Consider the following 72089-nt stretch of genomic DNA (forward strand, 5'->3'; position numbering starts at 1 on the left):
AATCAAGGCAATTATTGTTAGCTTTTTTGTCCTTACTTTTTGTCTTTGAAGCTTTTGCACACAGAATTTCATAAACTATCAATTCGTTCAAACTTGATATAATTGTTTTTCTCTCTCTTGCTAACAAGTGTTTTGAAACATTTTTTAAGGATTACAAATTAAAAAAGTATTCATTAAAAAAAAAATCAATTTCTATTATATAGAGTGCACAAATTTTCATAAAAACTTACCATTTAAGATCCTTAAAAAGTGTCATGAGACACTCGTTAGTGTTTTCCTTGTTTTCTATACGTACGAGGGTGTAAACACTTGTGGTGCAAAACACACCCATTGGGGTTTGAACTGATGACTAACATCACACATTCCAACTTTACCGCTGCATATAGATTGATAGTATTTAAGGTTGAAGATATATAATGCATATTTTCGGTTATATGTACAAAAAAAATTATTGTGGGCCCCAAAAATTATGAGGTCCAGTGGTCTAGCTCAGCCTCGACGAACTATGGGCCGACCCTGATCTTTCTCATATTAGGTGGGGCAAAGAGTAAAGAGACAAGTATGCTATGGAATGGCGTCGATGCTTTTGACTAGCAATTCATTCAAATCGATTTGCAAATTTGATGTTTATCAAAATATAATGGACATTTTAAACACTAAATTAGCACTAAATATTTGAAATATCGGGGCAAATCTTTTTTAAAAAAAATTAGAGACGGAACTTCAATCAGTCTCTAGAGACGAAATTTAAGCATTTAGAGACCGAATTTTTAAGTTTTGCAGGTGAGTATAGAGACGGAATTATGTTTATTAGAGACGGTGGTTTTCGTCTCCAACAACGACTAAATTTATCTCATCATTCTTTTAATCATGAGCGGCGGATTTTATTAATCGGAGACGCATTTATTCTGTCCCTGATTAGAGACGAAATTTAAAAATTTGTCTCTACAAGACTTAGCGACCACAAAAACAACGACAAACCTTGTTCCATCTCTAATTCCATTGCAGACATGAGTAGAGATGGATTATTCTCATTTTAGAGACGGATTTTGCCAGTCTCTATTCCCAACTTTTCTAGTACTGAAAATTGGATGTTTTGAGATGTTGATTATTCAAAAATTAGAGTTTGAATACATCAAAAGGTTACAATAACACATTAGTACAATTTTATTGACATACCCATGTACAAGTCTCCCAAAAAAATAACTCCAATTTTTCTAGCAATACTCATGTACAAGTCAAAACAAAAGAAGTTGATACTCTTTCTAAATATAAACTATCCTATATTCAAACTATTCTAATATTTCGTAATTGTTTCGTTCCACCCTCAGGTACAAACACCGTGTTCTGAGGTATTGTCCATTTTTAATGTAAGTCGTTCACGGTTGTTTTTTATAAAAGGCGCCTTGTTGGGCCGAGGATTGTGGGTGTCGTATATAAACTACCGTTAGTCTCGATTTTCAAGGAATATGGGACATTAAGGTGTACATGAACTATTAACAAAAAAAAAAACAACTATTTTGATATTTGCAATTGTTGCTATAATCCTGTATGAGTAGCCTTGATGTGAGTTGGGTAAGCTGTTAGAAATGAAGGAAAGCTCCCTTTCTTTCTCTCCCCCACATTAATTTTCTGGCTCACTCAAGCCTATGGAAATTGAATTTGATACTTTTGGGATGTAGTAGTTTCTGATAAGGTGACTCTATTTAGGAAACCATGGGAGACCTCGGCTACCACAGCTTCTGAGTTATGGATCAACTTCTAAAGTTGCATAAATATACCCAAAAAAAAAATGGTTTTTTTTTTTTAATAATTTTTATGCTTCCTTTAAAAGTTTTATGAAGTTGGTGGTTGATAATTTATAGTCCCATGTAAAAATAACCTGCATACTCCAATCTGCATATCTACAAATATTTTAGAAATTTTACTTGAACCATCAAAGCCAAGTAGAAATGTACCAGCAACAAGTCCAAAAGAATTTAAGCAAGTGATGGCTTTTCCCAAGACTCCACTCCATGTCCTTCAAGATATTCAAAATAAGTAGAATAATTTCAAAATGACCAATGGATCTCACAGTTAGATAGATAGATAGATACAAAGCGGGAAATGGATACAAAGGGAATTTATAGAATTCATACAAGCTACCGGACCACCAAGCCGAAAATGTGCAAAGAGTTTTCCTTCTCTCCCTCCAAATAAACCATCCCCATGACAGACAGATACTTTATTTTTGTTACACCCTCATTTATGCCAAATGTCCCCCTCTCAAAGACCGACTTATTCCTAGTGATCCATAATGACCAAATGAGATGTCTCAACCTCTTCCGTCTTCTTCCTCTAGCAAGAATGTGATGATGACTGAGTAAAGTGATCTACACTGCTATTTGCATAAGCGCCTTTGAATCCCATCCAGCCGTAGATTGAAGTCCGCACATTGTAAGCGAAAGGGCGTGAAAAGAGAAGATGATCACTACTTTCTTCTGCAGCATAGCAGAACACGCAGGGATTATCGGCATTATCTGCTAAGACACCCCTTGCTTTCAGAGCACCCTTCGTCATGATTCTGTCCTGCAATACTCTTCCATCTAAAAACCGTGAATTTAAATGGAACCAAACTGCTCCACAAAAACCTTGAAAGCCCTTAACAATTCTGCAGAAACAGAATTATGCTCACAGTATCTCTGCAACAGTATATATGCAGACTTTACCGTGTACCCAGCCACGGAGTCATGTCTCTAAACCCATTTGTCCGAAAAATCTGCACTCACAGTGATCCCTGCAATAACAGCCTCTAGTTCAAGCAATTGATCCCTCTCCCACGATAACAAAGGCCATCTCTAGTCTCAGCTCCACTCCAATCTGCCACCTGTGTGCACTCCTACTTCGGACACAGCTTCCGCCCTGTTTCTTGAAGGAGAAAAAAGTCTTTGGAGCCTTTTCTGCAATATAAAACTTCCTTCTAGCCCATCTATTAGCCAAAACAAGGTTGTTCAACCATTTCCGATCCTACTAACAATTGAATTAGAGAACCGATTTGAGTAGGCCGGATGTGCAGTGACAATCAACTCCAGATCACGCCACCAAATTAAATCCTATTACTTAACTGCTAAAAGAAGCCTTTGATAGGTCGAGTGACTCATGTAAATATCAGGCAATTATAATATGGACAACAAAACATTTCCTAAAACCTCATATACGTGCTATATGAACATAGCACTGCATTAGATCTGTTTGACTGCCTTAGACAAACAGAGATGGCTTCCCCAAAAATGTCAATTTACTAGTACTTATTTTATAAAACAATGCATCATACCTCTTTACAAAGAAGAACTTTTACAAGATCATTCAATCAAAATAGCAACACACGCCTTCCACACAAAATAATTTCAAAGTAAAGTCATAAGTTGCCGAACTTTCACAATTCAAATTAACATTCATGGCATCAAAATGTTAGCCATGGTACATAATGACTCACTTGAAAACAGAAAAGTAAGATATAATATATACAAATATATACATCCTGAAGCCAGCATTACAAAAAAACAAACGCACCATTTGAACATCAATTCACAGTGTTGGTGTATTTAAGACTACTAATTCAACCTTTTTCTATCACTCTTGGCTTCCTTTATATCTCTGCCTTCTAACCAGCCAACCTGTCATATACAAAATAAAGTATATTCGAATTAAAAACTTAGAAAATAGAATATTATCAAGATTTTGGTTTTTAATTTGCAGTTTGTAGGAATTGAATTCTAAATTTCAACACAAAATGGATATTTAGTATAAGTAATTATATGGTGGGATAATTTGCAAGCAAGATCCTTCATTACATGAAGCACATATTTAAAATGCAAATTAGGATGTTTGAGAAGTAGAAAACAAAATTAAGATAGACAGTGAACACATTAATGTAACAATTATATTTCAACTAAAGAAATAAATGTATAGGTGGTTCTACCTTTGTATCTTGTTTCGAATAATGGCGGTGGGAGAAGAAATGTCGAACTCAAACGAAGCTAGTTCGGTTCTGAGCTTTAAAGCATTGTTAACCTCCATAATCTGAGCCTTAATATCCTTAAGATTCTTTTCAAAAACTTCAAAACGCTCATTCAATGCTTCCTCCTCAAATATCTCATCAGAGAAATTTGGTTGGTCCTGAAGCTCCAAGACACTGTTGTACCAATCCATCAAATATTTCAATTTAAACTCTAGTCGCGAGACAGTTCCTTTGTTGCCGCGATACTTGTCATTGTCGTGCTGATGCAGGAATTGTGAGAATGCCTCCAGTTCATCTAACCATTCTCCCTTACAATAGCCTTTGAGTTTTGCAATCCAAAAATCAAAGCATAGCAGACATTCATTGTGGATAGAGACGGGATTCTCTTGACGTAAAAGGTCAAGCAAAGAGTAAAGAGACAAGTATGCTATGGAACGGCGCCGATGCTTTCGACCAGAATTCCATGCAAATCCACTATTCCAAATACGCCTATTTTTGTAGTCTAAGGCGATGAATTTGGAAACGGTTTGTTTCTCTTGTTCTTCAAGGGAGAAATCATTTAACTTCATTCTGTATTCATCTATCTGACATTGGAGATTGGGGCAGATATTCTTCCCCTCAACTTTATTCTTCTTACCATCAACCATTGAATTCATTGAGTTTGTTTGAAAGTGAAGGGCGCGCAATGAGAGAGTGATATTGTTAGGGTTAAGGGAGAGTGTGCATTTATATGGGATTTTTTTTTCTTTTTGTTTTCCTTTTTGCTATTTTGCCCTTTGTAACTTGATTGATCCCACACAACAACCTGCTTTCGATAATATAAAAGAGTAAATTAAAAAAATCCCCGTTAACTTATCTCAGGGGCCGAGGTTCGAACCCCGACACCCCACTTCTCCATTTTTTTAGCTTTTAAAACCACGTCTAATTAATCTTCACTTTAGTTGTAGGACATTAATTATGGGAAATACTATTTAACGCGAGAAAATAATCCCGAACTTGTCCCGACCTTGAATTCTACTCTGCCCTTTGGTTGTTCACTTCCATTTATTTTCCAAACTTCCCTTGATTTCCGCTGGTTCCTGATTTTTCATTGGTCCATTTTTATTCTTGATCTGTTCGGGATATAATATGTCGCTATCTATAGCATTGCTCATTAATTATAGGCTTCGTGGTGATAAACCAAAAAAATTAACTAATTAATAATTATGAGATTTTGCTAAAGTACGATTTTACTATATTAATTAATAGTAGATTAAACTTTCGCATAAAATAAATTTTACAATGTAATTAACATGTCTGTGAAAATAAATTAAAATTTTGAATAATACATATAAGTTAATTTAAAAGAAGATATCAAAATAAAATATTGTTAGAATTAAAACGCAAATTGTTTTAAGGATAAAAAACCTATTTAACCTTTATTTAATTACATTAATTTTTAGCCGTCACCTTCCTCACCCTCACTAGATTCCAGCTCACGCCCACATCGATGTACTCCAAAACCTGGTCACAACCCGACCCTCATACCAACTCTTCCCTCATCATTATGTACTCCAAATCCCTTCCGCCACCTCGCTAGCAAAGTCTTCGATAAAAATTCTATAAACTCGACCATTTCTTACAACAATATGATTCCCGGTTATTCTTCTAATTCCATGATCTTTAACAAATTGAACCTGCTTTTCATAAAACAAAATGAAAATTCAACCCAATTGGTGTTGGTAATTGCTTTAAAACTTGAAACAAGAACTCACGAATCACTTGGTTCCCACTTCAACGATTTAGACAATTGTATGTGCAAACTATCCTACTTGTCTTTTGATACTATCCTCCTTTAACACTAGATATACTATGAGAGTAGCAATTGAACGAAAATAAATTACGAAATTGTAAAAAAAATCATGTTCTAACTAATAACTATCTAACTACCTTCAACTTGAACCTTTTTTTCGCTTTCTTAACTTGTCCCTTCTAACCAGTCAAGCTTGTCAGTGGGTGTTGAGTTGCCAAACAATATATTATTTTTTTTTGGAGGGAAATATATATATTTAAAATTAGAGTAATGTTAGCAACACATATTTTTTAACATACTCCCTTTAATTGGTTATAACTCATATAGGTCCCGCAAATTTATATGGACTCATATGATTTGGTGGAACCCGTGTAAATTTTAATTAATCAAAGAGAACGTGTTGAAAAATGTGTAGTTAGTATTTCTCAATTTTTAACTCAAAACCCTAGAGATATAATATCATTGAGATTTTGGTTTTTAATTTGCAGTTGGTAGTAAATTGAATGTAAATTTTAACACAATGGTTATTTAATTAGCATAAGTAATTATTACGAGGGATGCAAGATCCATTATACTTTGCAAACAAGACGTGTCATTCCAAATTAGATGTTTTAGATGTACTGCAAAAATAGATACAAGATAAACATATTAATGTAACAATTAATTGCATATGAGCGATAGAAACAATTACTACAACAATAACTTTATTAATGTAATCAATTCCACCCATACTTGGTGAACAAAAGCATGAATTAAATTCTCTTAGAACTAATAAAGCATTAGAGAGCTAGCAAGAGAGTTTCTGCAAACAAATTTAAAAGATGTATCGAGAATTTAACATCAAGATAGAAATTAATTTGTTTTCCTAATTGGATCAAAAATTATTTGGAAAATGATTCTTAGACACCCAAATTCTAATCTGCCACTAGAGAGAAAAAGAAATATAAGTGCTTTTAGTTATTTTGGCTCTCCACAAGAAGCTGTTGTTGGTGCCATTTACTATACACAAAGCACAAATTTGTGCACCATACACAAATTAAGGAAAGTTATTTATGAAACATTAGATTAAAAGGAACATTGATCTTTATTATAGTATGTCAACGCCGTATCCAACCTCTCTCTTCCATCTCCTTCTTTTCATCACCACCACCACCAAACCAATAGCAATTCAACACCAACAACAACAACAACAAATGATATGTATTCTTCCACCACCTCACCGTAAGGACTAAAACAACAACAACAAATTTGTCCTTTGTGTAGTAAATGGTGCCATTCTTATTTCATGTATAGTATATTCGTGAAAAAATCCCATTTTTTCATTCACCTTCTTCTTCTTCTACCTCTTAATTCTTCTTATTAATCAGATCTCATATTCATAGCTTCTTTACGTGAATCTCTTCATTTATTTTAATTTTTTTCTTCATGTTTTTTCTTTGTTGGAAAACAAAACATGAATGAAACACAACCTTTGTAGTAAAAAACACATACCTAAAAAAAAATAGTTTTGAGAATCACTTTTAGTTTAGTACATTGCTATTTTTCATTTAAAAAATTTCAGTCATACACAAAACCCAATCGAAGATTCTTTTCTTTCCACAAGCTGAAAAAAAAAAATAACATGGATTCAAGTTCCTTAGTCAATCTAATGGTCAAAACAAATTGATCCATGTGAAAAAAGTAACTTATGTATAGTGCACAAATTTGTGCTTTGTGTATAGTAAATGGTACCTTTGTTGTTCTCTAGTTCGAATATCATCGAATATTTCCGTCACGAGTTTCTCACTATACTCGAGTTGCTCGACAAATATCCTGATATACTTCTTATGATCGAGTAAGAAGGTTTCAAGGTCGAACCACCATGCTCCCTCAAAAAACCATTTGAGATTTCCAATCAATTGTAAAATCTCTTGACCTCCCCCAAATTTAATTAGAAACTCTAGAAAATAGTATAATATCATTGAGATTTTGGTTTTAAATTTTCAGTTTGTAGCTCTCCAAAAAAAAATCAGTTTGTATTATACGTCAATTTTTTTTTTCAATTTGTAGTAAATTGAATTCTAATTTTTTTTTTAGGGAATTGAATTCTAAATTTTAACACAATGGATATTTAGCATAAAGGATGCAAAATCCATCACAATTTGCAAGCAAGATATGTCAATAAAAGTTAGATGTTTTCGATGTACAAAACACTGATACAAGATAGACATATTAATGTAAAAATTAATAACATATTAAAGTGCAGAAACAATTATATACAATAAAAACTTATTAAAGTATCAACTCCACCCATACTTGGTGAAGAAAAGCATGAATTAAATTCTCTTAGCAATAATAAAGGTGAGAGAACTAGCAAAAGATTTTCTGCAAACAATTGTAAAAACTGTATCAAGAATTTAACCTAGAAGAATATATTTTCATTTTCCTAATTGCACCAAATATTATTTTACACCGAAAACATGCATTCAATGTTCCACTGTAGTATATTATTTTACTAACAAGAACAAAGAAAAAACCCAGAAACAAAGGCATAAGTTCTACCCTATTGTATCTTTTTCACGAATAATGCTAGGAGAAAAAATATTGAACTCTAAAGAAGCCAGTTTGGCTCTGGCCTTTAGAGCATCTTTCAACTTCGAGCGAACCTCCATAAGCTCGACAAATTTTCTTTAATGTTGAATTGATTGAGTCTCCCATTACCATCATCCACACAAAAAAAAAAAAATACATTTTAAGTATGTGTCATTAGGGTACAATCTCCACTAAATTTTCTCACAACCTTGTCTCACATTTTTTTTTATCTTCATCTTTTCTAGGATATGTATCAGTTAAGTATATTGTATGTATTTGCATGTATTTGTGAGTCATCCTGTAAATGTTTGATAAAATATTTTTTAAAAACAAAAAAAAAATTAATTATGATACTTCTTAGGTGTGTATCCGCAAGTATCCGTACCTAATATGAATACGTCTATATTTCGCATGAATCTCCCACATGTTTTAAAACTTTTGGAGTTTACCTAAACTGAATATATATAACAATAAACATTATCCTTCAAACAAAAAAAAAAATTTGACATAAATAAAACAAATATTTTTATAAATTAAATAAATTTGTCATTATAAAGTATTTAAGATTGAGTTCATCCACATAAACTTGCAATGTCGTTGGCTCGCATACATCAACGAGATGTATCACCACAACATTGTCAGAAAAGACTTTTGGTGCAACGAGTCGGTCACTTAGAGGAGCCTAAACTCTAGGTGATGATCATATATTGAATTAAGAGTAACAATACAAAGTGTATTGGAGCCAAAGCTTTGGTATTTTATGATCCATTCACGGTTCTCTTCATGGTTGGTTGGTGCATTCAGTTTGGTGGTAGCATACCAGTAGCTGTAGCCTTGGGGTTTTCTAGTGTAGCAAAGTTAGAGACGAACATTTTACATATTTGGCCGTACGTATGTTTAAAGCTAAAAATATGAGTGATGATATATGTACCACCCCATGTGGCAATACACCCTTTACACCCACATAAAATTCTGACACGTGGCAACTTGGACCCCACACAAATAGAAGATAAAGTGTGGTTGTGAGATGAACTTACCAAAATATCCCTAATACATGGGGTGTACAATGAGGTGTAGGAATAAAGGGTGTTCATGTAACATTTTCCAAAAATATTTATTGGGTTTTAATACGAGATCGAAAATATTTGGGGGTCTAAAACCCTTATTTTAATGGTAGTCCTTTTGACCCGGCCATGCAAACAACCTCATATGCCAATTAAATACCTACCTCCATAATCCCCCTTCCCACACATCCATCTTTGAAAACAGAAAATCAAGATAATATATAATCCCTGAACATGACAAACATTATGTATGGCACTAAAAAGTATAATCCCTTAACACGTGCACTAATTTGAGTTATCGTTAACATGTACTATTTGATTAGTTATATCACCACCATAAGTATAAATTTGACAATAAAAAGTGATCCAAGCGATGCACTAAAACTAAAACGCCCATACCATAGAAACATATAATCTAGTTAAGATCACCTCAAATTTATGTTTCTAAAGCTTGGAACAAGTTTGTTTATTCATAACTAAGCATAAGAATTTGGCAACTGAAGAGACAATATAGGAGAAATTTAAAAATTGAACCTACATTAAAGATACAGTAAAGAAAGTTATTGATTTTTTTTGAACGGCAAACAAAACTATTAGTGTTATATAGGATATAAGTATAAGTGGTACTAAACCCACCAACTTAGGCTTTGTTTGGGAGTTTGGAGAGGAAGGGAGGGGAAGGCTTTGGGGGGTTGGAAATATATACAAAAATGGACAAGAAATTCACATTTTTTGAAAAAACAGTTTTTTAGAGAATGATAAACTATTATGATTAATATACTTTTAATTTTAAGAATATTATAACAACATAGATTGAATTTGAAAAATTCATATAAATCCTCCATAACCCCCCAATACAATATTTGAGTTCCCCCAAATGATGGAAATTTTTTATTATGAGTAAAAAATTAACCTCCAAAGCCCTCTCCTCCAATGTCTTCTATTTCTTCCACTTGCTCATTCCTTTTTTTCAAAACTCTGCCCTCCCCTCCCCTCCAAACTCCCAAACAAAGCCTTAGATGAAGTACAACTAGTACAATTTCCAACAACCTATGAACACTATGAGAATGACAAAATAAACAATAAAAAGGGATGAAAATCAGGAACTAATTATCTAACTGACTATCTAATTCAACCTCTTCAAGGTTTCTTGGCTTCCTTTGTATCCCTGCTTTCTAACCAGCCAACCTGCATATACCAAATAAGATATATTAAAATTTGAAACATTAGAAAATATAATAAGATTTTGGTTTTTAACTTCGCAAAATCCATTACAATTAGCAAGCAAGATTTTCATTACATGAAGCACATATTCAAATATAAAGTAGGATGTTTAAGAAGTAGAAAACATAAACAAAGGTATAGGTGGTTCTACCTTTGTATCTTTCTTTCGAATAATGGTTGTGGAAGAAGAAATGTCGAACTCAAGAGAAGTTAGTTCGGCTCTGAGCTTTAAAGCAGTTTTAACCTCCATAATCTGAGCCTGAATATCCTTAATAGTCTTTTCAAAAACTTCAAAACGCTCTTTCAATGCTTCCTCCTCAAATATCTCATCAGAAAAATTCGGTCGATCCTGGAGCTCCAAGACAGTGATGTACCAATCAATCAAATATTTCTGTTTAAACTCTAGTCGAGAGACAGTTCCTTTGTTGCCGCAATACTTATCATTGTTGTGCTCATGCAAGAATGTTGAGAATGCCTCCAGTTCATCTAACCATTCTCCCATAAAATAGCCTTTGAGTTTTCCAATATAGAAATCAAAACGTTCCAGACATTCATTGGGGATAGAGACGGGATTCTGTCGACGTAAAAGGCTGAGCAAAGAGTAAAGAGACGAGTATGCCATGGAACGACGCTGACGGTTTCGACTAATATTGAATGCAAATATTCCATTACTCTTGCGAATACGTCTATTTTTATAGTCGATAGAGATGAAGTTGGAAACAGTCTTTTTCACTTCTTCTTCAAGTGATAAATCATGTAACCTAGGGCGATTTGAATTATTATTTAAAAGAGAGTAAAATCCGCGAGCGAGGATGAAACTCATAATGTTAGGGTTTGGAGAGTTGAAAAAGTGAAGGATGCGTGCGATGAGAGTAATAATAGTGTTAGAGTTGAGAGAGAGTGCACTTATATATATAGTGACTTGAAAAGAGTGGTAGATATGTAACAACCTCATCTTTATTTTTATTCTTTGTTCTAAAAAAAATGTAACAAACTCATATTTTTTGTGAGCTATGTAATATCTATTTTTAATTTGATACTGTTCCCTCCGTTTTATTATTAGTTATCGTTTTAGAATATTAACATAAACTGAATTTTTTAATCTTTTTTTCTATTATATTTTCATTTAAATCCATTAATAATTATTTTTTGGAATTCACTTTCTATTTCCAATAACCTTAATTCCATATCTTTCTTCGATGACAAACAATTGATATAACCTCTCTGAACTCCTTTTTTGCATGGTTTATCTCTCCATCTGAATTGTTGTTCTAATTACCAATGTTACAATATTTTTTGAACAACTGTTGTTCTACTCTTCAAGGATCCATTGTTATAGTAATAAAATTTCGTTCAAATAAAAACTTTGTTTAAAAAATAAACTTGATTTTTTTAAATAGATAACTCTAATTAAATAGGTGACAAAAGTTTGTTTAAAAAAAAATAACAAACTTAAAATTTTCAAATAAATAGAATTATTGGCTAGTTTAATTGAAAAGGATTATGGGTAATTTAGAAATAATATAATTGACAAATTGTACTTTAAAAATCAAAACAACAATTAAATAAAAATACAAAATCAAGCATGAAACAACAGTTAAATAAAAACGAAAGGAGATAGATTCTTTTTTATAATTTTTTTTCTTTTCCACATTACCCTCTAAATTGTAAGTTGTTGACTTTGGAGGAGTGCGATCTATTTCTAAGGGTCTAAACCCACACCTAATTTAATCTTCACACTAATAGCAAAGAAAAACAAACAAAAAACACCTATGCATCCTATTTTTTCAGCATTGCTATTTACAAATAAAATATGTATGACGTGCATGATTTTTTTTTTTTATATTGAACTAGCGGAAACACATGTTATTTTATTATGTTTGTTTGTATAATTTTGATTAAATTTTAAAATAGTAATGGAAATTATTGAATTATTGATTTATTGACTTATAAATCAACAAAGTCAAATAATCCATAAAATTAATCGACTTTGATTAGTTATAAGATGAAAGAAAAAGGAAAAAACTTACATGTTAATTCTGAGTTCTGATGCAGAGGGCTGAGAGAGGTTGAGAAAAACTAAATAATGTGGAACCACTATGAACTGTGAGTACCATGCTTATTAATATTTAATGTTTAATATAGTGCTAACAAATCTTTTCTAAAAGTTCCCTAAATAAAAAAGTTCCCTAAATAAAAATTCTAAAATATTTTGAGTCCTAATCTTTTTTTTAGATGATTTAAAGTTCAATATTTAACAATATTTTTTGCTCACGTTTGTTACTAAATTTTTTTAGGGGATTTAAAGTCAAATATTTAACATTATTTTTTGTTCACATTTGTTACTAATCTTTTTTTTAGAGGATTTAAAATCCAATCTTTAACATATTTTTAGCTCACGTTTGTTACTAATCTTTTTTTACATATTTAAAGTCCAATCTTTAACAATATTTTTTGCTCACGTTTGTCACCAATTTTTTTTAGAGGATTTAAAGTCCAATCTTTAACATTATTTTTTGCTCATGTTTGTTACTAATCTTTTTTTCAGAGGATTTAAAGTCCAATTTTTACCATTGTTTTTTTCTCACGTTTGTTACAATTGATCAAAGGCTAAGGAAGAGTAACTTATATTAATAAAATTAAATAATAAAATAATATGGAAATACTTTTTTTTTGTAAGGGATATTAAAATACTTGGCAATCTTTGTCGGTTGTATTGAGGAGAACAACACAGATGTACAACTTTTTTTTTAGGGAAACACACATAAAAGCGGCTGATAAAAAAGTAACATGAGTTTTTGTTTTGTGTTAGTTTTTTGTAAGTTTGATATGTGGTTACATAGGTAAAAGAGGGTTAATGGGGACGATTACTGACATGGATTAGTAATCCACGTAACAGTTAGAAAAGTTCATAAGGAACTATGTGTAAGTTTTCTCCTTAAATTAAATTTATTGTTATATATTTGTTAGATATGTTATTTGTATTTAAAATTAAAATTTAAAATTAATTGTGTTTTTTGAAAGAAAATTTCAACCCAAAAGTGTGTTGAAAGGGGTAATTTTCTTTATATATAGTATAGAATAGATTATAGTTATTATATTACTAACGAAAAGACGTGCTCGTCTTTCGGCTTTTTTTATTGCGCTAATGTTTGAAAATTATTAAGGTGTTTTTTTTATGAAATTTTGATTGGGAATAAAACAAAAAATATAAATGTTTGTTGCTTTATAGGAAGATTATTTGTTGCAATGACACCAACAATATAATAAAAAAAATATAATCTAAATTCACTTTTTTAATGACACCAACAATGATCTTTATTATAGAAAAATTTGTTTAAGGGTATAATTGGGATAATGAAAAAGTAAGTATAAATATATTCATCTAGTTTGTTACACTTTTTAAATGATAAAGGAAGAAAACAGACATATATATATATATATATATATATATATATATATATATATATATATATATATATATATATATATATATATATTCATGTATGTTACATTTGTTTTAATATTTTTAAAAAAAAAAATTATCTATATGTTACATGTATATTTTTTTTTTAAACAAAAACTAGGTAGCAAAGATGCTACACTACGAAAATATATTAAACATAATAAAGGAGATTACAAAATGGAGGGACCAAAACCAAAACTCCATTAGAAGGATATGAACCTATAGGAAGGCAATCATGACTTGTTTTTTAGATAAGCAGAACTAATAAAACTAGGAATCTCCTGCCAAACTGTTAATTGTTGTAATGATAAACCAAAATTGGCCAAAGTATCTGCAACTTCTTTACCTTCTCTATAGATGTGAGTGACTATGCAATTTAACTGTCTAAGCTTAAATTTCATGTTGTGCCATCTATTTCTTAAAGACCAATGAATATGTCCTTCATTCTTAAATGGCAGCACCACTAAAGATGAATCAGTTTCCAACCAAATATTGGTCCAACTATTCTCAAATGCCAAATCAATTGCCCTTAAAGCTCCACTAAGCTCTGCCAAGTAAGAAGAAGAGTTGCCAAGAGGCTCAGCAAAACAACAAACAAAATCAGCTTCATGATTTCTAAATATTCCACCACAAGCTGAGTTGCCAGGATTTTCATTTGAAGCTCCATCAATATTGCACTTAATCCAAAATTGAAGAGGAGGACTCCAAATCACTTCCTTGATAATTGGAACTCTAGGTTGATGAGTAGAGACATTGAAGGTCTTGATAATGGTGAAGTCTCTTATGGAGTTTGTAGAATGTTTTTCTTGTTGCATTTCCTGCTATAGAAGTGTTTGCAATAATCATTGAGATAGCAGATTTCCAATTGACAGTGTTGTTATTGAATCTTGCTTTGATTTCTAGCAAACCAGATGCTGTTAAATAAGTTGATCAAAGCAGATAAAATAACAACCTTACATTGAGGAGACCAAGGTAAATCGCAAACTTTCCAAAGCTCCTCTAGGCTAGCGAAATTCAAAGATATATTGAGTGCAAAACACAGTTTTACAGCATATGAACAAGTGAAGAAAATATGAAATGAAGATTCTACATGTTTAAGACACAAACTGCACATTGATGGAATGTTGCAGCCTCTAATCATTAAGTTCTCATCAGTAGGGACCTTTCCATGCATCAATCTCCAGACAAACATTGACTTTAATGGGGGAACATCAACATTCCAAATCAGCTTTGCCCAAGACAACTCTTGAAATTGCTGATGTTTGAAAGAATAAGCTTCCTTGAGCTGTAAGTCACCACCTTGAGAATGCTTCCACTGCAGACTGTCTTCTTGTTCCTCCAAAGGTTAGAGTAGCTTACATTATTTGTATTGAAAATTGAGGGTATTTTTTGAAAGAAAAGTCCAACCCAAAAGTGTAGAAAGGGGTAGTTTTCTTTATATATAGTATAGAATAGGTAATTATTTTTATTATTACCGATGAAAAGACGGGCACTCACGTCTTTCTGCTCTTTATTGTGCTAACGTTTAAAAATTATGAACGGTGTTTTTTATATGAAATTTTGATTTTGATTAAAACTAAAAATATAAATGTTTGTTTCTTTTAAGTTATAACAAATTAAACTAACCGTGATTATCTATTTCAATGACACCAACAATTTATAAAAAAAATATAATCTAAATTCTCTTTTTAATGAAATCAGCAACAATCTTTATTATAGAAAAAATTATTTAAGGGTATAATTGGGATAATGAAAAATTAAGTATAAATATACTCATCTAGTTTGTTACACTTTTTAAATGATAAAGGAAAAAATCAAACATATATATATATATATATATTCATATTGTGTTTAAAAAGTAATTCTCTCTATGCTGAGCTGGTAGGTGCTATGAGATCAATAGAGTTTGCAGATTCAAAGCATTGGTCCAATTTCTGGCTGGAAACTGATTCTTTGTTGGTGGTTCAAGCTTTCAAGAATCAAACAATTGTTCCTTGGCAACTTAGAAACAGATGGTGTAACTGCATTAGGTTAACTTCTAACATGAACTTTATAGTTTCTCATATATATAGGGAGGGCAATACTTGTGCAGATGCCCTTGCCAACATTGGTTTAACTCTGGATGTTTTTGTTTATTATTACTCTTTACCTATACAAGTAAGGAATGATTATGTTAAAAATAGGCTAGGTTGGCCTAATTTTAGGTTTAATCACTCTTGAGAAGGTTTGGTATAGTCCCCCTTCTCTCTTTTTGTATCAATCTTTTTTGGATAATATATTTTGATGAGTGGCACCCTGCCTCTCTTCTAGCGTAAAAAAAAAAATATTGTGTTTGTTACATTTTTTTAATATTTAAATTTATTCTTTTTTTTAGTAAAAATTTATTCATATCTATTTGCTACATGTGTTATTTGTATTGAAAATTAAGGACAATTTTGAAAAGAGAAAAAGTCAGCCGTGTTTAGATGGACATTCCGTGTCCGTCTATCCACTCTTCTTATTGCATTAACGAGTATAAATTATGCACAATAATTTTTATGAAATTTTGATTAAAATTATAAGTATAGATAAATAGATATGTTGCACTTTCACATATTGTAACAAACTATTTCTTTTAGGGAACAAACTATTTTTTTGAAAGATGTAACAAACTAAACTTATATTATTTTTCAATGATACAATATAACAAATATAGTATCTTTTAAAAAAAATAAATATAATATATATTCTTATCTTTTTTAGTGACACCGGAATAATATTTTTTTAATGGTACCAACAAATTATAATGCTAATACTATTATTCTTATTCAAAAAAATGATAGTGTTGAAGGTTTTAAATACGGGTCCGTTACTGCAAAAATAGCTGCGACAAAAAGGCATTGGTGGCCACCGATACCGTTTTTACCTGATTTTAGGGTGAGATAAAAAAATACACTGAAACGCCCGTTATGACCGTGACAAACAGCCGATACAACCGTAAAACTTTGTTACGAATGCGACACACCATTATGGAAGCGAAAAACACAACACAATTCATAAGGAAAAATAGATAATGCGAGAGTGTGATGAGCCAATAGTATCTCATATTACTTTCAACCCCTTTTTTCATGTTGTAATGTTGTAATTATTATATTTATTTTAACCATCTTATAATATATATATATATATATATATATATATATATATATATATATATATAATAATAGTTCAATTTAAGTTATTATAGAAATGATTAAATAATATTTGTGTATTGTTGTGATTAATTCACACCGTGACGACCGTAATATGTAACGTTAGATCCGTAACAGCCGAAATTGTGACAACCTTAGCCCGACCGCGACCGTTATTTAAAACCTTGTATCGTGGGAAGCTACAAGCCAATTGCCAATTTCAAGTTCAAGATCGTCTCAAAGATCCTGTGGAAAATTCTATGGTGAAGTCATGAGAATGACTTTTCTAGTGAAGTTAAATCGATTTTCACAAGGTTTCAATCCTTCAATTAACAAAACCCCCATTTTCTTATAGAAATCCTAAAAATTAAATCTTTATAAACCAATGTCCTTGAATTTCCTCGGAAAACAAACAAAATAATGAAAATTCTAAAAAATCATCACATCCTCCTCCATGCTCTTCGCCTTCAAAACATAGATTCTTATTTGTGCACTAAGATTGAAATTCTCCTTAATATTTTGTACGAGAGTGGTCCACCAGCAGAACATTAGTTGACATGGCATTAACGGTTATACTATTGACTAAACAAAATAACATTTTTTAAAAAGTCAGTTTACTGACTGCACCATAGAAACCCCCAAGATCCTTTCTGATGCACTAGCATCAATCATGCCTTCAATCATTTCCAAAGAGCAAAGAGGGTTCATTCAAGGTAGGCAGGTCAAGGATTGAATTAGTGTAACTTCGAAAACAATCAATCTTTTGCATAAAAGGTCTTTCGGCGCCAATCTTGCTTTCAAAATTGACATCTCTAAAGCGTTTGATACAATTGAATGGAGTTTTCTTATTAAAATACTTCAATCTTTTGGTTTTAATAACAAGTTATGCAGCTGGATCGAAACTATTTGAGTCAGCAACGTTATCCATCTCAGTTAATGGCAAGCAAAATGGTTATTTCAATTGCAGAAGAAGTGTTAGGCAGGGTGATCCTTTGCCACCCCTTCTTTTCTGTATTGCTGTAGAAGTACTGAGTAGAGGTATCTTGAAGCTTGTGGGTCAAGGCAAGGTTGAACTCATCAAGAGAACCAGGGGAATTCAAGTACCTACGCAATACCTTATATGCCGATGATATCATGATTTTTTTGTAAGGGAAAGCAATCTTGTATCGAGGCTTTCAAAAATTTATTTACAAGGTATGCTCTCTCTTCTGGACAACATATAAATTGCAAAGTCAACTGTCTATTCTGGCTCTATATCATATGCTAGACTTGTTCGTATTGTGAATATGTTTAGCTTTAAAAGAGGTTATCTTTCTTTTATATACTTGGGGGTTCCCATTTTCAAAGGGAAACCTAAAGCTTTGTATTTTCTACCCATAGCTGACAAGATTAAATCTAAACTTTTTGCCTGGAAAACAACCCTCTATGGCTGGAAGGTTACAACTTATTAAATCTGTGGTGCATGGAATCATAATTCACTCTATTTCAGTATATTCCTGGCCTAGAACCTTTATTAAAGGATATTGAGAGATGGATACGGAATTTCCTTTGGAGTGATGATATATCTTAGAGAAAATTGGTCACGGTTGCCTGGCATAAAGTATGTTTACCCTTCTCTGAAGGCGGACTCGGGATCAGCTCCTTAACATCAATTAATGAAGCAGAAAATCTCAAACTTTGCTGGGAACTATTCAATTCAACTGAGGCTTTGGGCTATTCTTCTCAAAAATAGAGTTCTCAGAAATTACTCTCTCAACTTCCTATCATATCTTCTCTTCCCTGTGGAGTAGCATCAAGAGTGAATTTCAAGTTCTATCTAGTAATGTGTCTTGGCTTGTAGGGGATGGGGAAAATATCAACTTCTGGAAAGACCCCTGGTGTGGCACTCCTCTTTTTATCTCTTTGAATTTGCCTCAGAATACTTTGCATTCGCTATGTGAAAAGGTAAGTGATTTCATCTCAAACTTCTGGCGGAATGTTCCTTTTTCTGTGCAAGCTGCATATCCAAATATCAACCAAATTGTCAATCAAGTTACACTCCCTTCACCACACAGAGAAGACAGGTTGGTTTGGAATCTGTCTAACTCAGGTGATCTTACTTTCAAGGATGAATTCCTGCACAAGTCACCTCATGGTCAAGCATCTCATTGGGCCAATACAATATGGAGTGTTGATATTCCACCTTCAAAATCTCTTATTGTTTGGAGACTGATGCATGGTAAGCTTCCAACTGATGAAAATTTAATGACAAGAGTTTGCAGCATTCTCTCTATCTGTAATAACTGTCTCATTCATTCGGAATCTTCCTTCCACTTATTTTTTGAATGCCTCTTTGCTCTTAAGTTTGCTCTTAATGACAAGAGGTTGCAGCAGAACACTGTTCAATTCACATCTATGGAGGATATTTGGCTTCTCTGTGATGGCTGGAGTCACCAATGCAAGGTTGTTATCACTGCTTGCCTTGTAAAAAATTTCTCAGCAATTTCGTACAGAAGAAATCAGGCTAGATTTAACAATAAAATATTTCACTGGAAATCTTTAGTTAACAACATCATTTCTAATGAAGAGGAGTGTTGGAGAATCCATGTGATTTATTTCCTTTTTAATTATTTCTAGGTGCTTTAGTTGTTTGCAGCTGTTTATTGTCATTTCCTTTTTTCATTATTTCTCCTTGATTCAAGGAAGAGAGTTAATTGTATCCTCTCTATTTAAATCATCCTTTGACTGTGGAATAATGTATCGCATTCACAAATATAATGAACAAACTCATATAAATTATAATGCTTGCCAACAAGGATTCCACAATGATAAGAAAATTTCACTATGTCTTTAAAGAATCATTTGATGTGCCACTATAATGTTTTATTTTAGCAGCAAGAACAAATAGAAACAAAGGTATAGGTTGTCCTCTAACTTGGTAGCTTAATGGACATTTGATGTGTTGGAGCACGTCTTCGAATCCGCAATTCCCCGCTTATCCACAACGAAAGTGTGTGATTCTCACTACTTAAAGCGAAGTGGTTTGAAACTTATTCGGCAGACAACTCTTTGGTCGATTTGGAAGGCTAGGAACGACAGATGCTTCAACAACACTACTGGGGCAGCTACCGAGACTGTGGACGGGATCGTTGATAAAATTAAAGTGCTCTCATGGAGGTGGTTTCTAGGGAGACATGAAAATACTCCATGTATGTTTTAGGAGTGGTCGTGGGACCCGATTGGCTGCTTGGAGAGGTATCGGATCTGCTGGGAATTATCATGTGCAGGCACGATTTTTCTTTCGTAGAGTCTGTCATTTTCTGGTTTTAAGTCTATTGTGGTTATTTGTAAATTTCATTTTTGTCAAGTATTCAATATGCTTTTAGATAGTGTTGGTAGTATAAATTCTGTGGAGGCATAAGGCTATGTTGATATAAATTTTACAAACTTATTTACTGTCTAGCAAAGGAAATGGTATGGAAAGTACACATGTTGCTACTGTCACCGGATAAATATGCTCTTATGACTCAATTTGATGGGGCACTTTGTTATGCAACATTTACTAAGGCATTATGGTATCTAATCTAAGAACTGATGTTATGTTTGGATTTTCAGCTTGCTGGTAGTATATATATCTTATGCTTCTTGGTGGTGCCTTAATAAATTTTGACTTGTTCAAATCTGAATAAAGCCTCAAATGCATATGAATTAATCAGCTCACATCAGACACCAAAAACATGAATTTATAAAATCCATTTAAAGTAAAATGCTTGATCAGGAAATAAAACAAAAAAAAAGAAAAGTCAAAGATGTTACCACATTATTAACCACAAACAATAACGTCGAATTAAAAATCCAAAAGAAGAACATAGTATTGCTTAAAAAAATAAACCGAAGCATGTTCACTATCTTGAAGAAACTTATCAATGTACCAACACTATATGAGTACATTTCTCCTTCCTTCTACTTTAGGGGATGAGATAAAATGGATGGTTAACTCGTTTTGGTGGGGGACAGATAGAGGAACAGTTTGCGGAAATCTATGGATGAATTGGAATCGCTTGACCATGAGAAAGGAATTTGGAGGTATAGGCTTTCTTCATCTTTATCGGTTTAATTTGGCTAAGCTAGGGAAAGAAGGTCGGAGACTACTCACTAACCAAGATACTATAGCTTCAAGAATTTTCAAAGCTAGATATTTTAGACGTTGTGATTTTTTGGGGGCTAGCTTGGATCATAACCCAAGTTACGATTGCCGTAGTATTTACACTTCACAGGTAGGTAGTAGTCAATTTTAGTTTGAGATGGTGAGTTGGGAATGGTCAAAAAATAAATGTATGGAGGGACCCTTGGCTTGGATCAATGGACATCCCCTATGTGAGCAGCCCCATGGTAAACGTGATGGGAAATATGAGGGTTTGTGACATAGTGGAACACAAATCAAATCAATGGAACATGGATTTGCGCTATCAATTCTGCAGCAACACGATGTTGAGCTGATTTGCAAGATGTGGAGGCTTATAATCATTCAAAGTGATCAACTAGTTTGGAACTTCACTCGCAAGTCGCAGTGGTATGTATTCGGTAAAATCTGCCTATTTTTATATCATGGAGAAACCATTGAAAACGGTCTTCGCAAAATTCAGGGAAGTTAGATGAATATTTAGAAGATGAAGGTCCCACATAAGCTATGAAGATTTTCATTTGGAGAATTTTTAGGGCATATTTACCAACGCGACAAAGTTTGGTGACTAAAGGGGTACAATGTCCTGGTAGTTCCTCTCTTTGTCACCATAGTTTTGAGAATTAACGGCACACCTATTAGTGGGTGTAACAAAGCTGTCCAGATTTGGGAGAATGCAGAGTGATGGGATTTGATCAAAGGATATGTTGAAGTGGCATAAGGATGCACTGAACTCATTCGGAATTTTGATCAAATCCCATCATCTATCATATTCCAATTGCTGGAAATTTCGGATATGCATCAAAAGAGTGATTTTGTTACAATGCTGTGTTTGTGGAAAAGACGGAACAAGAAAATCTGGGAGGATGCAGAGCGGGAACTTTCTGTCAGACTGGCACAGGATTTCCTGCATAATTGGCAGCAGGTCCGCCACCCTACATCAGATGCTCGCAACATATCGAATCAGAAAGCAGTGTGCAAATGGTGCAAGCCAAACGCATGAGAACTGAAATGCAACATGGATTCTATGATGTTTCCGGAACAGAATCGATTTGGAATCAGTATATGCATTTGCAACGACCGTGGTGAATTTGTTACTGCTAAGACAGCAGTGTTTCTTGGTGTTCCATCAGTTCAAGAGGCGGAAGTGTGCGAGCTGGGTTTTGACAAGGTGTCAATTGAACTAGATGGTAGACTGGTGGTTGACGTCGTCCTGTCTAAGTCCAATCACCAGACTGAATTTGGTTGTATTTTTAAAATCAAAGTCAATTCTTTCTTAGTCGGTATCCGAACTTGGGTGTAAGTTGTATTCGGAAACAGGCTAACTTTGTCGCTCATAACCTTGTACAGGCATCACAGGCTCACAGCTTTATGCATTACGCTAGTCCCTATAATTTTTTTATTCTATTCCACCATGTATTACAAATCTTATATTGAATGAGATGAGTTAGTTCTGTGACTGTAAAGAAAAAAAGTTTGCGTTCTGATCTTAATATAAACTACATATTGTACCAAAGGAGAAGGAAGGGAAGGAAAAGCTGAAAAGCTGTAATCAATTTCCCTTACCTTTTCAGTATTAGGTTAAAACACCTAATTAGTTTTTCAATTCCAGATTCAAAAATTGGCAGAAAAGAATTTGAATATTTCTATTTGGATTTTTATAATGTACGTAATGTTCAATTGTAAAGTACTTCATTTGCAAAGGACAAAGTAATTCAATGGGTATATGGTATATGATGCAGGTGATATTGTAGTGAATGGTTGTATCAAGTAGCAACTAACAAGTGACTTGTATGAACCTCTACGTAATGCAATTTTCAAAGAAGAAAAATATATAATACTTCAATCAAAGGCAAGTTAAAAACAAGAGAAAAAATGCATTTTGAACACATAAAAGTGCAGGAGACTGTATCAAGAGTGGGAAAAAGCAACTATGTATGTCCACTACAGTTGCAACTGCAAGGCAACAACGGCCTGCTGCAGCAATGCAGATAGTTAACGGAGAACGGCACTCTAACGTTCCAGCACTAACGCTAGAGAATTCGCGTCCAAAAAAACCCACAATACTGGCACCAAGGTGGGCATGCTTGCAAAATCTATTTGAAATAAAATGCATAATCGGGAAATAAAACACAACGAAAAGTATAGGTTAAATACTACAAACTAGGAGGAGTTTCCCACTGACTTGTATAATGGGGCTAAAAAACCATATAAATAATTTTATCAGAGATTTGAAATTACTTTCTGAATTCAATTAGTATCATGTGAACAATCTCAAAATGAATACTTTATTATATCCACAAACCATAGAATTGTTGATGAAAAGTTTGTTAAAAGGTGTTAACACAAACTATAAGCCACAAACAGTAACAATGAATTAAAAATTCCAAAGAACCACCAAAGTAATAAGGTGCTACAGAGAATAAAAAACCACTTCAGTATTGATACCTAAAAATAAACCAAAACATGTTCACTATCCAAAAGAAACTTATCAAAGTATGAACACCGTGAGAATGACCATTGAACAAAAAACAATCATGAAAGTCCAAGAATATTGTGTACTGACTATCTAGCATTCAAACTAATTCTACTAATTCCACTTTTTCTGCCTTTCCATGCTTCCATTACACATGCCTTCTAACCAGCCAGACTTCTCATAAGGTGAACCTGCAAAATAAGATAAGTTCAAACTTAGAAACTTTAGAAAATATAATATCATCAAGGTTTTAGTTTTTAATTTGCAATTTGTAGGAATTGAGTTCTAAATTTCAACACAATGAACATTTAGCACAGATAATTATTAGGAGAGATGCAAAATCCATTACAATGTCCAAGAAAGACTTTCATTACATGGAGCACATATTGAAATATAAATTAGGAATTTAGGATGTTAAGAGATATAGAAAACAGAAACAAGATAGACACATGAATGAAACAGTTATATCCCAACACAGAAACTATTATTACTTCTCTAACAAAAGCATAAGAAATACTTGCAAAGAGGTAAAATATTACAAAACTGTGAAGGCAGGCAGAGCCTTAAAGAAAGCGGGAAATTCAAACACTAATTCAAGCACAACAAACCCACCAAAACATGTTTCACTATCCAAAAGAAAATTATCGAAGTACAGACACTGAGAATGACAACCAAAGATGAAAGTAGAAGAATAACGGGTACTAACTATCTGACATTCAAACTAATTCTGCTAATTCAACTTTTTTTACCTTGCTTGGCTTCCACTACTTGTGCCTTCTAACCAGCCAGTCTTGTCATAAGCTGATGATGACCTGCAAAATAAGATATATTCGAACTTAGAAACTAGAAAATATAATATCATCAAGATTTTGGTTTTTAATTTGCAATTTGTAGGAATTGAATTCTAAATTTCAACACAATGAACATTTAGCACAAGTAATTATCAGGAGGGATGCAAATTCCATTACAATTTGCAAGAAAGACCTGCTAAAAAGAGAAAAAGGAAAGTGCCAAAACAACACTCCATTACACTACAGAAACACCATCCATCCTTCCCCTTCCCCAATACCCCTTAGCCGAAGCACAACCAAAATAGAGAGGAAAATACACTCATGTTGCATACACGACAGAGAGCTGAGTCTAACACCACCAAATCACACAGCAGAAACTAGGAAGCGACACCACACTTCTAAAGCCCGGAAGAAAAAAAAAAGACACGTCACGTGATAAAGTAAAGCCAACCACCAAGGACCTCAACAACCGAGATATAACAACCAGCAGAACTCAATACAGATTAGCCCTGCTTCTACTCCAAAATTTAGAAGATTATCTAACCAAACATCCAAAAGGATCCCAGGACGATTCATTGAAAGGACAAGGCAAGGATAACAAGCCACCCTCCCTATGTACAATCGCCAAGACAGAACACTTTGACTCTATCAACTACCTCAGCCGCGTTCTCAACGTTATTAATAAATAGGTGCTCGGTCTAGACTTCCAAATCGACCAAAGCATTGTGTGCCAAATTAGCTTCAGCCCCTTTCTAGTGTTCTTACATTAACCAAACCCAACAAAGGTAGCAAAGAAAGCGAAAAAGTTCAGAGGTAAAAAAAAAATTGCAGCCCAACCATCTCCCGACCATAGACCAAATTTCTTAAGCTCACTAGTATTAATGTACTTATTTTTAACAGTTAAATATTGATAGAATACAAATCCAAGCACATACCCGGATATGAAACAAAATGGTACAAATCCACCAATGATCTAGCAATGTGAAAAATTAAACCAAAATTAAACAAAAACCGAAAAACAAGAACTAAGCATCAGCCCTCTACACACACGCAACCAAATCAGCAGCCAAGAAAAGCTAAAAATCCTCACCAGAAGGCAAAAAACATAACAGGAAGCTTAAAAAACGCAGCAACAGCCCTCGATAGCAGACGAAAACCAGAAACCGCATACAAAATCCACAATTTAATCAAGAAAATGTTACAATCAGAAGGACAGCAGACATAAACACCTCTCAACAAACACCATCAACAGCCTAATCCGCACTAGTAGTTTTAAACTAAATTTGCATATGTTAATTATTTAATATAATTAGGTCATGAAACCTGCAACATATAAGCCACCATCAGTGCAGGCTAAATCATATTCATTCATCATCATCATTATCATGAATAAGGAACAATATTCAAAGTAAACTCATATAATGCTTGCTAACAAGAATACCAACAAAAAAAAAAAGGCATAAATATAGATTCTACCTTGTATATTTCTCCCGAATAATGGTGGGAGAAAATATATCAAACTCAAGAGACAATAGTTTCGACTTGGCTTTAAAAGTTAGAGCAGGTTTCACATCCGACATAATCTCCTCGATAGTATCCTGGACTTTCCTCATCTCCTTCTCGAATACACCTTTAATCATCTCAGAGTTTTGGAGATACTCTGCAAAAGCTTGATCAGATATATTCTCTTCAGAACAATACAATTGTACCTTCCTTACTTGCAAATCCCCAAGAAGCTGTTCTCTTTCCTCCCTTATCGATTCAAGACGCTCATTGAAAATTTCCTTCAGTTGTTTCTGCGTCTCTTCAAGTTCTCTAACATATGTTTCATTCTCACGTACCAAAGATTCCAGTTTATGCAACCACACTGCTCCAACAAAATAACCTTTGAGTTCTTGAATCAAGAACGAAAAGATTTCAACATGCTTTTCCACCATATCAAGAGGAGTATGTTGGCTTAGTTTCTCAAGCATTTGGTCAAGATATCCAAATGCTAAGAATTGAGGAGTTTTGTCAAAATATTTTGACACGATATCACCTTGAATTCTTAGACGTCGATCATCATAGTCAACGCAGATAAACTTGGCAATAGTTTCAATCTGGTCTGGAGTGAAGGGATGGTCAAATTCATCGGTTATGGTTTCGAGTTCGTTGAAGATGTTCTGCTTGGCTTCATCGTTGCTACTAGTAGTAGCCATTGAAATGGAGGCGCGGGCGCAGAGAGAGAGAGAGAGAGAGAGAGACGGTTAGGGTTAGGGTTAGGTCGGTGAAAACTAAAAGCACGTAAGTTGCAATTTATATTAGCAATGATAAATTGCTGAGTAGGGAATCGTTGTTATTTGATCAGATTGCAAGCTACTGCCATTTTCAGTATACACTTGATACTATAAACATTTTATTATATGAAACCATGGTATATATATTACCAGAACAGAATCATTATTATTTATTGTAAAATGAAAAAGGTAGAGAATCATTTTTTTTTTCTAAAAAAGTGTCAAACACACAATCATGTATTGCGTTGTATAAAGTATGAAATGATGACACGTAAGATGAAATGCAACTAGTTTCAACCAAAAATACATTATGCGATTGGGAAACAGTTTTGTGCATAAACCATAGCAAGTGTAATAGGATCGGTTCAATATTTTCTCATACTAGTAAAAATGACACTTTTTTTTCAAAGATAATATAGTAAATGAGACTTAAAATTGTACCCAAAAAAAATGATACTTAAAATAAGTTTTAAAATTGGGGTAATAATCATTTTGATTGTATAATGAGTTGACACAATGTATTGAAATTTCGAAATAATTCTTAAATGTGCATTATGTTAGTCAAAACGGTTCCTTTAAGAGAGAGGGTTAGTGTATGTTTTCAATGTAGTATATAATATAGATTGAAGAAAAAATATAAAATAAATAGGGGTATGTTAGTAAAGAATTAATTAATGTACTGTGAAATATCAAAGGGTTCTTATAAAAAAAAAGACAAAAATTTTTTTTAAAAAGGTCCTATAATTAGGGACGGGTAATATAAATTATAAAAGCAACTTGTAGCATATACCACAAAATTTCAACATTAATTTATCATTTGCTATAACAATAGTTTGTACAAACTTATACATAAGTGCTTATCATAATAAAGGCTTATGCTATAAACTGTAAATAAGTTGTTGTTTATCCAAACATGTCCATTATTTTTATGCTGCGATGATGACAAAGGCTTAACGCACAAATTAAATAGTGCTGGAAGTCTTCCCATCAACCCCAAGTTGTCTCAAATTAACCATCGAAAATTTGACTTGACCATATACCTGAGTTGAAATATGTATGAACCAACGTCAGTATAATTTTTATGTAATCGGTGTTTGTCTATTGCACGCAAACAAATGTTTTAAATAACCAATTAAATCCATCATAAAAAAATGTTCACAAGTCTTTTTTTGAGGAAGTGCTATAAAGTCTTTTGATATTCAATATATTTTGCAGTACTTATATAACCAACTAACAATTTCTTTTTGCTTTTTTTTTTTTTTAAATTGTCGGTTTATGAAATATATAATTGAATTTGAGTTTTCATGAAAAAACTTGAAGGGCTGCTTGGGAATTTCACATGAATTTTTTGTGAGGGTATGGAGACTAGGGTGGGTGGGCGTTTGTGGTGATTTTCCGGTTGAGCGTAGGAATACCATCGATGGTGTGAGAAAGAAGAAAAAGGCTCTTTTCACAACATATATATGTGGTCGCATATGGAAGAGAATTTAGAGTTGGCCTGTGAAGAATTTGTCAATAGGGTAGAGAGCAGTGACGGAGCCACGTACAGCTGAGAGGATGCAGCTGCATCCCCTGAAATTGTGAATATGATTATGAATCCCCTCATATTTGAGATCTGCACCACCTGACTCAAAGATAAAACCATAAAGGACCAAACGATGCAGTAACATATTTTGACTTTGTTTATTATTAATTAATTAGTTAACGGCAAATGTTATATACATATTACTTTCTAGTAATTCATTCATTAGTTACCCTTCTAAAAGAAAAGTGTAATTCATAACTTTTTTCTTAGAGTAATCTTTGATTACTTGTCAAAAAATCTTTGTTTTCTCTTCATTTATATTTTATTCAATCTCTTCTTTTTTTTTTTCCTTTTGTTTTGATAAAGTTTTTTCTTTTCTTTTTATATATTACTCTTCTAAACTTTTAACGGTAAATATTAAAATTGACAAGTCAGTATGTGTTGATTCAATCGATAAAAAATTTATTCATACAACATAATTGTGTAGGTTCAACTCTCTTTATCGATTATATTTGTAAAATTTTATCCAAATGAATTTTGTCCAACTAAATTGGTGATACTTGATCATAAAAAACAAAAGCGATCTTTTAAAAAATTGGTCGAAACTAAAAGTCATACTCCCTTTTGTCCTGTATTAGATGACATGTTTGAACTTCTGCACTATTGACCTTACATACTTTGATCATTTTAATATACAAAGATAAATAATATCATATAAGTTGTTGTTGTATTCGTCTAGATGAATATTTTCAAAATCTAAAATTTTCATAATTTTATTAATAGATAATTTAAGATATTAAAGATAAAAAATATGCATTGATATAATTTTTTCAATATACAATTTGAGTCTGCTATATTTTCTTTCTTTTACAATCGTTACAATATAATTTTCAATAGATGATTTTTATGATTATTTCAATTGATAATTAAAGTTCAAAAGTTTGAACCCGCTGATTCGGGGTCCTGGCAACGCCACTGGAGAGGATTGACCTACTAAGACCATTGACCTGAATGAGTATATATATGTTCTAACAGATTAATTCTCGAATGTAGCACTAAACCAGCAAGGTTTTGATTTTTAATAACAGTTTGAAGGAATCGAATTCTTTTTTTTTTAAAAGGCAAAATGGTATATAACTAGAAAAAGTAGGAATCAAAATTCAAAATTTTAACACTCGTAATATTAAGCATCACCAAAATTCAAAACAATTATGTAAGATTTAGTCACAACCACATTAGCACCGGCTAAAATTGGCACCATCAAAACCAATAAAATGACAGCAAGCATCAGCAGAGTACACTAAAGCTTTGTTTGGGAGTTTAGAGGGGAGGGGAGGAGGGAAAGACTTTGGAAAAAAGAAAGTAGTAAGTAGAATAAATAAAAGAGTCTTTTTTTTTTTTGGTGGTGGCTGGAATTTTGTTAGCGCAACACTTAATGCTTGTTACACAAGCAACAGAAGCAGTTTCTACTTCTAGGGTTTATGTGAATTTCTGATTTGTGAATTAGAGAGAATTGAGAGAAGAGAGAAGTTATGATGAAATTGTTATTGATGCTTATGAAAATATACAAAGGAGGTAGCTTATATACAATGTCTAGCCAAGTTGCTTGAAGCACAAGCAATGTAACAAACTCTAGATTTTATTTGCTAACCTCTAACAATATTGTAACAAACTTCATAACAAACTAAAATAAAGTGCGATTAATCACTGATTGTGATTATCACTAAACTAAACTTGAATTAAAACAAACTAACATCCTCCCTTAATTCAAGTTTCTACTTCCTTCATTCCAATCAAGCTTTTGAGCTTGATGAACCTGTCAACCTTCAATGCCTTAGTGAATATGTCTGCAAGTTGTAGCTCAGTAGAGCAATGAACAATCTACAGAGCTCCCTTGTTCACTTGGTCCCTCATAAAATGGAACTTAGCTTTTATATGCTTGCTTCTCCCATGCAGAACTGAATTTCTTGCTAAGCTTATAGCAGATTTGTTGTCTATGAACAATTATATAGGTCTGCTAACCTCTATCTCCATCTCCTTGAGTATATTTTCAAGCCATATTGCCTGACATGTTGCCATACACCCTGTAATATACTCAAATTCACAGGTTAACAATGCCACAACTGGTTGCTTCTTAGCACACCATGAAATTGGAGCATTCATAAATTTGAATAGGTACCATGAAGTGCTCTTTCTATCTTGTTTGTCTCCACACCAATCAGCATTATAATATGCTATCAACTCAATATAATTTTCATTTAAGCACTTAGAAATAAAATGCCATACTGCAGTGTTCCTTTGATGTATCTCATCACTCTTTTGACTGCTAGCAGGTGAGATACTCTTGGTTCACTCATGAATCTACTGATTATGCTAACTGCATATGCAATAGCAGGTCGACTATTGCATAAATACCTCGGTGAACCAACTATTTGCTTGAACAATGTAGGATTCACAGGTTCTTCATCTTCATTCATCATCAGTTTTACATTTGTCTCGGATAGTGATGATGATGGATTGCAGTTCATCATATTGAACATCTTCAATATGTCAGATGTATACTCCATTTGGTGCATCACCAATCCCTCTGCAACTTCAGTAAATTTCATGCCTAGAAAGTATGTCAATTTTCCTAAATCTTCACTTCCTTTCTTCACATATACACACCATACTCAGATTTGCATTTGACAAACTCTTGCTGCACAAGAAAACTGCCAATTATCTTGTTCCAAGCTCTTGGTGCCTGTTTCAATCCATAGAGAGCTTTGTGTAATCTATACACCGTATCCTTTTTCCCTTTGATTTTGAAACCTGGTGGCTGTGTCACATACACTTCTTCATCTAAAGGACCATTTAGAAAAGCATATTTTACATCCAAATGATGCATTGGCCAGTTCCTTCCACAAGCTATAGCAACTATCAATCTCACAGTTTCCAATCTAGCAACTAGAGCATATACTTCAAAGTAATCCATACCAGCCTTCTGCATGAATCCCCTAGCCACTAATCTTGCTTTGTGTTTGGATACTTCACCATTTGGCTTCATTTTCAATTTGAAAATCCACTTCAGATCTATTGGTTTCTTACTAGCAGGCAGTTCAGTCAGTTTCCATGTGTTGTTTCTGTTGATTGAATTCAACTCCTCAATTATAGCATTCTTCCACACATCTTCATTCAATGCTACTTCATAATTGATTGGTTCTTCATCTGCTAATAGTGCAAAATGAACAAATTCCCCTTCTTCATTAACTACATTATCTGGAATGACTTCTTGTCCAGCTAATCTAGTTGAAGCAAATCTTTGTTTAACTGAAGATCTAGTGACTTGATTCTCTTCAACATGCACTTCAGGTTGAACTTCAGTATCAAGTTGAACTTGTTCAACTTGATCATCATCTTCAATTATTGTGGGAATTGTGTGACTCGAACTCTTCTCTTCTTGATCATCATCTTCAATTATTGAGGGTGATATAATATGTATGCACCTGTTTCATGATAGCCAACTAGTATCATAGGCTCACTTTTATCCCCAAACTTTCTTTTCTTTGCATCAGGGATATGCATATAGCATAATGAACCAAAAACTCTCAAGTGTTTTGCTGACTGCTTGCATCCTAACCAAATTTCTTCAGGAATTTGATTAAGTTTCTTAGTGGGGCATCTGTTTAAGATGTATGTTGCAGTTCTTACTGCTTCTTCCCAGAATGTATTAGGCATCTTCTTCATCTTTAGCATACTTATGGTCATATCAAGCAGGCTTCTATTCCTTCTTTCAGTCAAACCATTGTGTTGTGGAGTATAAGGAGCAGTGACTTCATGCACAATGTCATTGTCTTCACAAAACTTCTCAAACACCTTTGAGGTATACTCCCCACCACCAGAGTTTTCTGCTAAACTCATCAACAAAACTGATGAAATACTTGCTGCCCCCTAATGAAGGAACCTCTAAAGGACCACACACATCTGAATATACAACATAAGTGCAAAACTTCAGGCGGTATTTGCAAAACGTGATGTTGACTAACAGTGAGTAAATTGATTAACGTTGTACAATTTCATGAGGGTAATTGAAGTTTTATTAACGTCAGGAGGTAATTGACGAAACTCATAATTTCAGGGGGATAATTATCTATTTACTCATTATCTCACATTTAAGACCGTCTAAGTATTCAAGACACTCTCTCATTAAGGATTGGACATTTTTTTACTTTGCCAAAAGTTTCAATCTCTGCTTTGAACAGTTGTAGTCTTTTTAATGGAAAAGTTGTATTCTCTGTATTAGAGTAAAGGTTCGGTGTGTATAGTAATTGATTGATCAACCGATGATATTCAGTATATTTTGTATTCTTAGAGTGTGTACTGATCTTGTAAATAAACTTAACATAAACTACGTATTGTACCAAGGGAATGAAAATCTGTAATTAATTTACTTGAATTTTCCAGTTTTAGGCTAAAACATAGTTTAACATATATTGCTGATGAATTTTCTTGGTGCAGAAAAAAAAAAATTGCAATCATTAGCCAATGCAGCTCTATGGTTTAGTTTAAATAAAGTTGATGACAATGGCCAACATACATATCTATCTGAATCAACAGTGAAGCTAAATCCCACCGAATTTGTACATATATTATTGACACTCACTGTTGCAGTTAGATGATAAGGTATGTGTAGGTAATAACTCCAAGAGTATCACATAATCTCATCATTCAATTGGACAAACATATTAGACAAAATACAAACAGCTCTTCTGACTTCAATCTGTCTATACAGTCCAACATTTCTCTTGTTAGCAGCAAGTTAACTATACTTTGAAAATCAAGGCTATAACAAAACATCAATAATCAAAGCGTAAACAACACACTGGTGGTGACTACTGTACTCAAACTCACCAACCTGAAAAATGTAAGAACCATAATAATCATCACATGTAAAGAAAACTAACATCACAAGATGTTACAATGTACACCAGATGCCAACAAGGAAGTCATTTGCCAGAGGAGACACAAAATGGAAGGAGGGAATGTCGATGGGTCTATATGGACATAGACTGACCGTCATCATTTGGCCACTCATTGGTTCGATGACTCAGCAATCACGGGTTCAACCGCACAGACATCTCAATCATATGATTAAATCCAATTGAACAATTCAACATTCCGGAAGGGAGTTGGCAGACGCAAATGGTGAGAAGCTTGAGGCTGACTCACTATATCGAAGTGGATGCTGCTGATGACTGGATGAACCGAGGAAACTTACTGAAGCATTGCTTGGACTTGGAATGTGTGAAGGCAAGTACCTTGAGTTAAGAGATGATAAAGATGGATAACCGATGGAACGCGGTGAATTCATGTGTGAAGCTAGAGATCTTTGAGATGCGTTTCTAAGATCCACGGAGCTACGGCTGAAGCTTAGGGAGGGGGATTGACGGTAGGACCTTAGAGATGGCTGATTGTAAGGGGTACTTACTAAAGAGTGGTTACGAGAAACAGATTGCGACGGTGAACCAATTTGTATTGCTGAAGATGAAGCAAATGATGACCTCATAGAAGACACGAAAGAGGATGCTGCAGATGACGGGGTTGATGACAGCAGAGGTGTCGATTCTGAAGGTGGTGGATCAGCCAGACCCGTTCTTGCATCACGCTTGCAAACTGGGCAAAAGGTTCTCCACGAAGTAAGCCAAGAATCCACACAGGCAGCATGAAACTCTGTCAATAAGTCGCCAGGAAAAAAATTGAATTAGAATAATCTGTAACAATGACACAATTTAATATGCACAATATACTAGTAACTTCAAAACTGGCTGCATAGACTAATCTTTCTTTGAAACAAAATATCAATAGCCAGGAAGCGTATAGCAAAATCGAAAACAAAGAAAAACAAGAAACTAGGAAGGCCTCATTTCATCAAGGATAAAGGTACTGGAAATGGTGATACTAGGATTTGAACTCTCGTATTGTTTAAGGACAGGTACAGAAAACACCACAGTTTAAACAAATTAAATGGAACATGAGTGTACTAGGTCCTCAAGCAAACCTGTTTTTGGTCCGCATTTTTTTTATAATCAAATGATTTTGGTCAGCAATTAATATTAAATCATTTCATGCACTAGCATTTATATTTTTCAATAAAATCATTTCAGCAATTAATTCCATCTCAGAATAGAATTATTTAAAAAAAAAAAAATCATGGTATACTCTTCTTCAATAAAACCAAAGAGACACGGCCGGAAATCCTGGGAAAATAACCATAATCTGCCTCATGACAAAGACATTCTCATTTGCCATATAATGATAACTAGCATTTATATTTTTATATTAAAAGTTAACACCAATGTGTAAGGCTTTCATATGTCTCAACACAGGAACAACAACCAATCCAATAATAAATTGCACACAGTAAATAAATGTTATTCGAAAATAGATCAAACCAACAATACACTGAATTTGAAAAAGGGAAAAAAATTGGCATGGGAAGACTTACTGTGACAGCAGGGCAGAATCCTGAGTTTCTCTCCAGCGCAATAATCTTCAAGGCAGATGGCACATGTTCTTGATGTACAGTTATCTTCCAAAGCAGAAGTAAAAATCAAACTTGGCATTGCTTTCACTAAGCGACTACTCATGCCATGAAATTCACGAACATGAGAAGAAGTTCGAGGCCTTTCTCTTCGTATACGATGCCTGCGGACGAAGAAACAAGTGGCCAGCACTGCAGACATAGCTAGCAGGGAAATGAACGAAATTGCCATGATAGACCATGCTGAGTTTTCAAAAGTTGGAATGAGCCATGTTTCCACATTAATTAAACCAGTGTATTTCTTTAGTATTTCACCCGAAGCTTTTGAAACAAATACCGCATGTATACTTACACCAGCAGAATTTCCTGCCACTGAAATTAAAAAACCACTAATCAGAATTTATAATTTATCAGAATATGACTCAGGTGTGTGAACAAATATACAGATATATATCAAAAGAAAACAAGAAATGGTCATCAATAGCATTATAGATTTTACATTATTGCCAAGTTTCAATTTTTTACCCCTATATTGTATATGCATTATCATCCCCAAGCTTTTCCAGAATGTTGTTCAATCATTGCCAACATCCCAATCTCAACATATGCAAATGTTCAATCATTACCACTTATGGGAAGAAAAACAGACGAATGTTTCTCTATCATTTCATTTAACATACGATAACCAGGCAACAAACCTAGACCTCACAGTCAAGATTTTTTCTTCATTTCAGTAGTCTCTAAAGGTGTATATAAATTTAGCTTACAACAGTTGACTATGTATTGAAGACTTCCACTACAACCAGACATCAGGATATACCTTCCATTCCAACCAGATACCAGGGTATACCTTCGATAAAGAAAAACATGAATACCATATCTTATCCTTTTAAATTTTTACAGCTAGCATCTTCTGTCAACAGAGAACTACTCAAGCACTCAGGCAGTAGCATGCAAGATCAGTTCATATAGTTACATGATCAAAATATATGAAACTGTACTTTAGTAGGTTCAGAAGATGAAAGTGAATATCCAGTTTAAATTAAAAAACTACTTCCAAAGGATATTTCTTTTCTAGCAACATAGAACTGCAGGCTACAAATGTTTTAGCTGTAAAAAATAAAATAAAAAAAGAAAAGAGAGAGAGAGAGAGAGAGAGAAGAATCAATATGCACCACATACTAAGCTACAGCCCTGATATTTTCCTTCCAAGAGATATTGTAATAATGAAACTACTTACCAACTTCTGTAAGATAATTTCATTATTTTACGGTAATTGTGCTTATTGTTATGTCTTTTTTTTATTTTACTGTCAAAAAAACAAAAAAGACATTACAATAAGCACAATTACTGTAAAATCTACAGCAGCAACGTTTCTAGATAATGGATCTCTAGTCTATGCGAAACAATTTTGCCACAATCAGTTTGTGTACCATACAACTCACATTAGCATTTTTTATGTGTCAAAAATAATTTGATGACAAATCGCATATACGAAGAGAAAGATAAAGAACAAATTGTTGCTACATAAAACAATTGGTCATTACTTGCAACCAGGATGCCACCATCTTCACTGTCGTAGACAATTGCAGCTTTGTAGCCAGCACTTTGTGCAATCCTAACCTTGTCCTCAAAGCTACACCCCCCTCTAACCATCAAAACAAAAGGTGAACTAGCATTTGAAAGAGTTCTAGCTTTATTCGTAAGTTCTGTACATGCATCAAGCGGCTCTGCCAAGAATAAGGCTCCATATTCTCCAGAACCTTTGACCGATGGAGCTGAAATCAAAAGCCATTCAAGTTAACAAAAAGAGACAGATAGATTTAACATCAGAACCACAATCAAATGCAATACTATAATATTAAAACAATAACACAGCAACAAATTTACATTCTTCTTCATCACCATCTTTTCCCAAAACAAAGCACAAATTTAATTACAAAAATAAATCCGGAATTTATCTTAGGAATGGCAAGTATATGCTTTAAGTCTATGGTTTTTAAAATCACCACCACAACCATCACATTCAAAACAAAAACATTAGAACAACAGCATCACATCAAACTTGTACTCTTCTTCACTCTTTCATTTTTCACAAAGGAAACACAAATTTAGAAATACAAATTCTAGAATATAACTATAGAGAGGTAAGTATCTGTTATCTGATGCAAGTTCAACAAACAACAACCAAAGCCTTATCCCAGTAAGTAGGGTCTGCTACATGGATCAAACTACGCCATAATGTTATCTAATCTAATATAAGTACAACAACCAAGTTTTATCCCAGTAAGTGGGGTCAGCTACATGAATCAAACTACGTGATAATATTATCTGATATAAGTACATGTGACTAATTCCATGCTTTGCATGCCTCAACTGTTTGTTGACATATTCCAGCATCAATTCAAATCCTTTTCTCTCTCTTTCTTTTTTCTTACTTTATTAAATAGGATTTGACTTTCCAGTGTGCCAAAAACACTACCAGTGTAGGAATTTCCAATACTCACAAATTCCATAAAATCAAAATCCTGTTCAAACTTAACCAAACTAGCTGAAATTAAATAACACAGAATCCAAATTCGAAGGCAAAAAACAAAACCCAGAAAAACTCACCGAAATTAGCTTCAATATCATCAAACGAGAGAGTGATGTTGTTCCCAATCAACACAACCTTAGCAGCCGCCATAGCAAACAAACTCACCAAAGAGAAGAAAAAGAAGCAAAGATTCGAGGAACCCATCAAAGCAATTGAATAAAAAAGCACGAAAGATTAGATTTTGGGTTGAAAATCATCCAAACAGAAATTGGGAATTTTGAAAATTAGGGTTTCGCAAACACTGCAAAAAAAAGAGAAACATCAGCTTCCATATCAAAAATGAATGTTCCTTTGTTCTATTCCTTTGATGCTCTCTGTTTTCTTCGAATTGATTGCAAATAATATTGTGACAGCAAAATGGGAAATTTAATATTGTTACAATAATGAGAAAAATAATCAATATGTCATATCTTATAAAGGTTCTACCATCTGATTGGTACTAAGCATCAAATATCAGATTCAGAGATAATTATATTGTTGTTATCTCTGTCAAAACAAAATTTGTTTGTTTAATAGGAGAAAGATGATTTTTTTTTTTTTTTTAAGAAGTTAAATTCGTCCACGTAAATAGATATCGGAAATAATCGAATGAGACCTTTAAAAGGAGCTCATTTACATGTCTCAAATTAAAAAGAAGATGTTAGTATTATTATTAGTTGATTAATCATTTTTCACAATAATATTATTGGTTAGTAAAATAATTAATTAATTTTGCACTCAAAAAAAAATTAATTTATTTAATTATTTTTGAGCTGGAAAAGACGGTGTAAGTTGAGTCAAAATGAAGAATATATACTCATATTATTAAGTGTGTCGGAAGGAAATAAAAAAACAAATAAATAATCAGCATTATTAGTTGATTATTTCCTCGTTCCGTGAGCTTAGATCAGTTGTTAAGGATAATACATAGTATATGTAAAGTATGTGGTTCGAACACCACCAAAAAGTTAATCGTTTCTTTTATTTTTTAGGGGAATTTCCTTTATATTTTATTTAATTGCTTTTAAACTATTCATTTAAAAAACTTAGGGGACGATTTTATAGTTTTTTTTTTAAGGGTCAAAATCGCAACCTTAAAATAGTTAGGGTGCTAAAACTGCTATTAAGCCTTTTATTTCATGGTATTTGTCTCATTTTAGTCAACCCATTTGCATGTGCATTGTATGTAATGTCAAAAAAAATATAGGTACATTTCGTGTTAGTTTTTTTAAAAGAAAAATAGTTATATTTTTTTAACATTAAAATTCAGATGTAATTTGTCGGTATTACACAATTCAACTGATTATCTTTATATTGAACATTTTTTTATAGTTAATCTAATTTGAATTTAACATTTTTTGTGTGCATAAATTTTCAGATGATTTTTGCCGCTACATCTATATCCCAAAATAAAATTACAAGTACTATGTTTACTTTCCTTCAAAAAAAGTACTATGTTTACTTTTCTTACTTTTTATTTCTATTTTATTCTGATTTCAAATATATAATACAAACATAAGTGTTATGGACATCCTCGTTCGAATACTCTCTAAAACATCACTTTTTTACTATGAGAAATATATAGACTTAAACCTACTTTTCACCCTTCTAAGTTTACAAAAGTTGCAATTTTGACCCCCTTTTAAAAAAAATGACAAAAAAGATCTCATGTTTATCCCCTTTTATGAAACACTAATTTTGACCTGATCAATCCTACATGTCATGCCACATGATTATTTTTTTTAATTAATTAATTTCATGCGTATATATCTTAAATTTAAAAAAAAAAAAAAAAAAAAGGCAAATTGTAAGGGGCGAGTGAGTGGAGAAAAATCTAGAAACACTTCACTTCATCAATTGAAAATCTCGAATCAAAATCACTAACTTTACACAACCAATGAACTAAAACATTAACACTAAAAATATCATGTACAACCATATCAACATACACAAGTATTTTCTCTCAAGCATTCATTCTAAAACCCATTCTTCATTGTCATTTTGTTCCTTCTTCATCTTCCCACTTTTTGTTCTTTCATTTCTAATCCAAATATATTGAAATAACACCATATTCTATGTGCCCTTTTCTCCTCTTTACCTGCTTCAAAATCTCATATTTCTTCATTGAAACAACACTAACTTGAGATTTTGAATCAAACCCATTTGAGATTAAGGGGGTTTTGAACGGCTCCGGTGTTCCGATTTTGTCAAACTGCCATCATTCAAAATCTCATTTTTATTCATTGAAACAACACCAAATAGAGATTTTGCATCAAACCCATTTGAGATTTAGGAGCTTTGAACATTCGTAGCACACGAGTAGGGAGAGAAAATGGAGTTTCAAGATTGAAACTAAACTTGAACAAGACAAATTTGACCATGTTAAGTTGATGAAGAAGGTAGAGAAATTCAGTTTCCGTTTGAAAATGCTATAGATCCGACTGAGTTGAGGGAGAATAAAAATGGTGGTCACGACGGCGGAATGTTGCAGAGAGAAGAGGGAAGCGGCATGTGGGTTGAGGAGAATTGAAACCTCACTCTTTTTTTCTTTCGTTATTTTTTCGCACGTGTTGTCCTTTTTTTGGCCAATTTTTGTTTTTTTAATTAGTTCATTATACGCGTGGAATAAAAAAATAAAAAAATAAAGAAATACACAGGTGGCATGACACATATAGTTGACTGAGTTAAATTTAAGGTTTTGCAAAAGGGGTAAACATGGTAGGTCACTTTGCCATTTTTTTAAAAGGGAGCTAAAATTGTAACTTTTGCAAACTTAGAGTGTGAAAAGTGTGTTTAAGCCAAATATATATGGGTGCTACAATTTGAAAATGATTATACATAAAGTATTAATACATACATGTGTTTCACTTAACAAAAGAGTGAGTATTAATGAGAACGTTCTTAAAATCTTGATTTTTCACTAAATACAAAACTCGTAGAATTTTTGGAGTTTGTCATTTATTTAAGTCTCTCAAATCACAAGGAATTCATCTTCATAATTATGCACAAAAATACTAAGTTAAAAAAAAAAAAAAACGCATATACAAATCGTATTTGAAAAGTGACTTACCCTTATCGAAAAATAATGACAATATATGGTATCGTTTGTTTCACGCCGCTGGAGGAGGAGTGCTTCACCGGAGTCTGTATCACTCAATCGGTCTTTGATCTGTAAATATATAATTTTGTTATTAAAAAATAATTATTTAATTGCCAGACAACTAATTTCCCATCATAAAGAAAAGAAAAATATGAATGGAGTTATCATTATCATGGAGACATAAGTAGGTGTGACCATTACTTTTGATGTGAAAGTCTGAGTATGGCGGTGATAATATGAACAATATGAATTTATAACTTTTACCAATTCATATCCTTTGACTATAAAAATAAAAATGTTATATTGTTATTGAAAATAACAAGAATTTATATTTTATTTATTATATTGTTGGTAAAAGATAAATATAGTTTGTTATAATTTGAAAGTAACATACTTCCATACATATCTTTTAAAAAAATATTCGACAAAATATATTATTTATAATTTACACATGTTATCACAAGAAAAAAATTCGATAAAGTATATTGTTTATAATTTACACATGTTATCACAGGAAAAAAATGTATAGACGAACACGAAGTGTGCGTTTGAACGTTAGTTATATCCGACATAAATAGATGATTTTTTATTATTTCAATTATACCCTTAAACAAATTTGTCTATAATAATTTTATTATTTTTGTTATAGAAATGATAACTTGAGCTCTGAAGGCACAAGTTAAAAAACTAAATATAGAAGCATTTTCTTAAAACTTGTGTATTCAATTTTGTAAAAGTTTAATAATTTACATTTTTAATATAAAATTTATTTATTATTTCTTTTTTTAGCTCATTAATTTGTATCTTTAGGGCACAAGTTAACATCACCTTTTTGCTATTGCGCTAGGGGTAACTTTTACCTAAAAATGATGTTTTCTTTGGTCTCGAATATAAAGAAAAAATATCAATCAAACAAAATAAATGTATTTGATTTAAATTTTAAATTAGATAAATAAATTTATTTGACTTTTTTCCTACATTTGAAATTAAAGTTGTAATTCATTGACCGAAATATAATTTTAAATTAAAAACAACAATTTTTAAATTATAAAATTATTATTTTTAGGGTTGAAAATCTAGATAGCGATCGAAATTGTATAAAATAAATGTCAAACTTTTAAAAGAAAAATACTATTTACACGAGTTTGATAAAATGAGATAAAAAGTTTAATGAAAGCTGCATTCAAAGAAATTTAAAATATTTACACCTTTGATCGTTATTATAAGCAAAAATTCATTTGTTAGATTCATTAAATAAATTATATATGTGGTATATAATATATATCATATACATAATTTATTCATTGAATCTAAAAACTATATTTTTGTTTATAATAATAACCAGAGAGTATTTGTGTTGATACAATTATCTCTCATACTCTCGATTGTTTTTAATTTTTCTCTATTGTTTTGACTTTTATGTCAATCTCTACTTTTCTTTGTATATTTTTTATTGTTTCATAAGTTGTCTAAATCATTTTTTTTTTTTTATCATATTATGTATATTTGGTTAAGTGTATTTCTGTATTGTTTTCTTATACAAGTTGTTGAAAGACCTACCTACCACATAATTCAGACCAAGTGCAGGTATGTCCCTGTGTTTGTGTTTTTTTGCTTATTCTGTCTCTAAGTTGAATTGATTGTAACATTCTGCGGCAGATCAAGGTAATCCGTTGGTTGGAAATTATAAAATAAAATAAAAAATAGAAAGTGGTCATGCAAAATATATTTTATTCTATTTATTTTTATGTTGAATTAAAGCCCCTCAAATAGATCATGAACAATTGAGAATATTTCTATGGACAGATAATGACCCTGGAAACTTCAAGTCAAAGAAGATTCAAACAAACACCGAAATTAAAATTACCAAGTCTTATCCAAATCAGTTTGGTGAGCTGTATACGAGTAGTCAAGTTTATCAAGCTTTTTTATAATCTTATAATGACACTAGATTATAAAGACACTGGATTCTTGCAAAAATAAAAGTTTGAATACCAAATTGAGTATTTACTCAAATATACTTTTTCTTTTAGATGATACTACTCAATATATACTTATTATTAAAATCTTATAATGGAGCAGGAATGATCCACACCAACAACTTAAATTAATTATTATATCTAGGAATGATGTAGACAATAATTGAAATAACACTTTCATTTCATCAATGCCACGTTGAAACTAATAAATAAGCCTTCATGTCAAGAAATAACTAATGAAAACGTGCAAATAAGAACATAAGTTTAGTTTGGACAGTAGTCAAAATTTATGAAAAATACAGACTCTAAAATATTTACACATGCCAAAAGGCATGGTAATTCTAAAGCCAGCTATAATTAAGTGATGATCCTTGTATATGTTATAATTAATTTAGTCTTCTTTGTCACCTTCTTTATACTCTTTGCTTTCACCTTCTGAGGTAGAGCTGCTTGGTTGATTAACCTTATCTTGGTTTGGTACTCTCTGATATTCACCATCATCTCCTTTACTACCCAAGGTTTGAATAAGCATTAGCACTGCAATCATAAAAACAACGATGTACACCATTCTAATGTCGAAAGATCTATGGATAAATTGCATCAGCGACGGCCCACTAAATGATTTCTTTACGGTTCTTCCTTCTCTATATCCTTCTAGGAATTTAGTGATCTGTGTTCCCTGATCCTCTGCTTCAATGCTTTCTGAACCAACTACCTGAAAAATTAACGCAGAAATATATATTGGCTTCCCACATTATAGAAAAGAGTTCAAATGAAGACGTCAACCAACACACTTTTTAAGTTTATATGACTTGATACGAGCAATTTGTGTTAGCATGATAGTAGGAACTTTCATAGTAAAATCAACTCTCACTTGTCAGTTGTCATAGATAGATTATGAACATTACGTACATGCAACCAGTGTTTGTCCAATAGCAGCTACAACGGCACTATAACACTACTATAGCAAAGTAGAATTTGATTTGAACATATCGCTAGTATTCTACAATACACTATTTCGTAAAAAGTTTTTGTCAAATAGAGGTTATAGCAATGCTATAGCAGTGAGTGTAGCATATTTGAATTTGAACAAATAGCTAATTTCCACTATCTGTGATTGACAACACTGCATGTAACAAGATTGATGATATACTTCTCTTGCATGTCTATACTGAGAAATCTTACAAACATGGTGGTCAATAGAGGGAATGGTTAAACTATTTATGAAAAAATTTGTAAGTCTCGCATGCATGAAGAGCCTATATAGGATAGTTACATGGTTAGCAGGTCTAGTATCACAGAGAAATCATGCAATTGATGATGATCGAAGGACATGTAAATTTATAAGAGTGTATATTATTGAGACATTTAGTAAGCTCATATATCCTTGCCAATTGGCGAGGTGCCCCGAACTTCAGATACCAATGTTTGGAATCCTAGAACCAAGAGAATGTGTGATTTCTAGAGTTTTCTAGTTATGTACCAGAACGAATTTTACTAAGCTATACCTATAGTGGTTCATAGGTTCCTTATTTTCCAGGTATTTAATACCAAGGTATCTCAAATTCTCACTTCCAATCATGACACCATTCACGCACGTTGCTAAATTATGCAACAAGGAATTTCACAACCTTAGAAAAGTTAGATGGCATGAATGTCAGGATATCTTTTTTTTTCCACCACTCATCTCAAAGTAACCAAGCATAGATATATAGATAAGAACTGACCAAAATAAGACATGCAAAAGAAATGTATCAGAATAAAGAGGGAAAAAAACTTGAAACTAGGCATGTAAATAAGAGAAGTACAATTAGGATAAACTAAAGTGATATTTTTTTCAGGTATAAACCAGACTTACCGAAAGATACTCATCTTCTTTATCCCAAATGACCATTTTTGGTAGTTTAGTAGTAGTATCAAATTTATCAGCAAATTCGTCCAGCTGTTTAACTCCAACATAACCAAATATTAAGTCACGATTTGCAGATGCAGCAGCCCTCAATAACTTAACAAGTTCTTTGGAACTTTCTTCACTTTCATCGTCCACAATAGTCAAAACTATTTTCCTACCATCAGCTTTCATCAACTTAAGTGTCTCATAGGATACAGGCACAGCCAAAGGAATGAGATTTTGTTTTATAAAGTCTTCCAAAAAATCATCTGCTTTATGAAAACAAAAACATAACTAATCAAGAGATTCACGCAATAATGTATCAAAGCTAAATCATTTTAATAGAACATGAGCAAAGACGAATATTTTCCAGCATAACATAAAGCAAGTAGAAAAAATAAAACAGAATACAGTATAAATCAAGAAGTACAGATAAGCTCACAACATCATGGTAATTTCCAGTACAGAAACAAAGACATTCTAGATTGGTAACAGACATTCAAGCATATACGTAATCTATAGATGAAAAATGTAGTATTTGAGTCCTAAAATCTACATCAATTCCTACCCTGAAAAAATAAAAACCTTTCAAGTCGACCTATTGTATGTTAAGGTTAGAGTTCAGCTTCAGTTACGTTCTAGGTAACTTTGTTGTACTCTATTGATTTATTAGATAATTGGGTCTAGGCCAAAAACACCTCCTAAAGAAACCAAGAGCTGGAAATAAAGAGCCTTGTTTAACAGTTCTTCTGAAACTCCAGTCAAGCAAAATGCACTGAACACTAAAAAACAGAGCTTGGTGCCATAAAGCCTTACAACTTTTACTTCTCCTAAAATCTGGATAGTGAACTAATTGCCCAACAATAGAGTCCAGACACAGTGACAAACCCAAAAGTAGCAAAAATATTCAACTTCAAAGCTTCCGAGTTATCTTAAAATGCAATAAGTGGCAACTTCATGAGTACAAATTTTCCAGGGAAAACCAAAAAGAAAAAGGCAGCAGCCTAACCTAAACTTTCAGAAAGAACCAGCAAGAGTGTAGTGCAGGCCTACAGTCTTGCTTGTGGGGGGTCCAAATAAATTATTCAAAGATTGGCTAACAATAGATTTGCTAAGAAATATTATAAAAACTAGTTTGATGGTTATACTTTATTCAATTAGAGACACTTCCCAATATCTAAGGTTCGACAAATAAACGAGTAAAGTAAGGTCATCATATTATGAACTCTGAGACTCAGCAATACACAAATCAGTCTTGGGTTTCTACCTAGTAGATATAGCATTTATGAGAATTTCTCTTTGACATTATTATTGGCGCCTCTTCGACCAAGTGGTTGGGAGTTTAACCATTGTCAACCCCATCTTTGGAATGAAATTAAGTACTTAAGCCTAAGAATATCATAAATCAGCATTAGCAAAGTTTGCATTGTCTATGCTTGAAGCCGCCCAAAGGGACCTTTTTAGAAGAGGGCGTGCTGGATAAATAAAACCCAATTCATAGGCTTATATAATAACTTAACATGTAAGGAGAGTTGGTGTTGGGAATGTTAATGATGTGCAAGGTTGTGCAACTGCAAAGCCTTTGTTAGTTTACTATCCTTGTGCTGTAAATAGTTAGTTAGTTACTCTTTCTGTTATATTTCTGTTGGTTGTTACTTGTTAGGCATTTGTTAGTGTCCCTATTTAAGTAGTGCAGGATTTCAGAATGCCTATATATCAAGGTCCATGTTTTCCGTTGATGGTATCTTAGCTTTTGTTTAGTTTTTGACTGGAAAATTCCAGTGTGAGGGGAGTAGCTTCCTCTGTCTATTTTTCTTTTCCTAAATCAATAAAACTATAGGGACGAATAATTCCCTTTCTACCTGTGTTCTTCCAAAAGAACCTAACAACTAGTTTTCGACATATACTATAAGGTTTCAGCGCATCAATTACATCTACCAAAATGAGCTTCATACAATGGAATGTGGACCCTAATAAGCCCCTACTTAAAGAAAAATATATAATAAACAAATCCAAAACCATTCATTCACTCTTAAAAAAATTATAAACAAATGAATCACTGTTTAACTATAAAAGTAGCTTCTTCAAAAAAAAATAAAAAATTTCAATGTAGCATATGCCAGCACATATTTATCTCCTAGATATGACAAAATCAACTCAAAAGTGTGAAAAAAATGTATTATAGGTGAGATGTACTATCTAGTATGTAAAATAACTGTGAAGTGTGAATTATGTATGAAATAAACTAACCTTCAAATGGACCATAAAATGTGTTACGCTCATTGTACAGTGGATTAAGGGAAACCAAGGCAGGAATCTTATCGAAGTCATATGTTACCATGAGATCCTCTGAAAAATCCTTTGCCACAGAAAACCATGCATTTTTCTTATACTTTTTGCCGAACTTTTCTATCATTGAACTTTCCAACCCAAAACCTATATATACTGGGAAAAAAGTACCAGCTTCTTCAACAAAATTATTCACAGCAGAATCTGAATCGAGGATGGAAACATCAGAAGCAGCGAATTTCTTAAGATAACGAACAAGTAAATCAGCTTTCCTTGGTCCACGATATTCAGTTGGGACACCATGATTAAACAGCAAAATGGTTGGATAGGCACTACATCACAGAATGCCCAAAAAAGCAACACTTATAAGAAGTTAGGAAGAAATAAATACGGTTTGAATTTGAACAAACAATATAGATGACCAAAGAAAACATACTCAACATCGTGTTTTCTTGCAAGGCTAGTATGCTTGTCTGCATCTACTTTTGCAATGAGTATAGGTTCCTTCAAGGCTGCAAGTACAGGCGCGGCCGCGTCTAACTATAAGACAGAAAATCACAGCTTCATTCCTCATATAAAATGAAACATATTTGACAGTCACAAGAATCTGTTATCAGGTTAAATTAAACAGTAATAGTCATGTAACCTATGAAACACGCACACCTATAGGATTAGGCGTGTCTCGGGGTCCGACACTTATGCGCCACATGTCGGACAACTCAGACAAGTGTCCCAAAAAAAGGTTTTTCCTTTGCTTGGACACTCCTTGAAACGGTCTCCGACACGTGTGACACTCATATGACATACGTTAAAGAACTTTTATAACGTTTTACATAAAAGGTCAAATACTATCGTATCTATCTTGTTTTAGAACTTCTTTTTTTAATGAAAAAAATTGTTTGATTAGATGCACATTATATATATAGACTCTCAATTTAGATTTTTTATAAATAATATTAATATTTTATCTAACATCATAACTTAACAAGTCTATTTCTATTTCAGTAATAAACTTGGATAAAGTTCAATTTAAGAAGAACAGGTGCAAGCAGTGATACTAGAATTTAGATTCAAAAACACTACTGATAAATTAATCCAAACCACCAAAGATGTCCACTATGTTTGATGCATGCATACTACTCTAACTCCTAGAAGTGCATCCACCAATCTTTGTAGCACTCACACTTCTGATCAAAAGCGTGTCCAGTGTCCAACATGTGTCGGTGTCCAACATTGATACAACATGGACACATGTGATTACATTCAATTATGTTATTTTCTCAAATTATTATCAAGTCTATGTATCAATATGGAAATCAAACAATACATAAAAATAAAAAAAATAAAAAATAAAAAAGAAGAATTTTTAAAATGGGTATGAATAAAAATCAAATATTTAGAAAGAGCCATAAGATATATACCTCAGGAGAGAGACGCTTGCAGTGACCACACCAAGGAGCGTAGAAATCAACCAAGATGTGATCGAAGGATGAAATGGCGGAATCGAAGTTGGATTCATCGAGTATCAATACCTTTCCATCAACCGATAATGGTTCAGCACGACAAAAGTGGATCAATGAAACAATACAAAAAATAACAAAGCAAATCCTCATGTTTTCTTCTCTTTTGTTTTGGATCCAAACACGAAACAGAGTCTTGTGTTTGTTCAAGTGTATAATATATACGATACGATTCACAAGAAAAGTACTCCTATATAAATTTAATGAATAAAAATGATTATCTATAAAGAAAATTATCCTCAATTTTCGATACAAACAACACATATAACAAATATTTGTCAAAATAAAACACATATAATAAATAAATAAAATAAATTTAAATATTAAAATAAATGTAACAAACATGATATGAATATTTTATCAAACAAAAAAAAAACATGATATGAATATATATATATATATATATATATATATATATATATATATATATATATGTCTGGATTTTTTCTTTATTATTTAAAAAGTGTAACAAATTAGATGAATATATTTATACTAAATAATTTTTTTTATAATAAAGATCGTTGGTTGTGTCATTAAAAAAAAAGATTATATTATATTTTTTTATATTGTTCGTATCATTGTAATAAATAATCATGATTAGTTTGATTTGTATAACTTAAAACAACGAACATTTATATTTTTTTGTTTTAATCCAAATCAAAATTTTATGAAAAAAACACCGTTAATAATTTTCACAAATTAGCAATAAAAAAAGAGGAAAGACAGGTGCCCGTCATTTTACTAGTTTAAATAAATAATCATGATTAGTTTGGTTGGTTATAACTTGAAAACAACAAATATTTATATTTTTAATTTTAATCCAAACCAAAATTTCATAAAAAAACACCATTAATAATTTTCAAACGTTATCGTAATACGTGTCCGTTTTTTCCTAGTGTATATTTAATGTAAATAATCAAACTAATTCGACTTAATTAATTCACACCTAAGCAAAATTTTTTTTTTTTTTTAAGGAAGCAAAATTAAATTACTGATAAGTTTGTTAAAATAACAAAGTTATAGTTTTTTCTAGGGTTTAATTTTTTATTTTATTTCACTGAATAGGTACAATATTATCTTATTTGAGTTCTCCTATTTTTTTGGCAACAAATTTATTTTTTAAAATTAATCTGCTTTATATTTTTTTCTCTCTCACCTTTTTTTTTTCTTTCTCTTTGATCCTTTATCTCTAATTTCACTTTACTTTTCTCTTTTCACCATTTATACCAAGGTCAAAACAGACATTAATGTTTCTCCGTTTTTTTTTTTAAATAACTAATGTTTCTCCGCTTTTATACTGTGTTTAACAATTATTCATATTTTATCTTCGTGAGTTTAGCTCAGTTGGTATGGACAATACATAATATATGTAAGGTATGGGGTTCAAACCCCGACAACTACAAAATTAGCAAAGTTTAACAATCCTCCAGTTCTTTTAATCAAAATTAGGTTTCAACCAATAAAAACGGATAAATACTAGTGATTCATAATTATTTTCGTAGAAAATTTAATTTTTAAGTGAGAAGTCAAAAGAATAAACTTTTTCTTGCAAAATGAGAAAATAACTTAAATAAATATCCTAATTTTATTGTTCGGTTGTTATATCATTTCTCAACAATAGAGAAAATAACATGAGTCTCCGTGATCATAGTTTAGCTGGCAAGGATATACATTATTATATGTAAGGATTGATGTCAAATTCAAGATATCTCATTTATTCACTTTAAAAACAGTGAATTTTAAATACTTGATTATTTGACAAAAAAAAAAAAAAAATGATCCGTAGTAACAAACTGAATTTTTCAAACCGACAAGTTCATTTATAACATGTTCCTCGTTGGTGTAAACTTAAGACCCAATTTAAACATTTTGAATTGAGCAATGATATTTGACCAACCATTTGGTACAACCTATTTGATAATCTTCCTCTTCTCTCTTTTCATTGGTCAAAAACAATGGAGAGAGAAAAAGGAAGAGAGAGTAAGAATATAATGTATGTATGAGAGAGAAAGTTGTCATAAAATGGTTGTACAAATATCATTTCTCTTTTGAATTTTAACCAACACTTTGAAATCACAGAGTTTTGTTGGATACATATAAATCAATTATCATGATGTCATTTTTTATATTTAATTATTTTAAATTAATTTAGCGTATATTTATGTACTCAACAAAACTCTTGTCAAAAAAAAAAATGCACTCAAGAAAATTCTAAAGTAACAAAAAAACATCGTCGAATTTTCAATTAAAAATGGAAACTGCCCTGATCATATTTGTGACCTTTTCTTGTTCACTTCAAGGCTTTACATTTGAATTTGGATTTCCTTTTCCATCTAACGATCAACAACAACAACCACTGCATGATTATGAACAAAAGCCAAAGGCTACAACTGATAATAATGCTAAACTTAGGCTGAGATTGTTAAGACAAATCAAATGCAATTGTTAACCTCATTCGTCTTCAATTTCTTAACGCATCCATTGTTGTAAGCTTTTCCAAAGCGAAATGCTACATTCAGTAAAAAACTTATTGCGATAACATCACAAGTATTTCTATACAAATGTATTTAATAAACATTAAAAAAAAATTAATAAACATTAATTTTTTAATAAACATTAATTATTTTGACAAGAAGAGCATAAAGAATTAGCCATAAACAAAGTCTTCTTATCAATAAGATGTGGGACTTCATGCTCCTTTTATTATTTTTCTATGGCTGATAATTTTTTTATTTGAGCCCAAAACATAACCATTTGTGTTTCATAAAACAAAATCACGATGGTGATAGTTGTTTTTTTTTATTCAATGTCATTTTACTTAGTTACTGTCGTTAATGGCTTGTGTTGTCCAACGTTCATGTACATTTGCAATACCTCTACTTAGACTATGATTGGAAACAATGAGATGTTAATCAGAAAATTCATCAACTTTTCTCTTCTTGCAGTTCATAGGAGCACCCCCATTGCTAGAAAGTGGGTCAAAATTACTTGCAGAATATACTGTCCTCATTACCATAATTTTGCCTGCATCAGTGAACCTCACTCCAACTTTACTCTCTTAGAATTGGCTTCTTCCAACCACTCAATGCATTTCTTTGAAGTTCCGGATGGATTGGCAAGTTGCCAAGCCATTGTTTTGTCCAGCTGCAAGTGAAAATGAAACAGAATATGAAAACGTTAAATTTGAAGTGAAAATGAAACAGAATATGAAAACATTAAATTTGGAGGCAGACTCAACACCACTTTGGAGAGATGATGCAGTAAGCAGAAGAACTTACCCACTCCTTAACAAGCGGCCCTCCTTTAAGCTGTAGAACCTTCATAACATCTTTGCCATTGATCAATGGTTTTACGTCCCATACTTTCTCAAGGCCTGTTATCCACCAAAACATGTTAATCAAAAAATAATGAGGTGAAATAACGACTCTGAAATCACCAGCATAGAAAAACACACTGCTGGTTGTTGCCTAATAACATAATAGCTGCAGCGTAATAATATAATAACAATACTAATAAGAGGTCTAACTAGTGAGAAAAGGCTGGTTTGTTATTGGTTTACTTTTGATTGGGTTTTTCTTATTTGTAATTCATTTAGTCCAAAACCACACTTATTACCAAAAGAACGCAGTTGATTAACATTCAACTACAAGTGAACTTCCCCTAATTAAGAAATTGAATGCCTGCAGAACTTGACAGCATTGTCACATTACAGAAACGAAAGCTCCCTCTAACTTTTCACCATAACCAACTAAATTAAGCTCTCTTATTTGAGTGTAATTCTTGATGTGACTGCACTGCAAGTGCAAACATGACTTTCCTACACTAGAGCAAAGCCATTCCAATCCAAAGAAAAATTAGGAAGAAAAGAATCATAAGCCAAACAATGCATTCAGATTAAAGAAACATATTGACTAAAGTTAAGATGCAACAGGAAGAAGAAAAAAAATACATGTTGAAATATTCTGCAAACAGGATAATTGACACGAATAAGTCTAGTAAAACAAGAAAAAAATGAAGTACAATTTAAAAAATTGCTACAAACATATAATTACTACAAAAGTCTCACCTAATTTCATTATAGAATTCTCCACGGCATTAAACAAATATCTTCGTTTTTCCAACTGTGAGTGCTCATTCTCAGTGTCAATGGGATGTAATAGAATGGATATCAACAGTACAACCCGCCAAAAATCTCTAAGCTCAATTAAGAGAAACCCTTAAATAATAAAATATAAATCTCAGCCATATCAAAAACAATTCATAATGCACAATAGCTAAGCAACTTCTAATGGAAACAAATTGATGGGAACCCCAACAATAGTGCAAATATGGATAAATAGTAGTAACTTTATTGGGTATTTTAGTCAATGATACTAATTTTACCATTAAAATCAACACACTTAATCATTTCCTTAAAACCCGTGTACAATCCTTAAACGACTTTTAAAATGAGATGGAGGGAGTATAATAGTGAGGTAAACGGTAAACCATGCAAAAACACTTCACCTGTTATTACCCGGGCTCGAGAAGAGACAGGAACATCAATCAAGTCTCCCATCCAATCAAGATTTGATGCTTGCATATCCTCACCAGATGCGAGATAAGGAATCAACGACAAGAATTGATATGACAATCGGTGTAAGTCAAGAACCTGGATTTTTACAATAAACCAAAGTAATGACGAAATTACCTACATTCTGCATATTTGCATGTTATAATGTATCTGTTGAAATTATACCAAGGCTCAAAGGAAACTGACCGTTTCTGCATCCTTAGCTTTAAACTTAAGGGACTCAAGAATGATACGATTGACAACAGGAATCTATAATTCAGAGTCACATATTAGGCTATTGAACCAATATGTCATTAGATATAATAACCACAAGATTACACAAGGCAGTGCCAAGAATCCAAGACAAAACAATATAATTGAATGGGAAAAAGAGGTGTCAGTGAAGCAAAGTTGTTTTATATGATAGTTTCCTTCCTTCCGTTTTCAAATTCAAAAGCTTAATAGAATTTGACTGAGTACTCTGCATCATATCTAAACAATCTTAAAATGCTTCTTAAAGGTAGGAAGTGTGGGGACTGATGGGTCATTATCGGTAATTTGAAATGACAATTTTTTTTTACTTTTCAGTAAAATAATAAAGCATGTCTGCTCCCTAATCAACCAGTTTCGACAAATAATTACACTTTTTTTTTTCTTTCTAAACTGCTATTTATAATTACACATCTGCAGTCCCAGGCTCACTTGTATTGATGGTTTTTTTTTTCTTCCTAGAATAGGTCCTCGCTATAGAAGGCCCAATGCTAACATATTGTGTACCAAGATTAACCTTCATAAGAGAGAATTACTTTAATCTTCCTAATTCATAAATCTTTTTTGAGGAGGGTCCGATAAAACTGGATAAAAAAAATCTCAAAATGGTCCGATAAAACTGGATAAAAAAAAAAATCTCGAAATGGAGGGAGTAAATAATAAAATAAACAGAAAAATTGATAGTCTGTGTTATGATTTTGATGATGACGAAATAGAGTAATGGATATTATATAGACTTGGGTTGCAGGCTTTCTATGACATAATACCTGGTGTTCAATCTTGCTCGATAGTTTAATTATCATATGATATGAAACTTTAACTCAGTGTAACCGAGCTTTGAGTTGAACCAAGCTGTCACGTTCAATTTTAACAAATAACTAGCTTCAATTTTCATTCCCATTAATGTAGCATGAAAATCTAACGACGGGGATTCAAGTTCTTATGCATCTAACCAGATACGAAAAAATTTCGTAGCCTGAACCTCGAAAAACTCTAGTTGAAAATCTAAATATAGATATTGTACTAGATGTTCCATCTCCAAGCACAAACATTATACTTAATGCACCTGCACTTTAAAATTGCACCTATATAAATAAAAAAAGGAGGTGTGTACCTTCTTGGCCTTCTTTTTATAAGTGTTATTTCTGAGTGGCAGAAACAAAGCAGCATAAAGTGCAAGTCTTCTTTGTTCAACCTAAATACACAGAAATTGTGCATCAGCCAGCACATAATAATCAAACAAGCCTAAAGTGAGACAGGAATAACCGTACAACTTCATGCTTTAAGAATTGATGTAAAAATATTGAGTATTTTCTAAAAACGAAAGATTAACTCATCACTTACAGTAAAGGTTGACTCTCCAAGTAAATGGATAAGTTTCGATGCATTATCCAAGTAAGAAATGCAGAGCCTGGATAAAGTGAAAGAATTACTTAGTCAGCATGACCAACAAAATGAATGTCTATGCACAAAAAACTTACAAAATAAAGTACAATGCAAGATATAGGATATAAGTAGGAACGGAAGAAATAGAGAATGGAGGCTCTAAATACTATCAGATAGATAAGAGGTATTCATGGCACAATTATTAACTCGATGTAGGCCCACTTTATTCTAATAATTGGGGCAACAATAAACTATTAGAATAACTCTTACTATGTGCTGAAGACGTGAATGTTATTCATTAATTCATTAATAATGGATTTGCACATTCATCCAAAACACATTTATGAATTTATCTACGGCTTATACCTTTCACATTCATCCGAAATGACAAGTTCATGCTCAGGAAGAGTAAAGACAGTCTGAAATAGTGTAAGCTCACAAATATAAGTCATTGCTTTGACAGGTTGATTTCCAGTTATCATTAGATCAACCTACAGACAAAGCATAAACATAAGAGCATAAATGGCTAAATTTTCAGTACAGCCAAAAATATGAGCAAGCTTGTCATAAACTCGTAAATGTGAATGTTATCCGTAACAAAAAAGAGAATAATTATAATGCACCTCCTTTCCAATGCGCTCTTTGCTAATTTTATACACCTCCTTTGTCTGAAATAGTGTAAGCCCACAAATATAAGTCATTGCTTTGACAGGTTGATTTCCAGATATCATTAGATCAACCTACAGACAAAGCCATAAACATAAGAGCATAAATGGCTAAATTTTCAGTACAACCAAAAATATGAGCAAGCTTGTCATAAACTCGTAAATGTAAAAGTTATCCATAACAAAAAAGAGAATAATTATAATGCACCTCCTTTTCAATGCGCTTTCTGCTAATTTTATACCCCTCCTTTTCAACGCGCTCTTCATAAATTTCATACAGCTCCTTTCCAATTTCATACAGCTCCTATCCAATGCGCTCTCCGCTAATTTCATGCACCTCCTTTACAATGTGCTCTATGCTAATTTTACGCACCTTCTTTCTTCCAATGTGCTCTCTGCTAATTTTACGCACCTTTCGACTGCACACTCTGATAACTTTAACAGTTAGATCATTTTTCACATCATCACACGCAGCAGCTCCTTTTAGATCTTCATCTAGAGTAAAATCAAGGATAGCACCTAAAAGTAATAAATTGTGTCTCTTCAATATAGCAGGAAAATAAGTTCAAACCTCACGTAAAACATAGGACAAAAAATTCATAGCATATACAAAAATTCGGAAGTAGTGAAAAATTAAAACCTACCATTCGAATGGCTCGAAGAACTCGTAATGGATCATCAAGAAAGGTGGCCTTTGGAGGTAAAGGAGTCACTATCTTTCCAGACTTAAGGTCTGAGATTCCTGCAAAGTACCAAAGAAGTTATTAGATGAACAAACAAGTAGCTCTTAAAATACTTCTTTAGGTAATAAAATCCACTCTGACCTCTCTTAGTAAAATCTTCAACTGCGCCATTGTTGATATTATAGAATAAACTGCCATACACGAATAAATTGTTTTATGAAACTATCATCTAAATAACTTTTCCATTTCGGCAAGGTGAACTACATGATTAGACAACACTATAATGTCCTATTATAGATATGTCAAAAAAAATAAAAATCATTTGTACGTAAATCTTTCTTAATGGTTTGACCTATAGTTTTTCTAAGTCTCCCAAATAATTTGACTAATCTCCATTGCCCATACTCCATCTGATCTATCTGGGGCTTCAACGAGCCTTCTCTGCTCATGCCTCGATCAAGTAAGAAGAGAATAAGCCATTTTTGTTTCTATATTTACGATTGGTGCTACACCAACTTTTTCTATATAAATAAAGAAATAAAAAATGTTAACCACAGTTATGTTTAATTTCACCTAATTTTGGAATTCTTTATTTCTTATCTAAAAATGCTTTAAATAAAAGTTCACAAAGATACCTGTTAATTGTTAAATCCCGCCTGTATGCGTCCTCTTCAGCTGTGCCAAACGTTTGCTGTTAGACAGGAAGTAAACTTAATTCTGTAGAATTTGACTAGGGTATAGGAAATCAAGAGAAGATTAAATATGCCAAAAAGAAGTGAGAATACATGTTCATCTTTGCATAAAATTAGCTTAGATTATATACCCAGAAAAATTACAAAAATTTAGGAAACTTACCTTAAAAATAATCAAACTTCTTGGTTCTTAAGCATGTAATCAAAATTTTATAAAAAAAAATATATCCAATTAAATATAAGAAAGAATACAAGCTATCTTTGAAGAAAACATAGAAACATCTTACCAAAATGAACCAAAAACAAAAAGCAAGCAACCTAATAAAAGGAGACTGGACAGATATATATACCTCAGGAATGTTGCATTCCTTTTTGTATTTCTCGGACCTCAGATTGACAAAATCAATCGAGATACCAAACAAACGCATCGTGGCTGTTTCTAGATGTTTGGACTTCTCAGCGTCGCTGCAAAAAGAATAATTAGTCAACGTTATATGAAAAAGAATGTTAAAAACTGCACACAAACATAAAATACACAATGTAATTTTCAGTTGCAAATTTCTTAAAAGGGAAAGTACGCAAAAATTATCCACTAGATGGCTTCCTAAACAAGGAACATAACAAAATATCATGTATTTATCAAAAGAATAACTTTATTTCATTCATGTATTCAACGATCAAAATTATTATAACTTTATTTTTGTTCCACTGAAATTCACACACAACTGCAAGGTTTCGGGTATGTTGCTGAGAGAACGAGCAAAAGGTACCTTTCGATAACACAAACACTTGGCGCATCTTCCTTAAGGTACAAGGAATACTCTCTGACTTTATCCGCAAACTCCTTACCCATCATATGATCAAGAGCAATATCAATGTCATTTGAATCTTTTCCCAGAAGCTACACACAAAAAATCGATAGCCAAATGATTTATTAACAAAAAAAGAAAGTATCGGAACAATGAATGAGGGAAAAAGAATGATTCCAACGATTGTAATTTGTACAAACCTTATCGCGAACCCAACCACCGGCGACTCGGATGTCAGTTTTGAGTTTGAAGTGAAGTTGAGTGGCGAGAAGTCTATCGAAGATTTTTTGTTCGACTTCGGTGAGTTCGATTGTGTCACGAACATGGTGCGTCTGCGTCGACATTGATGCGCATGCAGAGCTTTGGAACGACGGCGTTTTGGTGAGGAGAAGGATTTTGGTGGGACGGTGAGAGTGAAGAGGAAGAAGAACGAAGGGATTTTTTTTATCCTTTTAAACCTTTTTTCCTTTTTAATCAAAAAAATATAATTTTTGGAAAATTTGAGGGGTCAATTTGCAATTTTTAAAAAATTTAGTGGGGTCAAATTGGAAATTTTGGAAAATTTGAGGACCAAAATACAAAATTTGAAAAATTATAATAATGAAGAATTTTGAAATTCTTAAGTTTTAGGTGTCATTTGAAATTCTCTAATTTTAACTTGAACAAAATCTTTATATATAAAAGTTAACCCATAAGCCAATTTTTAACCTAATTTTAGTCTAGATTTTATAATGACTTTTACGTTATTACCCCGTGTTCCATTAAACCTGCTTAATTAAGAGATAAACTTTAACAATCGTTCCTCCTATTCCTATAACAATTTCCTCCTATTTTGTTTCCAACACAACGATAAACATAACAAAAAAAAAAAAAATACAATTTCCTCCTATTTTGTTTCCAACACAACAATAAACAGATAAACATAAAAATAATAATAATACAATTTCCTCCTATTTTGTTTCCAACACAACAATAAACAGATAAACATAAAATAAAATAAAAAAATCACTCTTATTAACAAATTCTTCCTATTCACTCTTATTAACAAATTCTTCCTATTATTTCCATTTAATCAAAATGTTATTTTCAAATGCTTCTGAAATAAAAAACAACAGCTCACTACTAAATCCAATCCTATTTTCGCTCCTACCAAATTCCCTTTTTCGAAAAAAAAAATAAAATCTAACAAATTCACAAATTCTTGTAAGTTTGTTGCACCTTTTTCAATTCGTGTGCATTAATTAAGGGATGATTTAATCAGAATTTGTTAGGTTTTCCATTACATCAGGCTTCCCATTTTTGCGATTGCAAAATTCAAATTCCCTTCTAATATTAACCACGACACAGACTCCAACTCCCCACAAATTTAGTTGTTTCCAAAGCACTTTCATGTATCAATTCTCCTTCTTACTGTAAATGTGTATCATACAGAATTGAATAAAACACATCCTTATTTATCCCTTTAATCATTCGTTCAGAGAATTTCTCCCTTCAATCATTCATTCAAAGAATATCAAGTAGTAATATTGAAAAATGTTGTTGTCGCATCAATGCTTAACGGGTATATCTGATGCTATGGTTTGATTTTTGCGTAAGTTTTCATGCTTAAAGATGTTTTGTAACACTTTTTATTTTACTGTATTGATGCAACATGTCCTTTGGTTAATAATCCAGATTCATATAATGGAGTGTTTGCTGCTCCATCTTTTTGCTTTATTTTCAGTTGTTGAATCAAACATTTGATTCTTCAGTTTTTGCTTTTCAATGTAATGAAGTATCAGTCTTGCTAAATTCTCTTCATAATTTTAATTGAAGCATCCAGATTTTATTCTCTTTCCAATTTGGACTTTCTTTTTTTACGGCATCTGTCTCTTATTTTCTTAATCTTGATTTTACAATTTTTCAGATTCTCCATTGTTGCAGTTTTACTACGATGTCGATATTATGATCTTTTTCCTGTTCATTTTTTTCAATTAAACGTAAGTATGCATTCGCTTTTCTTCATTCCTTCCTTCGATAGAATGCCGTATTAGTTTTGTTTAGTCTTGCCCTAAATGAAACAAATAACCAATTCATTGAGGGATTTAAGTGTCTTCTTTTATTTTGTTTCTTTATTTATGTGTGCACAACTCAAATAGTACCTATCTTGAAGTAAAAATCATGTGCAGTTGTAGGTCCTCACAATGCAACAATTGCAACAATTGCTAATGTTATTGGTGGGTGAGTAAGAGTTTAGTCTCTTCATTTGGTAAGGAGATTTTATAAATATAACTTTCATTTGCAATATTTAAGATTATAACACAGAAAATATACATTGATTTGATTTTCACTTTGTGAAAACTTCTAGCAGGTGGTGAAAAGTGATCATGCTATATTTTATAGAAATTATATAGACTTAACTACAAGGGAGTTGTTTCTGTCATGTAGTTGGTTAACAATGTTTTTGTCCCGCATTTTGTTCTCTTAGATGTTACATTTTTTAGTTGTTAACATTTAATGCCTTCTTTATCTTAATTTATACATGTAAGTTCTTATCAATTGATGGAAATGTGACAACATAATATATTTAGTGTATAAAACGTAGGACATGCTTCGACAGAGGGTATGAATATGAACCAGGCATTTAGCTGCATGTGTGAATGTTAACTATAACATAATCTTTCATTGTTTTATATTCAAATAATATTTTTGAGATTTATTTCTCTTCATAATCCTCTTTAAGTAAAAATTATTGTCTTCACTCTTTTCTAAACTGCTTTGTTGATTTGTTGTTTTGTAGTCATGATAATATTTTTTTATTAGAGGCTTTATGAATGGCAATATCAATTTTATAGATAACACTTATCCGTAGAGCTGGTCTTCATGGACACACATGAGTTCTCATCATAGTCATACAAATAGAATGATCCCTTTAAAAAATTATTGATATTGTGGAGGATATAATGCAAATTTAATTTTTTGTTGATTAGTTTAAAGAATTGTAAGCTAAATAAAACAATCCAAATATTGTTGTTAATTCTTCTTCTTTGCTCATTGTGTTTAGCATTTCATTGCAGGAAAACAATTTACATAGAATTCCTTAAGGTGCCTAAAGCAAATATAAAGGCCTTCTATTTTGTTTGTGGATTGAGATAATGCAAAAGTTTCAGTTGTTTCTAAGCGTTATTGAAAATTAAGGATATTTGATTTATTTTTTCAACCTACAAAAAACTGGTGTTTTTGTCTTATGAGGAAAGTCATGTGCATGGGCCTACTATTCAACTTATGGTGGTTTTGACACAAAAACAATACAACAAGAGGAATTGTGATTTTGAAGGCTAAAAATCTTTCTTTTGGGTCCTTTGAGAATAGTTGATTTTTGTTTTGAAGGTTTATTATTGGTATTTAGGTATGAGTGGTTTTCATGTAACATAGGTTTTTGGAATCAAGTAGTGACAAATTTGTATAATGTCGATTCTATTTGCACTTGCAAATTTTTTAATTAAGTTTAGATGATTACAATGAAGAGAACCAATTGTAATTTTGACATGTGAAGGATTGGAAATAGAATTTTAGATCCCTGTCGTTGTCTAATTTTTATTTTTTAATATTCGTTTGTTTCGACTAAACGATTTCATGTCATCTCCTACTTTATTTTTTGAACCCTGCGTAAGTAAAATGTATAATACTCTTCATCTTTTATTTATTTTAGGATTTTTTTTTACCATTACTTATTCTTATATATTAGTCAAAATGACCCGTGCGACGCACGGGTCTAAAGTCTAGTACTTCGTAAATTTTCATCATTTTGAAAATTCTTCAAATTATTATTCAAATAATGAAATTCACCTCAAAGTATTTAAATTTTCTCAAAACATTACATTCCATCAAAACATTCCCCCATCCAAACACACTCTTAGGGTTTGCTTCGAGAATCAGGAGGGGAGGGGAGGGATTTTAATGGATGGAAGATGAGTGGATATATTGTTACAAGTAGTAATAAAAGAACGAATGGATTTTTTTGAATCTTTTTAGGATTTGCTTTGAGAATCAGGAGAGGAGGGGAGAGATTTTAATGGAGAGAAGATGAGTGGATATATTGTTACAAGTTGTAATAAAAGTTGTTACGGAAAAATTGTTAATAATATGAAATAAAAGTTGTTACAAGGATAATATAACCTAATAATAGTAATAATAAAAGTTGTTATAAGATAATACAATTTTTTTCGAAAAGACAAGATAATACAATCTATAACCTAATAATAATAATAATAATAATTTTAAAATCTGGAATGCACAAGGACATTTTTGAAAATTTTACAGGTCACAGAAGAAGGTTATAGGGTGAGAAAAGTAATAGTCAACAAGTTATAACCCTAAATCTTCCTTCCTTCCTTCCAATTGCCAACCACAAACTCCACATACTTTCTGAATACTCAGAGATCTAATCTCTCATACAGTGTCGCACAACCTACACATATTTTCCCTTTCTTTCATATTTTTTTTTTCTCAAAGAATGTCGATTCAGAAAAAATCATCTGTGGATATGAAACAAAGGCCATCGCGATTCGTTTCGATGGCTTCGTTGACAGTTCAACTTGTTTTTGGAGTCCTTACGTTTTGTTATTTGGAGATAACAGGTCTTGGTGATAACTTTGTGGAGAAAAATCTCATCGTTATGAGATTGTTGTTAGTTTTCACATCTTTCAATTTTCTCATCGTTATATTTTCTACCCTCTTAGAACACCCACCTATTGTTATAGAGTCATACGTGCCATCCTTTATCTGTCTTTGGCTTTGTACTGTTATACCCGTGTCGCTTTTTATATCCGCTGTTACCGCTATAGTTCTTTCAATCGTCTGGGTTATTTCATTCTATATTGCTCGCTGCTCAGTGACTGAGCAAACTATAAATTATGTCGGTGTCGGTGACCGTAACAAATTTTATTTATGCATGTTTTTACTCTCTTATGGACTCATGAGTTTGGCTGTGGCTGTTTGCAATAATGTAGCTGATACTCACAGCTCTCGGCATATATATATATTAATGTTGCTGACAGAATTCTGTTTGTTGACTGTATTTGCCTTTTGCATATCATAAGACCTGTAATCTTACAAATCCCGCCTGCTTGTCTAATGCAAACTGTGATTTTCTTGGTCACATCATGTGTTATGTGTGTGTCATCGATGGTTCTGATTTCTGTTGTTGAAGCTGTAATTGTTTTCATTCTTTGGATGGTGGCTATATCAACTGTTGTTGTACAAAGATGGGATCACTTTACTTATCAGATGAAAGCCGTAGGGAATGCTATATGCAATGACTTGGTTCAGATGAAAGCCGTAGGGAATGCTATATGCAATGACTTGGTTCAGATGAAAGCCGTAGGGAATGCTATATGCAATGACTTGGTTCTTCATATGAAAGCTGCTAGGAAAGATGATGAGGCTACTAGGGATATTGAGGCAAACAATTTTAATTTATGTTAGCTAAACAATTTCTTAAGTTGAATGTGAGCGTGGATACACGAGTTTTAATTTAGTTTTCTAGTTAATGTTAGTTTGTGGTGTTTGTATTTATAGTTTCTTATGTTAATTGAAATTAAATTTATATTCTTTCATATGATGAATGTGACGCCTGCTAACAGATTTACAACCAAAATGACGAGGACTATTCCAAAGACTTGTAATATGTAATAATGAGATTCAAAAAATGCTTTTGTATTGATGTGTGTGAAATGAAGAATTTCATGCTATGAAAAGGGAAACAATTATACAACCTAAAGAAATTGGAGCTTGTAGTTCCATGTGTCCACCTCCCAACAAAGTTAAAACCAAAGGATGAGTGAAGAAGGATAAAGGCAAGGGACCAGAGGGATATGATGTGTACCGTGATCCTTCATATTGGGGGCATGTTGACACTGAATATTCTGACTCTCAGGGATCGTCGAAGAGGCTATGTACACAATCATGCAGGTGTTATACCCCGCGTAAGTTGCTGATTTGTGATCCCCAATTTCAGGTTATGAAGACACAATTTGACATTAAAAATAACATGTGGTGGACATTAATACGACGAAATAGAAATAATATAGAACTTAACCCCAAGTAACGTAAGTTATATCGTAACAACTGTGAATAACATGAACAGATTGGGAGTGAATTAAGAAAGTTCACTTCCTAATACATAGAATTAGATAATGGTATTCCAATAAGGCACTATGAATGTCAATTATAGAAGATTCAACTCACTTTCTAGTCTGTTTCTTTTCTTATTGAGTCAACAAAAAGTTGAAAAAGAAAGTAACAGATAGGATTTAGGAAAGACTAGCAGCCAAAATAAGTAAACATGGTGCCTCACCATTGATCAACGTGAAGACACTTCTAAAAAGCATTGATGTAAACTAGCGTGACTTAACTCACGCGGTATAACACTTGCGTGAGTTAACTCATGCGGCGTGACTTAAGTCCGCATGTGTAAAAGAAACGAAATTTTAAGTCATGTTAATTTTAGCGAAATTTTAACTTAATGGCTGTTACGTTAGCATAATTTTTATCGATATATTCTTTGTATTAAAAGAAGTATAGATCATCTGCATTGTTCAAGAAATGGAGGTCTTCTGAACTATTGTTTTTCTGATTAATTAAAATACTGAAATGTCATTAATTTTGAGAATGTGTCATTTTATATCATTTTTACACCTAAAACTGTACTTGTTACTTGTCAGTGTGAATGAAATGAAGCGAAGTAGTTAGAATATATATATATTTTTTTTAACTCTGAATAGATCCTCATTTATATTTTCATTTTTTGAATGTTTATGGGTGCCTAATGTTTTTTTCTCTCTGTCTAGTCTTCTTGTTGAAATACGTTTGGGGATGGATGATAATGTCATTTTTTGATTTCATAGGGTTAGGAGGCAGGTTGTTAACATCCCATCCTTCATGGGGTGAGGGTTGATTCACAGAAGCACATTGACTTTTCACTCACAAGTCCTTTTGGTGGTTGTCTTCCTGGTCGTGTGAAGCGAAAGAACCTTAAGACTGGCAGCCAAGAAGGCTTCCGGTGGTCATGTTGACGAGGAGGATGAAGGTTAAATTATGATTTTCTTTTACTTAGATCCTTGCTCTAGCCTTTTTATCTGTCCTAGACTTTAGATTTTCTATGATGCATATGACTTTTACCATTTTTCTCATCCTTGTTTATTGTGTAAGGAAATCTTTTCTCAGAGACGTGTTGTTTTTTATCTCTTCTTTTCCAAATATTAAGTTTTGCTCCAATACATATTAGAGTGTTACTTTTCCCACCTTATCCTTTCCTCGCGCGCCCTATTTTTTCCCAAAATACCCCTAGTCCGGATTATATAATCCGGAAACATTCCAGAATATATAATCCGGAATGTTTTGTGGTTTTTGGCACTTCATCATGCTGATGGATGAAGATGTACGTTATGAATAGATGGATTCGGATTATACAATCCGAACTATTTAGAGACTTTCCGGATTATAAAATCACCCAGTTGAAAGTCAATAAAAGGGGTGGTGAATGATGGTTCCGAATTATATAATCCGGAATCACATAAATCTGTCCGGAATTTATAATTCGGAATGCATCAGTACAGAGGCAGAAGCCATCTGTTTTTGTTGAGCCTCTGTTTTGGCGCATTTTGCTTGCTTCCAAACAGACATATCATGCCGCTGACATGTTCTAACAGTAAACCGAAGTTATAATCATCAACAAAATATAATTTTCCAAACATAACATTAATCAAACGTAATTAAAAATTATCCAAGATTACATAACATTAAAAATTATCCAAATGTTACATCACCAAAAATTATCCAAGATGTTCAAACATTAAAGGTAAATAAAATACAATCAATCCCTAATAACTACACCCCCAGCACCCCTGCCACCTCTGCCACCCTCAATAGCTCCCTGGTGACGGCAAACTTTCTCATCATGCACCTCTTTCAAAGCATACTCCAAATGTTGTCATTCCTCAGTCCCTTTCGGCACGAGACCACTTCTCATCACAACATAGATGTGGTCTCTGATGCGGCTCATCCTTCCACTAAGCTGTATGTACGCAAGGTCTTCATCCTCCTAAGAAGCTCACGCATCAAGGATCTCACGCTCTGGTGGCCTCGACACCGGTAGCGGCATGTCATGAAGAATCATGCGTGGATGAGAATATCGATAAAACCATTCAATATATCCATCTTCTGCCTCCACACCATGAACTGCAGGCTCTCCCAACTACTGAGGTGTCAGCGCATAATCAAGTGCACAGCGAAAGCGGTTTGTGATCTCCGCCAAATTAACATCAACAGCTGCACTCTCAACCAGATGTCTTGGTATGGTCTGAACCCACCCTAATTAACGAAGCACTCTCTCCGGCAGATATCATACCACGCGCTTTCCGAATCTCAGCCATCCAGAGTAAAGGCTGACCCGCTCAAACTGACGTGTCTGACGGTGCTCTCCATATGGGGCCATGACAACCCTCGTCAAATCCAACGCATCGAGATAGTTTCTGTAGTGGTCCACTGTGCCTAAACCAGACAATGGTAAAAAAAAGCATCGCGTGTGGACACTGATTCTCTACATACTTTTCCCAGACATCCTTGCTTCCCATACCAGGGAAGTGATGAAACACTCAAGCCTGCACCAAAGACAACCATATACACTTACATTTTAAAAAATAAAACATAGTTTTTAATTTATACCTGCAACAAAGTTAGGTATCCTACCACCTGACTGCAGTTCCAACGTGCAGCATTGTTGAGCTCCTTATAAAAGTGAGCTAGTGCCGCAGCTCCCCATGAAAAACCAGAAACAAGATCTAGGTCTCTAAAGTACTTCAGGTACAAAACATCAACAACCCACTGACTCTTGTCAGTGAAGATCGTGATCCCCACCAATTACAACAAATATATGCGGACAGCCTGGTCCCGCAACCTCTCCACCTCCTCAGTCACACCACCATACTCCGCCGCCAAATCCCTCCGCTCCTTCAAACGCTCCTTGAAGATCTCCTCCAAGTAGCCAAATCGGCAATGTGCACCTTTGATCATTTTGACCTCTCTACGAGCATCAAACGTACTAGACCCCAAGTACGTCTCCATAAATTCCATCGCCTCGCCCCGTGATATGGACCCGTGGGACAGGAACATGTCGTCAATGGGGATATACAACAAAGAGGCCACATCATCAAGTGTGACTGTCATCTCCCCAAACGGAAGGTGGAAGGTGGAAGTCTCCTCGTGCCACCTCTCCACAAAGGCACAAATCAGACCATGGTCAATCATGTTGTAGCTAGTGTCCTGGAGCCAACCAAGGCCGGTGCCCTGCAATTTGTTCTCCCACCACCGTGAAGCCATGATAGGTCTTGTGTCATTATCATGCATCGCTTCTATCTTCTTTTCGTTGTTGATGCATTTTAATTTTCCACGCCACTGCAAATAATTAAAATTAATAAAGTGAGTTTAAACTCATAGCTTCACAAACAGATTTAACATTACATAAACACGCAGTTTCACAAATATCAACATCATTTTCACACAGATTAACATTAATTAAGTGAGTTTAAAGTGAGTTTAACATTAATAAATACCTCGTCATCACCCACCTTCTTGGCCACATGCACATGGAACTTTCAAAGAAGGTCAGTCTCGTGTGGCCCATTAGGATAGTCATCTTGTGGTTCAGGTCCACCACCTTCTCATTCTTCTTTCGCCTTTGCCGTGGCTCAGCATCTTCCATTTCCTCGTTCATAGCATGCAACTCATCCTCAAGTCCTTCTCCTCCATGTGTTGCAAGCTGTAACGCCCCAATTTTATTTAATTATTATTGATCGATTTAAAGTCTTTTTATATATGATTTTATATTATATTACGTGGTGTGTTATATTTTATTATATAGTTTATTTTAATAATAATTAGATTAATAGAGAAATTAATATTATTTTGGATTTTGGGGAATTAATTAGGATTTAATAGAATTAAGAGGCAATTAAATGAAAATAAGGAGAGTTAAGTAATAGGAAGTTAGGAAAAGAGAAGTCAGAAGCAATTTACGTGAAAACAGACTTTTGGGAGAAAAGGGAGAGAAAAGCAAGTAGAGCCAAGAACTGATTTTGCTGTGCATTTCTTTCTGCAAAATTAAGGTAAGGGTGAGACTAACATTCAATCTTATTAAGTCTGTAATTCTGATGATTAATTTAATAAGAGTAGGATTAATTTAAGGAAGTTGGAGAATTAGGTTAAAGTGAGGAATTGATGATTTATTCATAGTGGGTGCCAATTTTGTTGTCGTGCCTGATAACATGATCCGTGAGAATACTAGGATTTGTATGATTCTTATTATGTAATTGATTCTTGTCATCGTACTTGGTTTTTAAGAGACAAACTTGCTCTTTTAATTTATATATATGATATGGATGCCTATTGCTTTATCGTAGCCTATTGTAAATCGGTGTAAATTGGATGCCAATTGCTTTGAATTATTCACTATGCCTATTACTTTGTTATTGATCCTTTTTGATCGTTGCCTTTTTATTGGTCAAGATCCTTCTTTGAATGCCTATCTGTTTCTTATTTTCCTTTATCAGCATGGATCAGGCATGTATAGAATACAAAGTTAATTTTTATTTTAAAATAAATAATTGTGAATGCTTCGATTTATTTTGTTGTTCTTTTTGTTTTAATTGCAACATGGTTCAATTAGTCATTCGGTTGTCCAATTCTAGAGGTCATAGGATCTCTTAAATTCAACTATTCCACTTTTTATGTTCCCTGATTAAACCTTGGTGAATTTGGTTTGCCAAAGGTCTTCAAAAAGCTTGATAATGATATGCCTTTATATAGATAAAACATGATATAGCTTTTGTTCGAATGAGTTCATGTTGGTGCTAATTTTTATATCAAAGGGATTAATAATATTTGGCTAGATGTTGTCGGATCATATTTTGGATGAAATTTATGTTTTGCTTTTGATCAATGAAGTTTATGGTTGTGTGTTCAAGTAATTTGGTTATTATTTGTTTATAGATTTTTAGATAATCAATTGATTGTGATGATTTTGAATGAAAGTGAAGTTGAATAATATAGGTTGCTTTTTCTGATTTTTCTTTTCATCTCTGCCCCGAATTTGAAATGAAATATGGTATTGATTGGTACAGAATTGGTCTCAGGTGTTGGTCTAAGTTGTAAAGTTGTAAGTTATCTTTCCAAAGTATTGGAGTCTTAAGTTGTTAATGTTATCTAAGTTGTTGAAGTCGTAGTTGAAGCTGTTATTGGTGATTGTTTATGTTTAGGTGTTTTATAAGAGGTGGTGTACTCTTACGTTGTTGTTGTATAAGAGGTGGTGTACTCTTACGTTGTCGTTATAAGAGGTGGTGTACTCTTACGTCGTTTTTTATAAGAGGTGGTGTACTCTTACGTGTCGTCTTTATAGGAGGTGGTGTACTCTTGCGTTGTTATTTTATAAGAGGTGGTGTACTCTTAATTTATCGTTTTTCTAAGAGGTGGTGTACTCTTACGTTGTTGTTGTATAAGAGGTGGTGTACTCTTACGTTGTCGTTTATAAGAGGTGGTGTACTCTTACGTCGTTTTTTTATAAGAGGTGGTGTACTCTTACGTGTCGTCTTTATAAGAGGTGGTGTACTCTTACGTTGTTATTTTATAAGAGGTGGTTACTCTTACTTTATCGTTTTTCTAAGAGGTGGTGTACTCTTACTTTGTTGTTGTCTATAAGAAGTGGTGTACTCTTACTTTGTTTATGTTGATGAGTATGACGAGGTTATGATGATCTTCTATAGTGTTGAATGCGAGGTTGTTATGATATTACATGAGGTTACCATGAGTTGTTAAATGTACTTGATGAGGGTTATGTTAAATTGTCTTCTATTCATGAGCACTAAGGGGATGTTAAGGAGAATTATTATTGAGTGTATATGATGATGTCTATGTTGTTAATTGTAATTGATGAATTTTATGCTTATTATTATTGTTTGAGAAATCTCACCCCTTCTGCTTGGAAATGTTGCCCTTTGTATGGGTAACTTGCAGGTATTTGAAGATTAGTAGGAGTGGTGGCTCAAGTGTCTAGGGCTCTGATACGTACGGGATGGGATTTTCTTATTGTTTTTCATTCCTATGTATCAATTTTTGAATATTGCTGATGTAGCCCTATGGTTGTTGAATTTATGTTGATAAGGCTTTTATGCCAAGATTTAATTACGAAGATTTAAATAGTTGCTGTTGTTGTTTTGATGCAAATTTCCGCTGCAAAATTAATGATGATTTTGAAGGATGCTTATTAAATAGATTTTATATTCTATTTAAGAAAATTTGAAAATGTAGTGTGACATGCCCGTTTGAGAATTACTCTGATGCATGTTTATTTATTAATTAATTGATTTTGGAAAACGGGGTGTTACACAAGCCCACAGCAGGCTGCTCTGGCTCATGCTCGACATCAGCACGACGCTCTATAGCACCCCGACGCCTCGGAGGAACACCACCTTCATCCTCCAGCTGTTGCCTACGCGCTCTCCTACGGGAAGCATGCCATGCCTCCCTTACGCGCCGAGTATTATGTTGAACCTTCTGTAACATTCAAATTAGGGTAATCAAACAGCACAAAACAGAAGCAAAAAAACGTTATGGGGTTTGTCCGGATTTTGAACTCCGGAAATTAACAATCTAGTCTGGAAAAACAAATCCGGATTGCATCTAACCAGAATTCCAAAAAAAAAAAACTACCAAATTAACCATGCAAATGTACAGAAATCAAACTTACCTTCCATGATGTTTGACAAGGGTTGAAATGCGGTGCTTTTGAGCAACAAAACTCCAAATTTGGACAAGATTTGCGGTGTTCGGATTTTGGGATAATGTAGAGAGACAGAGAGAGAGAGTGAATGGTGAAAGTGAAACTGTAAAAATGGGGGGTGAAGTTCCTTTTATACTTCACAGTTGTCCGAATTTTATATTCCGGAACACGCATTCATGTTCCGGATTTTATAATCCAAAAGGCATTTTCGTAATTTGCATAAGGCGTACGAGAAGGCCATAGGGTGAGAAAAATAATAGTCTATGTTTTATGATCTTTGTGATAATTGAACCTTTTACTTGATGTTGTATGTAAGAATAGTTAGCAGTTTGATTTTGCATATTTTGATGGTATACCCGTGTATCCAACCAACCAAAACTTTGAATCAACTGTGCTTCATATGGTGTAGGTCTTTCCCGTGCCTTTTGCGAACGGTGTAATTGTGAATCTAGTTGAATGATATAGTTTGTGATTTGTACAACACCTGAAACGAATAAACATACGTGTTAATTTTGTTTTGTTTTAAGAACCTTAAATATTTCTTTATAAAATTTATGAATTTGAAATTGAAGTATTTGATTTCTTAAATAATCAATTCCGTAATTTAAATTTAATATATTATTATTCTTTAGAAACATAATTAGTTGACTCTTTTAATTTTTCTTGATAAAGAAAAGGAAATTTCATTTGAATGAATTGCTTTTGTGTGTAGTGTGGCTGTTAAGTCCAATTATGAAGAAAATGGGGAAAAAGATACACACGGCTAACTAAGAATCTCTTTAACTGATTCTACTCTGTATACTAGCCAGCAAAACTTGTAGAGAAAGCAAAAGGAGGTCATTAGTTGATTACCGGATGAGGATTTTCTGCTGTAAATATTACACGCAGTTGCACGCTGTAGTTGTTCTGCACCATCTGATTTAAAATGAACGGTTAAGATCTGACATTGTGTGAAATTGTTGAATTTCGTGCTGTGAATTGGAACCGTCAGATCATGGATTGATGGTTGAGATTTGCTACAGCAGCAAATCCAGATCCGTGATTAGCATGTGATTATCATTGATTATGATTACTTAGCTAATTTGAGAGAAACATGATCGTCGTTTCTTTGCATTGCCTTCAAGTAACACATGAAGCAATAATGGTTTTTACTTTTTACTAACCAATAAACATGCAAAAAAATAAAACAAAAGCGTTGGTCGGATACATAGAGTAGGTACACACGAGACATGTTCTTTTAATTTTTACCTTTTATAAATATTGATTTTGAATGGAATAATTATGCAAAAATGATTATGGTTAATTAAAATTGAGTTTTCTTTTTCTATTATGGCTGAATTAAATCTAAAGTTATATACATTTGAATGTACATTTAAGATGATTTTTAACGCGAACTAGGAGTAAAACAATAAAATTCAAATTAAAAATCAATTGTAAAAGTAAAAGCTTCAAAATCTAACTTTCTTTTAACAGAAAAGAGTGTGCAAAGACATTACATGCCAAGAGACGAAGAGTACGGACAACATAAACAACAAGGAAGAGAACCCTTGACAAGGATCAAACATAAACAAAGTCTAATATATTACGATCCAAAAATTATTGTTGTTCGCTTTTTTCCATGAGTAAAATCTATCCAAGAAAGTTGGAAACACATTCAAAATAAAAGAGACACCAAATTGTCTTTATTGGTTAAAATAGAAAAGCTTCCTCCATTCATCTTTCTATCACTCTTCCGTCCCCCTCTTAGAAACATAACCTAAAGTGTTTCTATCAGTGCTCTCCCCCATGAAATTTAAGTAACTTATTATAATCAAATTGGCTAAATTA

General features: G+C 32.8%; 4 protein-coding genes across 4 annotated transcripts; all 4 read right to left on the minus strand.

Moving 5' to 3' along the window:
• Positions 1-23714: 23714 nt before the first annotated feature.
• LOC25484984 (uncharacterized) lies at positions 23715-27121 on the minus strand. Its single transcript, XM_013614082.3, has 3 exons — positions 26193-27121; positions 24675-24737; positions 23715-24116 (listed from the first exon to the last, which is right to left on the minus strand). Exons 1-3 carry the CDS (start codon positions 26912-26914, stop codon positions 24104-24106), a joined length of 798 nt encoding a protein of 265 aa, XP_013469536.2. The 5' UTR covers positions 26915-27121; the 3' UTR covers positions 23715-24103.
• Positions 27122-33098: 5977 nt separating this feature from the next.
• On the minus strand, positions 33099-38080 carry LOC25484985 (receptor homology region, transmembrane domain- and RING domain-containing protein 2). Its single transcript, XM_013614083.3, has 4 exons — positions 37651-38080; positions 36585-36815; positions 35002-35409; positions 33099-34226 (listed from the first exon to the last, which is right to left on the minus strand). Exons 1-4 carry the CDS (start codon positions 37775-37777, stop codon positions 33667-33669), a joined length of 1326 nt encoding a protein of 441 aa, XP_013469537.1. The 5' UTR covers positions 37778-38080; the 3' UTR covers positions 33099-33666.
• A 4774-nt stretch (positions 38081-42854) lies between these two features.
• Positions 42855-48553, minus strand: LOC25484986 (protein disulfide-isomerase 5-2). The gene is made up of 5 exons (XM_013614084.3): positions 48293-48553; positions 47308-47411; positions 46833-47203; positions 44550-44851; positions 42855-43406 (listed from the first exon to the last, which is right to left on the minus strand). The coding sequence occupies exons 1-5, from the start codon at positions 48482-48484 to the stop codon at positions 43083-43085; spliced, it is 1293 nt and encodes a 430-aa protein (XP_013469538.1). The 5' UTR covers positions 48485-48553; the 3' UTR covers positions 42855-43082.
• A 2630-nt stretch (positions 48554-51183) lies between these two features.
• On the minus strand, positions 51184-57888 carry LOC25484987 (tRNA nucleotidyltransferase cca2; the record flags this gene model as incomplete). Its single annotated transcript, XM_024785769.2, has 16 exons — positions 51184-51535; positions 51670-51764; positions 52458-52607; positions 52898-53042; positions 53151-53213; positions 54328-54408; positions 54558-54624; positions 54966-55090; positions 55223-55258; positions 55707-55783; positions 55905-56006; positions 56089-56138; positions 56583-56638; positions 56990-57104; positions 57410-57540; positions 57649-57888. Coding segments are annotated over 16 exons (1638 nt in total), but the record flags the coding sequence as incomplete, so codon positions are not given.
• Between the last annotated feature and the right edge of the window lie 14201 nt (positions 57889-72089).

This window comes from Medicago truncatula, chromosome 1, assembly GCF_003473485.1.
Source record: "Medicago truncatula cultivar Jemalong A17 chromosome 1, MtrunA17r5.0-ANR, whole genome shotgun sequence".
Taxonomy (NCBI): Eukaryota; Viridiplantae; Streptophyta; class Magnoliopsida; order Fabales; family Fabaceae; genus Medicago; species Medicago truncatula.

Bases quoted from the DNA above. Each gene is read 5' to 3' on its own strand.
- LOC25484984 (XM_013614082.3), bottom strand. From the start codon at position 26,914: ATGGCTACTACTAGTAGCAACGATGAAGCCAAGCAGAACATCTTCAAC. The intron at 24,738-26,192 runs GTAGAATCTATA...CTTATTTTGCAG, and splicing joins ATTCGGGAGAAATATACAAG to GTCATCATCAGCTTATGACA.
- LOC25484985 (XM_013614083.3), bottom strand. From the start codon at position 37,777: ATGGGTTCCTCGAATCTTTGCTTCTTTTTCTTCTCTTTGGTGAGTTTG. The intron at 36,816-37,650 runs GTGAGTTTTTCT...TTTTGATTTCAG, and splicing joins TGATATTGAAGCTAATTTCG to CTCCATCGGTCAAAGGTTCT. The intron at 34,227-35,001 runs GTAAGTCTTCCC...ACTTATTGACAG, and splicing joins GATTCTGCCCTGCTGTCACA to AGTTTCATGCTGCCTGTGTG.
- LOC25484986 (XM_013614084.3), bottom strand. From the start codon at position 48,484: ATGAGGATTTGCTTTGTTATTTTTTGTATTGTTTCATTGATCCACTTT. The intron at 47,204-47,307 runs GTATGTTTTCTT...TCTGTGATGTAG, and splicing joins GCAAGAAAACACGATGTTGA to TGCCTATCCAACCATTTTGC. The intron at 43,407-44,549 runs GTAAGTCTGGTT...TTAATTTTTCAG, and splicing joins AAGAAGATGAGTATCTTTCG to GTAGTTGGTTCAGAAAGCAT.